The sequence below is a fragment of the Ornithorhynchus anatinus genome, chromosome 4 (genome assembly GCF_004115215.2).
Source record: "Ornithorhynchus anatinus isolate Pmale09 chromosome 4, mOrnAna1.pri.v4, whole genome shotgun sequence".
In the NCBI taxonomy this organism is placed as follows: Eukaryota; Metazoa; Chordata; class Mammalia; order Monotremata; family Ornithorhynchidae; genus Ornithorhynchus; species Ornithorhynchus anatinus.
The window spans coordinates 135,552,807-135,623,449 of NC_041731.1; the positions used below are offsets into that span (position 1 = coordinate 135,552,807).

The 70,643-nt window shown below is 51.8% G+C and overlaps 1 protein-coding gene across 1 annotated transcript; it reads left to right on the plus strand.

The window, feature by feature from the left end:
* Positions 1-810: 810 nt before the first annotated feature.
* On the plus strand, positions 811-55,876 carry LETM1 (leucine zipper and EF-hand containing transmembrane protein 1). The gene is made up of 14 exons (XM_029062176.2): positions 811-1,098; positions 10,503-10,560; positions 22,618-23,038; positions 33,131-33,274; positions 33,488-33,625; positions 34,001-34,204; positions 35,292-35,411; positions 40,251-40,382; positions 41,167-41,337; positions 42,045-42,200; positions 43,254-43,388; positions 44,198-44,403; positions 45,094-45,232; positions 50,480-55,876. The coding sequence occupies exons 1-14, from the start codon at positions 1,005-1,007 to the stop codon at positions 50,627-50,629; spliced, it is 2,268 nt and encodes a 755-aa protein (XP_028918009.1). The 5' UTR covers positions 811-1,004; the 3' UTR covers positions 50,630-55,876.
* The last annotated feature ends 14,767 nt before the right edge of the window (positions 55,877-70,643 follow it).

Consider the following 70,643-nt stretch of genomic DNA (forward strand, 5'->3'; position numbering starts at 1 on the left):
CCTCATTAACACCTCATTAACAGAATCAATAGGGTAATAAATAATATATACAAATGAGCACAGGGCTGAGGGGAAACGGGGGGGGGGGGGGGGGGGGGGGGCGCGGGAAGGGAGGAGGAGGAGGGGAGGGGGAGAAGCAGCGTGGCTCAGTGGAAAGAGCCCGGGCTTGGGAGTCAGAGGTCATGGGTTCGAATCCCAGCTCTGCCACTTGTCGGCTGTGTGACCGTGGGCAAGTCACTTCACTTCTCGGTGCCTCAGTGAACTCATCTGTAAAATGGGGATGAAGACTGTGAGCCCCACGTGGGACAACCCGATTCCCCGTGTCTCCCCCAGCGCTTAGAACAGTGCTCAGCACATAGGAAGCGCTTAACAAATACCAACATTATTATTATTAACAAAATACCAACATTTTATCTGGGGCGGGGCACCCCGGTCGGACTACGAGCCCCAGGGTACCTTGCGGCGGCGGGATGGGGACGGCCCGGCCGGACTACAAATCCCAGCTTGCCCCGCGGGGGCCCGGGGCACGCTGGGAGTTGTAGTTTTCGTCCGGGAAGGCCCCCGCTCGGCCGGCGGCGGGATGGGGACGGCCCGGCCGGACTACAAACCCCAGCATGCCCCGCGGGGGCCCGGGGCACGCTGGGAGTTGTAGTTTTCGCCCGGGAAGGCCCCCGCTCGGCCGGCGGGCGGCGGCCCCGCACCAATGGGAGCCGCGGGGACGGGCGGGGCGGGGCGGGGCGGGGCGGGACCGGACCGGCCGGCGGCGCCTCCCCCGCTCCGCTCCGCCCCGCCCCGCCCGCGTCCGGCGGAGGTCGCGGCCGGGACATGGCGGCAGCCGGGCAGGGCCGGTGGGGCTGAGCCGTCCGTCAGGTCGGCGCCCTCTCCCCCCGCCCGTCCTCCACCGTCCGCCGGCCTCCTTGGCACCGCCCCACCGGGATCGGGATCGGGATCGGGATCGGGATCGGGATCGGGATCGGGAGGCCGGAGCGGGCCGGGCCCCGCACATGGCGTCCATCTTCCTGAAGAGCGGCTGCGTGGGGCGGGGGGTCGCCCGGCTGTCCCGGCCGCAGGCGTCCCGGGCCCCGCCCTCGCGAAGGGGTAAGCCTCCCGGGGGCGGCATCGGCCGGGGGGGGGGGCGGGGGGGGGCAGGACCGGCCGGGGGGCAGCACCGTCCCGGGGGGGCGGGGGGGAGTCAGGGCCGTCCGGAGTCAGGACCGTCCCAGGTCCAGGCCCGCCGGAGGGGGCGGGGAGGGCCGGGTCCCGTGTCCGTCCGGCTTTGCCAGGCCCAGGGGAGGAGGGGCGGGGGCAGGGGGATCGGGGGTCTCTCCCTCCCTCCCTCCCTCTCCCTCTCCCTCTCCCTCTCCCTTTCTCCTTCCCTCTCCCTTTCTCCCTCCCTCTCCCTCTCCCCCGGGCGTCCGCCCCTGGGCCCCGCTCCTGCTCCTCCTGCTCCTCCTGCTCCTCCTGCTCCTCCTCCTCCTCCTGCTCCTCCTGTTCCTGCTCCTCCTGCCCCTCCTGCTGCTGCCGCCGGGCCTGTTGGTGGGCGGAGGATCCCGCCGCCTCATCCACCGCCCCAACGGCGCCTCCCTCGCCCTCCGCCCCGCTGCCCGCACCTTCCGCCCCGCCCTTCCTCTTCCTTCTCCTCTCCCTCCCCCTCCCCCATCCTCCCCCTCCCCCATCCTCCCCCTCCCCATCCTCCCCCTCCCCCATCCTCCCCCTCCCCCATCCTCCCCCTCCCCCATCCTCCCCCTCCCCCATCCTCCCCCTCCCCTTACCCCATCCTCCCCCTCCTCCATCTCCCCCTTTCCCCTTCTCCTCCCCATCCTTCTCCTCCCCCATCCTTTTTCCCCTCCCCATCCTTTTTCCCCTCCCCATCCTTTTTCCCCTCCCCATCCTTTTTCCCCTCCCCATCCTTTTTCCCCTCCCCATCCTCTTCCCCCTCCTCGTCCTCTTCCCCCTCCTCGTCCTCCCCCCATTCTTCCCCCATCTTCCTTCTCCTCTCCTCCCCATCGTCCCCCATTTCCCCCATCCTCTTCCCCTCTGGCTCCCCTCCTCCTCCTCTTCCGCATTCATTCATTCATTCAATCCTTTTATTTAGACACTACGTGCAGAGCCCTGGACTAACTGCTCAGAAACTACAATTCAGCAGTAGAGACAATTTCTGCCCACAACGGGCTCCCAGTCTAGAGAACAGACACTCCCTCCTCCCTCCCCCAGTCTCCATCCTCTTCCCTCTCATCCCTCCCCTTCTCCCCTTCTTCCTCCCTCCCCTCCTCCTCCCTCCCCCGTCTCCTTGCTCCTCCCTCTCATCCCTCCCCTCCTCCTCTCTCCTTTTCCTCCCTCCTGTCTCCTTCCTCCTCCCTCTCTTCCCTCCCCTCCTCCTCTCTCCTCCTCCCATCCCCTCCCCTGCCCCTCCCCTTGCTCCTCCCTCAACTCCTCCCCCCCTTCCTCCTCCCTCTCCTCCCTCCCCTCCTCCCCCCCACTTCCCGGTCTCCAGGCCTGCGGGATGTTGCCGTGGAGACGTCAGGCCGGGCACCTCCCTCCTGGGTGCCCGCCAACCCAGGCCGTGGGCCACACCTGCCTTGGGAGCGCACCGGCTTTCTGGGCAGGATCTGGGCGAGGAGGCCCAGCGAGGCCCTGAGGTCTGGGGGAGCCCGAGCCTCTCCCCTCATTCATTCATTCAATAGTATTTATTGAGCGCAACAGATAGAGACAGTCCCTGCCGTTTGACGGGCTTACGGTCTAATCGGGGGAGACAGACAGACAAGAACATTGGCAATAAATAGAGTCAAGGGGAAGAACATCTCGAAAACAATGGCAACTAAATAGAATCAAGGCGATGTGCATTTCATTAACAAAATGAATAGGGTAATGAAAATATATATACAGTCGAGCAGACAAGTACAGTGCTGAGGGGAGGGGAAGGGAGAGGGGGAGGAGCGGAGGGAAATGGGGGGAAAAGAGGGTTAAGCTGCGGAGAGGTGAAGGGGGGGTGGCAGAGGGAGTAGAGGGAGAAGGGGAGCTCAGTCTGGGAAGGCCTCTTGGAGGAGGTGAGCTTTAAGTTGGGTTTTGAAGAGGGGAAGAGAATGAGTTTGGCGGAGGTGAGGAGGGAGGGCGTTCCGGGACCGCGGGAGAACGTGGCCCGGGGGTCGACGGCGGGATAGGCGAGACCGAGGGACGGTGAGGAGGTGGGCGACACCGCCGTGCCCCACGGCGGGCCCCTCCGCAAGGTGGAAAGGCAGCTTTAGAATGACAGTATAAAATGCAGCATGATTTTCTCTCTGCCCACTTTTTTTGGGGGGAGGAGGCGCGAATTTAAGTGTTTACTAAGCGCCAGGCACTGTACCAAGCCCCGGGGTAGATACAAGTTAGGTTGGACACAGTCCCTGGCCCACGTGGGGCTCATGCTCTTAATCCCCAGTTTACTGATGAGGGAACTGAGCCACAGAGAAGTGGAGTGACTCGCCCAAGGTCACACAGCAGACAAGTGGCAGAGCCCGGATCAGAACCCATGACCTTCTGACTCCCAGGCCTGTGGTGTAGCCACGAGGCCACACCACTTTTCCAAGGGGAGCTAAGGCTAGATTTCGGGTCCCTCCCAGCCGGGCCGGTGGAAGAGATCAGTCAGTCTGTTGATTTATATTTATTGAGCGCTTACTGCGTGCAGAGCACTGTACTAAGCGCTTGGGAGAGGACAATAGAATAGTATAGCAGACACCCTCCCTGCCTGGGGACTCCCTTCTCGGGTCCCAGGTGGCTTCACCCCTGGTGCCCCAGCTCGTACCTGGAAGCAACGTGGTGTAATAATAATAATAATAATGTTGGTACTTGTTAAGCGCTTACTATGTGCTGAGCACTGTTCTAAGCGCTGGGGGAGATACAGGGGAATCAGGATGTCCCACGTGGGGCTCACAGTCTTAATCCCCATTTTACAGATGAGGGAACTGAGGCACAGAGAAGTCAAGTGACTTGCCCACAGTCACACAGCTGACAAGTGGCAGAGCCGGGATTCGAACTCATGACCTCTGACTCCAAAGCCCGTGCTCTTTCCACTGAGCCACGCTGCTTCTCGTGTAGTGGATAGACCATGAGCCTGGGAGTCACAAGGTCACTCGTCTGCTGTGTGACCTTGGGCAAGTCACTTCACTTCTCTGGGCCTCAGTTCCCTCCTCTGTTAAATGGGGATTGAGACTCTGAGTCCCACGTGGGACAGAGGCTGTGTCCAACCCAATTTGCTAATATCCACTCCAGCCCACTTAGTAAAGTGCCTGGCAGCGTGATTTAGTGGTAAGAGCCTGGGCTTGGGAGTCAGAGTCTCTGCTACTTGTCTGCTGTGTGACTTTGGGCAAGCCACTTAACTTCTCTGTGCCTCAGTTATGTCATCTGTAAAATGGGGATTAAAACTGTGAGCTCCACGTGGGGCAGTCTTATTACCCTCTATCTACCCTAGCACGTAGAAACAGTGCTTGGCACCTAGGAAGCACTTAACAAAGAGAAGCAGCGTGGCTCGGTGGAAAGAGCCCGGGCTTGGGAGTCAGAGGTCATGGGTTCGAATCCAGACTCTGCCACTTGTCAGCTGTGTGACTGTGGGCAAGTCACTTCACTTCTCTGTGCCTCAGTTACCTCATCTGTAAAATGGGGATTAAAACTGTGAGCCTCATGTGGGTCAACGTGATTACCCTGTTTCCACCCCAGCGCTTAGAACAGGGCTCTGCACATAGTAAGCGCTTAAATACCAACATTATTATTATTATTATCATTATTAAATACCATAATTATTATTATACTAAGTGTTTCACAAATGCCATTATTATTATACCTGGGAACGGAGCCACAAGGCAAGAGGGGGAGAGGCCCTTAGCCCCTCCACCCCCACCCCTGTGAGACGCCGAGCTCTCTCATTCTCATTTTACAGATGAGGCAGCTGAGACCCCAAGAGGTTCAGTGGGTCGCTCAAGGTCGTGCGGCAGGCCAAAGGCAGAAGTGGGCCTCATAAGCCAGGTGTCCTGACTCCCCGGCTTGGATCGTATCTACAGTTCCACACTGGGATGTTTCCCAAAAACGGTGATGCGTGACCTCGTGGAAAGAACACAGACTTGGGCACCGGGAGACCTGAGTTCTAATCCCGTCTCAGCCGCTTGCCTGCTGTGTGAGCTTGGGAAAACCACTGAAGCTCTTAGGACTTCAGTTTCCTCACCTGTCAAATCGGGATTTGGTACCTGTTCTACCTTTTCCTTAGACTATGAGAAGCAGCTTGGCGTAGTGGTTAGAGCACGGGCCTAGGAGTCAGAAGGTCTTGGGTTCTAATCCTGACTCTGCCACTTGTTTGCTGTATGACCTTGGGCAATCCACTTCACTTCTCGGGGCCTCAATTCCCTTATCTGGAAAATGGGGATAAAGACTGTGAGCTCCACATGGGACCCCCCGATTACCTTGAATCTAACCCAGCTTGGCTCAGTGGAAAGTGTCCGGGCTTAGGAGTCAGAGGTCATGGGTTCTAATCCCGACTCACCCACCTGTCAGCTGTGTGATTTTGGGCAAGTCACTTAACTTCTCAGTGCCTGTTACCTCATTTGTAAAATGGGAAGAAATAATAATGTTGGTATTTAAGTGCTTACTATGTGCAGAGCACTGTACTAAGCACTGGGGTAGATACAGGGTAATCAGGTTGTCCCACATGAGGCTCACAGTCTTAATCCCCATTTTACAGATGAGGAAACTGAGGCACAGAGAAGTTAAGTAACTTGCCCACAGTCACACAGCTGACAAGTGGCAGAGCCAGGATTTGAACTCATGACCTCTGACTCCCAAGCCCGGGCTCTTGCCACTGAGCCACACTGCTGCTCTAACGAAGACTGTGAGCCTCACGTGGGACAACCTCATTACCTTGTATCTACCCCAGCGCTTAGAACAGTGCTCGGCACATAGTAAGTGCTTTACAAATACCAACATTATCATCCCAGCACTTAGAACAGTGCTCGGCACATAGTAAGAGTTTAACAAATACCATTATTATTATTTGGGACGCGGACTGTCCCATCTCACAACCTTATCTTAGACGAAGTACTTGATGCGAGGCAGCCTTTCAGGGGGGTGGAGGGCTGGGCTCCCCACGTCTAATTTCACGGTTCCTTTCCCAGATGTGAGGTGAGCTGTGGCCAGGGGAGGGTGGGGGGTGGAAGGGGCTGAGGGGAGGGAGGGAGGGAGTGTCCCCAGCCTGATGATGACGGTATTTGTTATGTATTTAGGACTTAGTATGTGCAAGGTAATAGCCTTAGCTACCAAAAAGGCTTCATTCCCATCCCCTTCCCTCCACCCCTCCTCCCGAAACCTGGATCTGCAAGGGCCCTGGGTGCTGGGGTGTACGATGAGCAGCAGAGAGTTGGGGGAAGCTTAGTACAGTGGTCTGCACACAGTAAGCGCTCAATAAATACGATTGAATGAATAAAGCTGTGGTGGGGAGAAGAGACCTCAGAGGCCAGATCGACCACTTTTATTCATTCATTCAGTTGTATATGAGCGCTAACTCTGTGCCGAGCAATGTACTGAGTGCTTGAGAGAGTATAGTATAGCGATAGACACATTCCCTGCCCACAACGAGCTTGCAGTGTGCGGGAGGAGACAGATTCGTTACAGATCTGTACCTAAGTACTGTGGGCCTGGGGGTGGGGGGGAAGAATGAAGGGAGCAAGTTAGGGTGATGCAGAAGGGAATGGGAGAAGAGGAAAGGAGGGCTTAGTCGGGGAAGGCCTCTTGGAGGAGATGTGATTTCAGTAGGGCTTCGAAGTCGGGGAGAGAAATTGTCGGATTTGAGGAGGATAGAACTTCCAGGCCGGAGGCAGGATGGGGGCAACAGGTCGGTGGCAAGGTCGATGAGATGGAGGTGCAGGGAGATGGTTGGCATTAGAGGAGTGAAGTGTGCGGGCTGGGTTTTAGTGGGAGAGTAGTGAGATGCAGGAGGGGGTGAGGTGTCTGAGTGCTTTGAAGCTAATGATGAAGAGTTTTTGTTTGATGCGGAGATGGGTGGCCAACCTCTGGAGCTCAAACCCATGGGCCTTGCCGAGCCCTGGCAACAGCACCAGCACCTTCCCAGTGCCTGCTGAGTGTAATGCCCAAGAAGAGAGGCCAGAGCCACTCCCGGCTCACGGGAAGCTTGTGCTCTAACCAGGGACACAGTCTCACTCATTTGTCTAGTCATATCTTTTGCCTCCTTGTCTCTCTCTGCACGCGGAGCTGTTGCTTAGAGAGCCGCTCCCTTCTCGACGGCATTGCGCCCTGCCAGTGCCCCCTCAGCCGTGGACGCCCAGGGTTCGGCTGGGTTGCAGCGTGCTCTGAGGCTTCGTGCGTCCTCCTTTTCGTATTACCTTGCCTCAGTGGGAGACGGAGCCCCGCTCGGCACCTGTATTCTTGACTAAGGTGGGAGCGGATTTGTAATCCACCTTGGCATCAAATAACTACCGTTAATTTTTCTACAAACAAATTGTTTGGACCTTGGGTAGGGCACCGTTGGTTTGTTAGGAGGTGTGGGGTGGGGGGGTGGGCCTGTGGTGGCTGGGATACTTGCACCCCCAGGCTGCTCTGATGACCTCATTCCTGGCCACTGCTTGATTGATGGAGCCAGCAGCCCAGCGGGGCTAGTCCTCCACCCATCCATTCATGCTTATCCTCCTTCCCCTCTCAACTGCCCTCGACACTTTGGACCATCCCCTTCTGGAAATGTCCAACCGTGGTTTCACCAACACTGTCTTCTCCTGGTTCTTCCTTCTGTCTCTCTGGCCGCTCATTCTCAGTCTCTTTCTCAGGCTCTTCTTCTGCCTCCCACCCTTGAACTGTGGGAGTCCCTCTAGGCTCATTTCAGGGTCCCCATCTATTCTCCATCTACACCCACTCCCTTGGAAAGTTCATTCGCTCCCGTGGCTTCAATTTACCATCTCTATGCAAATGGTTCCAAAATCTCCATCTGCAGGCCTGATCTCTCTTCTTCTGCATTCTCGCATTTCCTCCTGCTATTAGGACATCTCTACTTGGATGTGTCCCACCAACACCTCAAACTTAACGTGTCCAGAACAGGACTCCTGATATTCCCACCCAAATCCTGTCCTCCCCATAACTTTCCTGTCACTGTAGACGGCACTACCATCCTTCCTGACTCAAACTTGGCTTTATCCTTAACTCGTCTCCCTCATTCAGCCCACATATTCAGTGTCAGCAGACCCTGTCGGTTTGACCTTCTCAACACATAGATACGTACAGACATGCATAATAAGTGCTTAACCAACACCACATTTACTGTTGTTATTGTTACTGTTATTATTATCTGGGCCACTCTGGTGCAGAGGGAGCTCTGGCTCTGGTGGGACTCTGCCGCTCTTCCTCCTCTTCCTCCTCCTGCTGCTGTGCTGCAGCCCCACCCTCCTGCTGCAGTCGCATCCCCTCCCTGCCGCGGTTCCCAGGGTTCGAGGTCCAAACCCAGCCATTATGGGTTTGGAGGGCATGATAGGGACTGTGGACGGGAAGCATTCATTCGTTGTCACATATTTTGAACGCTTACCGTGTGCAGAGCACTGTACTAAGCACTTGGAAAGTACAATTTGGTAACAGATAGAGACAATCCCTACCCAACAATGGGCTCACAGTCTAGAAGGGAGCGACAGACAACAAAACAAAACAAGTAGGCAACAAAACAAGTAGACAGGCACAAGTAGCAGGCGCAGGGGCCCTGCCAGCTGGGCACCCTTCACGGGTAGGGGCGGTTAAAACCTCCGGGATGGGAAAGGAGGACACCATCTGCCTCCTGGAACCCTCGGGGCTATAGGTGTGGGATGGGGGAGCCAGCTGCCCCAAGCTAATTCCTCCCTGGCACCGAGGAGCCATGGGCACTTGAGGTGGGCGGGAGGCCTCACGGACTGCATCTTCGGCCTGCCTAGGTGACGCGGAAGAGAGGGCGAATAGGGGAATTGAGGGCTTAGTTGGGAAGGCCTCTTGGAGAAGATGGGATTTTAATAGGGCTTTGAAGGTGGGGAGAGAGGTGGTCTGTCAGGCGTGAAGGGGGAGGGAGTGCCTGACTCAAGGGAGGAGGTGGACGAGGGGTCAGCGACAAGACAGATGAGATCGAGGCACGGGGAGTAGGTTGGTGTGTAAGAGGAGCAAAGTGCTCAAGTTGGGTGGTAGATCAGTGAGGCGTAAGGCAGGTGAGAACCTTAAAACTGGTGGTCAGGGGTTTCCATTTGGTGCGGAGATGGATGGGCAACCCTTGGAGGTTTTAGAGGACTGAATGGTTCTTTTAGAGAAATGATGCGGGCAGCAGAGTGAAGTATGGACTGGAGTGGGGAGAGACAGGAGGCAGGAAGGTCGGCGAGGAGGGAGCTGGAGTAGTCAAGAAGGGATGGGATGAGCATTTGGGTCAGCATGGTAGCAGTGCAGATGGAGATGAAGGGGTAAATTCAGGGGGTGTGGTGAAGAAACAAATGATGGGATTTGGTGACAGACCGAATATGTCCAACCCAATTTGCTTATATCCACCCCAGCGCTTAATACAGTGCCTGGCACAGAGTAAGCACTTGACAAATACCATAATTTTTATTATCATTACTATTAATAAGAGAGGTGAATGGAATTAGATCTAAGATTCTCAAATCCCTTTCCCCAATTCCCTCTATGCACTGCCCTGCCCCCCCACATCAACCTTTCACACACAGTATGTATCGCAGCAACTCTGAAGCCCCAAGCCCAGTCACCCCTATCAAGCAGTGGTATTTATTATGCTCTTACTGTACCAAGCCCTCGGGAGAGTCCACAAGAATTGGAAGACACAATTCCTGCTTTCAGGAAGCTTCTGGTCTAACAGTACCCCTACAGCACTTCCATCTTCATTTCATCCTGCTATACTATTAGTGGAAACAGTACGGGCCTGGGGGACAGAGGACCTGAGTTCTAATTCTGGGTCCAGCACTTGCCTGCTGTGTGACCTTGGGCAAGTCACTTCACTTGTCTTTGCCTCAGTTCCTCATCCGTAAAACGGGATTTAAATATCTGTTCTTCCTCCCCTTAGGCTGTGAGTCCCATGTGGGGCAAGGACTGTGTCTGGCCAGATTATCTTGTATCTACCCCTGTGCCTGGCACATAGTAAATACTTAACAGATAGAATTAGCATCATATACCTGTCTGTTGTTTTGCTTCCAGTCTTTGCAATTTCCTCATGCCTGCCTCCCTGTCTCTCCCATTTGACCGGAACCTCCTGGAGGACAGGAAGCATATCCTTGGCTCCAGGCGTCCTCTCCCTGGGGCTAAGCCCCACACCTGGCACGCAGATGTTGTTTGGTGTCAGGTGTTGTTTGGTGTCGCTGGGTTGAGAGCGACTCCCTCGCACTGGCCAGGGGTGAACTGTTGCCTGTTCCTCCCTTGCTTTCTCCTCTGCCACCTTCTCTGGGACCCTAGGCTGGGTGGCCTGAGCAGAATGGGAAGCCTGGCAGGCCAGTGATTTGCTTTTTCCATTTTCATTCTAGGGCATCTGGGAGACCGTGCCTGTCTCAGCTGCGCATCACTACGGCTGGCAGACCTTCTGTAAGTACCACCCCCGGGGAGGGTTGGGGCTGGAGACTCTTCTGCAGTCTCCTTCCGTCAGCTGGTCGGCCCGGGGTTTGGTTTGGGTGAGGGAGGGTCTGCAGACATCATTTGATCTCCTTCCTCCAAATGGATGCCATCCTACCTCTACTCCCTTCTCAACCTCTACCTTCCCCTCCTCTGCCTGCTCTTGGAGGACACCACCGCCTTTAGTTCCTCTCCACCCTGGAGAGCACTGCCAGAAATTTATGAGAGCAACAGGTGGGGCTTGCAGCACTTTGGTGGCTGGGCTTGGGGTCCCATGCGAGTCCCAAGATGGGAGACTGGGGCTCCTTTGCGGGTGGGAGGCAAGATGGGGTCTGGCCATGTAGAGGCTTCAGGCTGGGAACCCCAAGACAGGAGCTGGACCCCCACCCAGTCCCCTCCAACCCTGTCCAGCCCCCTTAGTCCCCGCTACCCCAGCTCCCCCCGCCACGCAGCAAACCAAAGGCCAACTCTGGCTGAGGACAAGGAGCAGACTCTTCCCTGAGGAGAATTTCATCCAGACCTCGTGCTTCTCCTTCCTTCTCCCTCCTCCCTTCCAAATCCTCTCTTCCTCCTCCTCCTTTCCTGCTTTCCTCCCCTCATCCTCCTCTCTCCCTCCTCTCTCCATGGAAGTGTTGAAGTGGTAGTAGGTGGGGAGATGTAAAGTGGAGAGGATAAAAATGAATCTGGGAAGGCCTTCTGGGGGGAGATGGGCTTTCACAAGGGCTTTGAAGATGGGGAGAAAAGTGCTGTCTGCCTGCCCCGTGTGAACTGGAAGGGAGCTCCAGGCAGTAGAGACAAGAACAAGGCAAAGTGACTAAGGTTGGCTTGAGGAGAACAGAGTGCGAACTGGCGTACAGTGGGAGAAGAGAGTGGATTAGTAATTGATTGATTGATAAGTAGTAGGGAAGAGTTGATTGAGCTCCTTAAAGCCAACGGTTAAGAGTTTCTACTTGATTCATTCAATCGTATTTATTGAGTGCTTACTGTATGCTGAATACTATACTAGGCACTTGAAGTGCCAAACCCTGTCCTCCCCCTGAGTTTCCCATCATTGTAGACAGCACCACTGTCCTCTCTGTCTTACAAGCCTGTAATCATGGCATTATCCAAGTTTCTGTTTGGTGGTGGATGGGCAACCACCACCATTCAAAATAGTATGTGGATTCTTTGTCTCCTGACTGTGGGAACCGACCCACAAGGATGTCGATGCAGGCTCGGTTTTGGTAGACGTTGGGTTTAGAAGGGAGGGCCCCGCTTTCTTAAGTTGATGGCGGGAGCCAGGGGAGTCTCCTTTGCTGTTGTGTCTGGGTGAGATGGCTGGAGGGAAATTCCAGGCCCCTTCTGTGGTGAGGAGGAGAAGGTCCGGGTCAGCAGGACCGGGATGCCCAGGGCGAGCTCTCTGGCTGTGAGGCTCAGCCATCTGCTCATTCCACCAAGTGAATCTGCAGCTGGAGCCAGAAGGGCTTCCAGACAAAAGACTCCCCTGCTGCTGCTGTAGCTCTCAGCATAGCAGGGGGCTTAAGCCCACTTAATAAGCTGGAGTGGCAGCATTTTTACTCTGTATTTTGGTACTCGGTCAGAATTTCCCACCATCCCGACAAACTCTTGATCCCCTCCGACCGCTGACTGGCTCTGCTGTGGCATGTTCGGGTCCTGAAGAGATGAATAGAATGAGGCTGGAGGCGTAGATAGTGCACAGACCCGATGTCGGTTGCAGTAATTCTAATTTTCCTAAGCAATTAGAAGTAAAGGACCCAGAAAAGTATTTCCCAGACAACCATAATCAGTCAAGCAGTGGTATTTATTGAGCACTTACTGTGTGCAAAACACTGAATTAATCATTTGGGTAAGTACAATACAGTCACTCATATTTATTGAGCACATACTGTGTACAGAGCACTGTACTAAGTGTTTGGAAAAGTACAGTTCAGTAGAGTTGGTAGACATGATCCATGCCCACGGGAGTTTAGAGTCTACAGAGGGAGAAAGTAAAATAAATTAGAAATAGTAAAGTATAAGGTTATGTGCATGAGTGCTGAAGAGCTGGAGTAAGTATCAAAATGCTTAAGGGATACATGGCCAAGTGCATAAAGTCAAAAATAAACTCCAAACTCAGTAGATTAATGAATAAATGAAGATGTTTTAAGGCAGTGGGGAAAGGACAAGTCAGTCAATCTAGCAATAGTATTTATTGAGTCTCTGCTGTGGGCAAGGCATTGCCCTAGGAGCCTGGGAAGAGTGCTGCATAACGTCAGTAGGCCCAATGTCTCCTCTTAATGAGCTTAAAATCATCTGGGAAAGACAGAAACTGAAGTAGTTTGCAGAGGAGAGGAAGTAATAGAGTGGGAAGTGAGGGGCAGGAGTGGTGGGGAGCACTCAGGTGCACAGAAGTGTTGAAATGGCAGCTGGGAGAATGTTAGCAATCCTCTGGGAAGAGCTCCTGGAGGAGATGGGATTTCAAAAGGGCATTGGAGGTGGGGAGAGCGGCGATCTGCCACCGGGAGTAGGAAGGAGGTTGGCAGTGGAAGCCGTGGGGATGGGGCACAGCGAGGAGGTTGGCTTGTGAAGCGCAGAGAATCACTTGTTCCTGACCCAGTTACTACTCCTCTTCGCCATCACTGAAACTTAGCTCTCCACAGATGATACAGTCTCTCCTGCTGCTCTCCACAGATGATAGAGTCTCTCCTGCTGCTCTCTCCAGGGAGGGCCTCATTGGCTCAATGTGACTCCCGGGCCTGGGAGTCAGAAGTTCCTGAATTCTAATCCCGCCTCCACCACATGTCTAGTGTGTGACCTTGGGCAAATCACTTCACTTCTCTGGGCCTCAGTTACCTCATCTGTAAAAGCGTGGCTCAGTTGGCAAGAGCCCGGGCTTGGGAATCAGCGGTCATGGGTTCAAATAATAATAATAATGTTGGTATTTGTTAAGCGCTTACTATGTGCAGAGCACTGTTCTAAGCGCTGGGGTAGATACAGGGTAATCAGGTTGTCCCACGTGAGGCTCACAGTCTTCATCCCCATTTTACAGATGAGGTAACAGGCACAGAGAAGTGAAGTGACTTGCCCATAGTCACACAGCTGACAAGTGGCAGAGTGGGGATTCGATTCTCTGTGCCTCAGTTACCTCATCTGTAAAATGGGGATTAACTGTGAGCCTAACGTGGGACAACCTGATTACCCTGTATCTACCCTAGCGCTTAGAACAGTGCTCTGCACATAGTAATCGCTTAACAAATACCAACATTATTATTATTATTAAAATGGGGATTAAGACTGTGAGCCCCACAGTGGGACAACCTGATTACGTTGCATCTACCCCAGTGCTTAGAACAGTGCTTGGCACATAGTAGTCACTTAACAAATACCATAATTATTATTATTATTCTCTGGGCCTCAGTTACCTCATCTGTAAAATGGGGATTAAGAGTGTGAGCCCCATGTGGGACAAAGGACTGTGTTCAACCTGGTTAGCTTGTATCTACCCCAGTGCTTAGAACAATGCCTGGCACATAGTAAACAACAAGAACTGTAATTATTATTATTATTATTATTGTTCCCACTCCCCAAGCCTCACTAGGAAAGGGGGAGGTTTTGATCTGCTTCTTGCTGCTTTCATCAAACCCTCCCCTCCATCCTTCTCTCTGTCTTCCTTGGAAGCCCACAGCATCTGCCTCTACCACCCTGTGCAATTACTGATCATCATCATTGACCCCCTCCCCAGACCCCATTGCCAACATTCTGAACCCCTTTGTTGCCTTTCTTACATTCTTTTTCTCTCTCTCTCCCCCCCCTTACCAAGATTGATCCTTTGGGTCTTCATTATCCACATGGATGTTCCCAACAACCTTCCCTCTGCCCCGCTTCCTCACACTCCGTAAGTCCACTGACTCCTCCATCCCACCTCACCCACTCTTCAACTTGGAGTCATGCATGATCTCATTGTCTCAGTCACTATACAGTCTCTTCTCTCACCAACTCTGAAATCCGCCGCTCTAACCACAACCTCCTCATCTGCCTTAATAATAATTGTGGTATTTTTTTTCTATGTGCTTACTGTGTGCCAGAACTGTACAAAGAGCTGGGGTAGGATAAGGTAATCAGGTAGGATGTAGTCCCTGTCCCACAGGAAACCACCCCCCCATCTTCCCTCCCCCATACCCACAACATTGTTCTCTCATCCCACAAAGACCTCTCTGTTGTTCCCCTTCACTTATTGCAGGTCCTCATGCTCCATTTGGTCACCTTGGCCAGTCTCCCCTTTCCTGATGCACAACTCCATGCCACATGTCCGCTCTTTACCACCTTCCCTGCCTGGAGGCAAGAGGGTCAGCGAGGAGGCGGGTGCATTAGTTGAAATGGGAGAGTGGACAAATGCTTGGACCAGCGTGGAAGGAGCAGATTCTAGATTTTACAGACATCATGAAGAAAGAACTGACTGGATTTGGCGACTGTATGTGTGGGTTGAAAGGTAGAGCTGAGTCAAGGTTAAAGCCTGGGTTTTGGAATTGTGAGGTGATTGATTTCTTGGCGTCAGGGATGTCCTGGAGGAAGGAGAAGTGAGATTGTAGAGGAGGAGGAAGGTTATCGATAACAACGCAGATTTGGGAGTTATCGTCTTGAAAGTGGTAATCGAAGCTTCTGGAAACGTATGTGAATTGAGAAGGGAAAGAGACCCAAAACTGAGCCTTGAGGGATGCCCACAGGTATGAAGTTGGAGCCAGAGGAGAGCATGGTGTAGTGGGTAGAGCCCAGGTCTGGGAGTCAGAAGGTGATGGGTTCTGATCCCGGCTCTGCCACTAGTCTCCTGGGTGACCTTGGGCATGTCATTTCACTTCTCTGGACCTCACTTACTTTGTCTGTAAAATGGGGATAGAGACTGTGAGCTTCCATGTGGGGCAGGGACTGTGTCCAACCCAGTTTGCTTATGTCCACTCCATTGCTTAGAACAATGCCTGGCACATAGTAAGCACTTAGATACCACAATTATTATTATTAATAATAATAATGGTATTTGTTAAGCGCTTACTATGTGCAGAGCACTGTTCTAAGCGCTGGGGTAGACACAGGGGAATCAGGTTGTCCCACGTGGGGCTCACAGTTTTCATCCCCATTTTACAGATGAGGGAACTGAGGCACAGAGAAGTTAAGTGACTTGCCCACAGTCACACAGCTGACAAGTGGCAGAGCTGGGATTCGAACTCATGACCTCTGACTCCAAAGCCCAGGTTCTTTCCACTGAGCCACGCTGCTTCTCTATTATTATTATTAGGAGGAGCCCGCGAAAGAGGCGGGGAAGGAGTGGCCAGAGAAGAGGAGAGCCAGGAGAGAAGTGTGTCAGAGATCAAGGTTAGATAGTGGATGTGGCTAGTTAGAAGGTGGTCTGTAGTACTGAAAGTAGTAGAGAGGTTGAGGAGGTTTTGAGTTGGTCAGGAAGAGGTCGTTGGAGACCTTGGAGAGAGCAGTCACTGAGTGAGGAAAGCAGATTTTACGTAGTCCAGGAGGGAGTTGGAAAAGAAGTAGGTGTTAACAATCCATTTGAGTAGTTTGGGCAGAAATGGGAGCAGGGAGATGGGGGGAGATAGCTCGAGAGTGCAGTGGGATCCAGAGAAGGTTAGGTTTAGGATAGGGAGCACATGGGTGCATTGAAAAATAATAGTGATTAGTGCATTTGTTAAGTTTTCATTGGGGCAAGCACTGTACTAATTGCTGGGGAAGATACCGGAGAGTTAGGCTGATACCATCTTCCACTCGAATTTGCATCAGGCAGACCCCTGTTACCTGTATCTTCTGATCCATCCTGAATGCCAGCTCCTCCAGGAGGCTTTGCTCCCTGAGAGACATTTTTAGAATTGGGGCCCGTACTTCATGGCCCTTGCGACCGGTTGCTTGTCCCTCGTGTTCTCTTGAGACCTCCACCCTTCTACTCTAATAGAGTCAAATTGTTGACCCCCACATGACTGAGCAGATCTGAGAGCAGTGAATGAGTGCAGGAAGAGAAGCTGGAGAGCAGCAGGGCCTAGGGAAGAGAGCATAGGCTCAGGGAGTCAGAGGACCTGGGTTCTAATTTCAGCTCTTCCACTTGTCTGCTGGGTGACCTTGGGCAAATCATTTCACTTTACTGTGCTTCAGTTCCCTCATCTGTAAAATGCAGCGTGGCTCAGTGGAAAGAGCCTGGGCTTTGGAGTCAGAGGTCATGGGTTCGAATCCCAGCTCTGCCACTTGGGCAAGTCACTTAACTTCTCTGTGCCTCAGTTACCTCATCTGTAAAATGGGGATTAAGACTGTGAGCCCCACGTGGGACAACCTGATTTCCCTGTGTCTACCCCAGCGCTTAGAACAGTGCTCTGCACATAGTAAGCGCTGAACAAATACCAACATTAAAATGGGAATTCAATACCTGTTCTCCTTCCCTCTTAGATTGTGAGTACCACGTGGGACAGGGATTGTGTTCAACCTTGGATCTACCCCAGTGCTAGATACAAGGCTGGGAACATAATGAGCCCTTAAAAGGGGTATATATTAAGTGCTTGCTATGTGCCAAGCCCTGCAATAAGTGCTGGGATTACTTCTGTGTCTTTAGATCTTCATATCCCTAAATTCCTTTTTCACTTCTTTAAAGAAGTTCACCTAAAGGTGGCTCTGGAAGCCTTACTAAAACCCGCTTAGACTCTGGAAGTGTTTCTAAAACTTACTCAGCCGAGTTCCAAGTTTCCCGTTTGATCTTAATATGTGTATCATCGATGGGTTATAGAAAGAGCGCTCCAGAAATTCATTATCCCTTGAATCTACCTCTGGTGTTAAGAACATTATCTAAAAGAGCCTTTGATCTTCTGAAATTCAATTCCTCTTATCTCTGCTCAAGTGTTATTTCTGGTAGGTAGTGTATCTTAACTTCTGAGTTGGAGAAAAATTTGACTTCCCTCTGTGATCACAATTCTTGAAAAATAAATTAGATCAATCCTCTTTGCATCAATTTATTTACTTCTTCCCTACACAAACTTCACTGCTGAATGGTTTAACTGAGGGCAAAGATAAGATTAATTTAAAATGAATTTCATTTTCAGCTTCTTGTACCATGAAGTCCCTTTTCCTTTGGGGTTGCTCTGTGACACACTGTCCTGGACAGGGGACAAGTTTCATCGCATTTCAGAGTCTTATTGTATTTGGTTTCCAAGTCGTCTTTACTGATCGATTCTCGAGTGTTTTTTTTCTTTTCGATTTTTATCATCATTGTTGTTATCATTCTCATCATCATCATTGTTATATTAAATGCTTACTGTGTGCCCAGCACTGTTCTAACTACTGGGATGGATATAAATTTATCTGGTTGGACACAGTCCCTGTCCTTTATGGAACTCACAGTCTGGGTGGGAGGGGGTAGTAGGATTTAATCCCCATTTGACAGATGAGGAAATGGAGGCACAGAGAAGTGAAGTGACTTGCTCAAGGTCCCTCAGCAAACAAATGGCAGAGCCGGAGTAAGAGCCCAGGTCCTCTGACTCACAGGCCCAAGTACTTCCCAATGGACCACACTGCTTTGGTTTATTGGTTTGGCGAACGATCCACCTTTTCTGTGTAGGAAACACCACAGTCTCCAGCAGAACAACTGCAGCTTTTCACTTTCCCTCAGAGACTTTGTGGATAGACCATGGGCCTGGCAGTCAGAAGGACCTGGGCTCTAATCCCAGCTCTGCCACATGTCTGCTATATGACCTTGGACAAGTCACTTATTCATTCATTCAATCATATTTATTGAGCGCTTACTGTGTGCAAAGCATTGTACTAAGTACTTGGAATGTGCAATTAGGCAACAGATAGAGACAATCTCTTCCCAACAACGGGTTCACAATCTTAAAGGGGGAGACAGACAAAACAAAACAAGTAGTCAGGCATTAGTACCAGCAAAATAAATAGAATCATAGATATATTCACATATTAATAAAATAGAGTAATGAATAATATATACAAATATGCACAAGTACTGTTGGGAGGGGAAGGGGGAAGAGCAGAGGGAGGGAGTAGGGGAAATGGGGAAGGGAGGAGGGGCAGAGGGAAAGGGAGGACTCAGTCTGGGAAGGTCTTCTGGAGGAGGTGAGCTCTCACTAGGGCTTTGAAGAAGGGAAGAGAGTGAGTTTGGCGGATGTGAGGAGGGAGGGCATTCCAGGTCAGTGGTAGGACGTGGGCCAGGGGTTGACGGCGGGACAGGCGCGAACGAGGGACAGTGAGGAGGTGAGCGGCAGGGGAGCAGAGTGTAGGAGTGGGCTGTAGAAGGAGAGAAGGGAGATGAGGTAAGGGGACCAGGTGATGAAGAGCTTTGAAGCCAAGAGTGAGGAGTTTTTGTTTCATGCGAAGGTCGATAGGCAACCACTGGAAGTTTTTGAGGAGAGGAGTGACATGCCTAGAGCGTTTCTGTAGAAAGATGATCGGGCAGCAGAATGAAGAATAAACTGGACTGGGGAGAGACCGGAGGATGGGAGATCAGAGAAGAGGCTGACGCAATAATCCAGTCGGGATATTAGGAGAGATTGTACCAGCAAAGTAGCAGTTTGGATGGAGAGGAAAGGACAGATCTTGGCGATATTGTGAAAGTGACACCGGCAGGTTTTAGCCATGGATTGGATGTGTGGGGTGAATGAGAGAGCAGAGTCAAGGACAACACCGAGGTTGTGGGCCTGTGAGACGGGAAGGATGGTGGTGCCGTCCACAGTGACGGGGAAGTCAGGGAAAGGACAGGGTTTGGGAGGGAAGATAAGGGGCTCCATCTTGGACATGTTGAGCTTTAGGTGGCAGACAGACATCCAGGTGGAGACGTCCTGAAGGCAGGAGGAGTTATGAGCCTGGAGGGAGGGGGAGAGGACAAGGGAGGAGATGGAGATTTGTGTGTCATCTGCGTAGAGATGATAGTTGAAATCTTGGGAGCAAATGAGTTCACCAAGGGAGTGAGTACAGATTGAGAACAGAAGGTGGCCAAGAACTGACCCTGGAGGAAAACTGACCCTTGAGGAACCCCTTCAGTTAGTGGATGGGTCGGGAAGGAGGAGCCCGCGAAGGAGACTGAGAATGACCGGCCACAGAGAGATGAGGAGAACCAGGAGAGGATGGAGTCCGTGAAGCCAAGGTTAGATAAAGTGTTGAGGAGAAGGGGATGGTTGACAGTGTCAAAGGCAGCTGAGAGGTCGAGGAGGATTAGGATAGAGTAGGAGCCGTTGGATTTAGCAAGAAGAAGGTCATGGGTGACCTTTGAGAGTCTCGGTGGAGACAGAAGCCAGATTGGAGGGGATCCAGGAGAGAGTTGGAGTTGAGGAATTCAAGGCAATGTGTGTAGATGACTCGTTCCAGGAGTTTGGAAAGGAAGGGCAGGAAGGAGATAGGACGATAACTGGAAGGGGAAGTGGGTGCTGATTACAAGGTAATCAGGTTGTCCCAAGTGGGGCTTACAGTCTTAATCCCCATTTTACAGATGAGGTAACTGAGGCACAGAGACGTCAAATGACTTGCCCAAAGTCACACAGCTGATCAGTGGCGGAATCGGGATTGGAACCCACAACCTCTGACTCTCAAGTCCGTGCTCTTTCCACTAAGCCATGCTGCTTATCTTCCCCAGCATTTAGTACCGTGCTTGGCACAGAGTAAGAGTTTAACAAATATTACCAGTATTATTATTCCTGACCATAGCTGAGCAGATCAAAGGAGAGCCTTAGATTTTGTTTTCATTCCTTGCTCTTGCAAGAAGAAGTAGAAAAGAACCCCGTCCCCTCCAGTGACACTTAGTAAATAAGACCGACAGGCTTTGTGATGGATTGGTTGTACGGAGTGAATGAGAGAGCAACTTAACTTAATACTTAACTTCTGCCCCTAAGTTATGTCATCTGTAAAATGGGGATTAAAAGTGAATCCCATGTGGGACAGGGACTGTGTCCAACATGATTAAATTGTACCTACCCCAGTGTTTAGAACAGTACTTGGCACATAGTAAATGCTTAACAAGTACCATTATTATTGTTATTATTAAGAGGTCACCAGAGGCACAGATTCTCACCCCAAATTCTCCAAAGACAGGGGTAAAGTCCAGTCCGTTCTCTGTCATCTGGGCCGTGGCAGTCTAAGTCTGATGGAGCCCTATGTTTGTCAGGGGTGACTCAGATGCCAGCTCCGGGCCCTGGAGGGCACATCTGGGAGTGATCAGGCTTCCACTGACCATAGCTTGCTCTGGGAAGGGCCTGAGGCAGGGGAGTTCCTTCCTCGCCTCTAGCATCTCCTGTAGCACCATGACTAAGTGCATAGCCGGGGGGACTGGGCTGAGGCTACCGAGACCAACCACGGGGTTCAGGCGAGTAAGGGCAAGTGGCTAGCCCATACGCTGAAATTGGTGGGGGAATTGGCGGTCCCCTCCTTCACTGGTCTCGGGCCCGGGGGCGTGTCATTGTTTCAGGAGCTTCCTGGATTCCAGCAGAAATGAGCTGTGGGGAATAGTGGAAATTTGGGCAGTAGTGATGGCTAGTTGGGCTCCCGGACCTCTGAAGCATCAGGCAGCAAGCTCCGCTTGGAAAGAGAGGGAGTTCACTGGGGCTCCGTCCTGGCCCCCTCCTTCTGGGGGTTCCTCCCCCCTCCTGCCGGGGGTCCTGGCTTCTGTGCCTCATTTTCTGCATCCCACAGCTGCTGCTGGCTTGGGCAGGGGTAGTTCAGAGGTTCGCTCGAGATGGCCATGTGACACAATGTTCATGTCCTCCCGTGGCCAGACTCTTGGGGAGGAGTTTACAAACATAATCTTGGTTGCACTGTAGCTCTCCTCTTGGCTCCCCTCCTTCCACTGTGACCTTGATTCTCCTCCTCCTCCTCCCCCATTCTCCTGATGGTCTCCAGGCCGCCATGTGTGCTGGCTCATTCTTCTGGCTTCCCACCTGATATGGCTTTGGCGCCTACTGCCCTTTCCTGCTGCTTGACCTTATGACCTTGTAGTCAGAGCCTATGGTTTGAAGTGTCACCTTGGGGCCAGAGTGTGGGGATTTGGGTCAGGAGGTTCTTGTGCTCTGTAGTTGGCCCTCACGGGAGGATTGAGTTAAAACTATGTCCCTGCCCTCGATGCCCAGAGTAACCTTGCTATGTGGAGTCTCCCCTGGGGCTCTGATGGCAGTCGAGCGCCAGGCGGAACCAACCCTCCTTGCCGTGGCCTACTGGAGTCCATCCCATCTCCTAATGTGGATCTTCAGACTGTAGCTGCTGGACCTTGAGTGTCAGGGGCCGGTCCCACTCGGGTCTTGAGGGAGCCTTGGGTGGGGGGCACATTTTGGCATCTTCCAAAGCTCCCTAGGGCTCAGCGGCCACAAAAAAAATTGTCACTGCCTGCCAGCTACCCTAAGGGAGTGAAGAGAGAGTCTTGAGCCACTGGGTCAGGCCATAGAACCGTCTCGGCCAGGGACCAGTTGGGAAAGTTGATCCGTCTTAAAGTCTCCAGTGGGAAAGCGGAGCATGTTTGGCCCCTCCTGTGGAATATTTTTATTCATTTACACAAAATTTTCTTTTGGTTTTGTCCCGAGTGCTTAATGTTGACTCTGGCTGTTGCCGTGCTGGGTTGGTGTGGGTCGGGGTGGGGGGCTCCCGGGGAATCTCGGCTGCCCTCTGGAACTCTGGCTCCCCAGTCTCCCCCTCGCCCAGCTCTCCCTCAATCAGTCAATCAATGGATTTTATTGAGCGCTTACTATTTGCAAAGCGGAATTAGTGGACACATTCCCTACCCATAAGGAGCCTACAGGCTAGAGGGGGCTCCTCTCCTGGAGTAGCCATGCCTGGGCTCTGGGCCTGTCCCTAGCCCAAGGATGGTGGGGTGGCCATTAGGTGAAAGGGGTGGAGGGAGTGTAGGGGAGTGGTGGCTGAGCAGGGTCCATTGCTTGTTAGACTCCCAGCCCTCTCTCCCCCACACCCCTTTCTAGGTTAGGAGCTCCTGGAGGAGCTGAGCCATCCCATCATCCTCCCAGAATGCATTGGTCGGGAGGCTCACTGCTCTCTTTTTTCCTTCTCCTGCCTTCCTAGGACCGTCCAAATTGGCTGTCGCCCCTGCTTCCCCCTAGTCCACCTCTCCTCAGGGAGGGATGTCCCCAGCCGGTGGCCCCCCCGGCCCGAGCGGACGTACACGCTGGGCAGGGCAGCAGGGGGGCCGGCATGCCTCTCGCTGCGGAGACTGCACACTTCGTGCCCGCTGGGGGACGACTCAGTAGTCGAGAAGTCGCTCAAGTCGCTCAAGGACAAGAAGAAGAAGCTGGAGGAGGGTGGCCCGGTCTACAGCCCCGTCGTGGAGGTGGCCGTGAAGAAATCCATTGGCCAGAAGATCTTGGACGAATTCAAGCACTACTACCATGGCTTCCGGCTGCTGTGGATCGACACCAAGATCGCCGCCAGGATGCTGTGGCGGATCCTGCACGGCAACACGCTCTCCCGCCGAGAGCGGAGACAGGTACAGAGTGTTCCCGCCCTGCGGCCCCCGCCCCCACTTTCTATTAATAACAATAATTATGGTATTTGTTAAGTGCTTACTATGTGTTGAGCACTGTTCTAAACGCTGGGGTAGATACAGGGTAATCAGATTGGCCCCCGTGGGCCTCACATTTTTTAATCCCCATTTTTACTAGATGAGGTAACTGAGATACAGAGAAGCTAAGTGACTTGCCCAGGGTCACACAGCAGACAAGTGGCGGAGTCGGGATTAGAACCCACATCCTCTGACTCCCAAGCCCATGCTCTTTCCATTAAGCATCACTGCTTAATACTAGTGGTATTTGTTAAGTGCTTACTTTGTGCCAGGCGCCTTACTAAGCGCTGGGATGGATGTAAGCAAATCGGGTTGGATACAGTCTCTGTCCCATGTGGGGCTTACAGTTTCAATCCCCATTTTATAGATGAGGTAACACAGGCCCAGAGAAGTAAAGTGACTTGCCCAAGGTCACAGCATTTCCAGCTCAGAGCTGAACTTATCAAATGGGGGGCTCCCAAACAACTCCAGCGGTCCTTGGGACTGGGGGCTCCACATGAGACAAGGGCTGCATCCTAGCTCTGTATCTTGTATCTACTTCATTCATTTAATTGTATTTATTGAGCACTTACTGCGTGCAGAGCACTATACTAAGTGCTCGGGAGAGTACAATACAACAACGAACAGACACATTCCCTGCCCATAACAAGCTCACAGTCTAGAGAGGGAGCCGGGCGTTAATATACATACATAAATAAATGCCTATGCTATTGCTTAGCACAGGGCTTGGCATGGAGTGAGTGTTATGAGGCCTGTCCTCTTAGGGCTCTGATCTAGCCCTCCTCTTCCCCCAGAACTTGCGATGAGAGACCTCGGGGCTCTGGGTCTCGTTCCCCAAAAGCCAGAGCAGTTAGAGTCCAGGTCCTCTGATTCCCAGACCTGGGCTCTTTCCCCTGGGTCAGGCCGCATCTCAATTTGTAGTGGATCAGGCCTGGAGAAAGCACATATCAAGGCAGGCCAAACTCATCTTTAGGCTAGTTTGTCGGGTGTGGGGAGGTCTCCCCATTTCAGACTTCAGGAGTGGATCTCATTTGCAGGTGTAGCCTGGTCAAGTCTAAGTAAGCCTTGGGGATTTAGGTTTGTATGGGAGTGCAGTCTCTGCAGCCTGCCTGTGTTTTTAGTGGCTAACTCAGAATCTCATAATAATAGTAATAATACTGACGGTATTTGTTAAGCACTTACTAGGTGCCAAACGTTCCAAGCGCAGAGGTAGGTTCAAGGTAATCAGGTTGTCCCACATAGGGCTCACAGTTTTAATCCCCATTTTATAGATGAGGTAACTGAGGCACAGAGAAGTGAAGTGACTGGTGCAAAGTCACTCAGCTGACAAGTGGCGGAGCCAGGTTTAGAACCCATGACCTCTGACTCCCAAGTCTGTGCTCTTTCCACTAAGTCATATGCTTCTAGGTCCATCAATCAGTGGTATTTATTGAATGCTGTGTCCAGAGCATTGCACTCAGCACTTGGGAGAGTACACTACAGCAGACTTGGGAGACATGTTCCCCGACCTCAGGGAGCTTAAAGTCTAGAGGAGAGACAGTAAAATCCATTCTAGGTCAGGGAAGTGGCAGAGGGTTTAAGGATCTGGTTAGGAGTGTGGTGGGGCTGGGGTCAAGTGGCCCGGTGTTTGCCTCAAGTTTTGGGTAAGCAGTTGTAAGACGTGAAGATCAGAGGGGGAGAGTCTTTCTGAGAATCCTGAATCGCAGCAGGGGGCTGGCGCACAGAGTCCCTTAGAATTGGCTACTGGGGTGTCGGGTGAATCGCTGTTAAAAGTGGGATACAGAGGAAACCGGGGGGTCCTCAGAGCAGTGAAACAGCTAATTGGGCCGAGCCCATTGAACTCCTGTTGGCCGGGGGCTGGCCGGTCTGGGGGCATTCCCCTCCCTGCTGTCTTCGCCAGGGCTGACTGGCAGCAGGCAGGTAATAATAATGTTGGTATTTGTTAAGCGCTTACTATGTGCCGAGCACTGTCCTAAGCACTGGGGTAGACACAGGGGAATCAGGTTGTCCCATGTGGGGCTCACAGTCTTAATCCCCATTTTAATAATAATAATAATGTTGGTATTTGTTAAGCGCTTACTATGTGCCGAGCACTGTTCTAAGCGCTGGGGTAGACACAGGGGAATCAGGTTGTCCCACGTGGGGCTCACAGTCTTAATCCCCATTTTACAGATGAGGTAACTGAGGCACAGAGAAGTGAAGTGACTTGCCCAAAGTCACACAGCTGACAAGTGGCAGAGCCGGGGTTCGAACCAATGACCTCTGACTCCAAAGCCCGTGCTCTTTTCCACTGAGCCACGCTGCTTAGGGAACTGAGGCACAGAGAAGTTAAGTGACTTGCCCACAGTCACACAGCCAACAAGTGGCAGAGCTGGGATTCGAACTCATGAGCCCTGACTCCAAAGCCCATGCTCTTTCCACTGAGCCATGCTGCTTCTAGGTAGGTGAGTGAGCCTATGTGGGGAGGGTTAAAATGAAGGCGGTGCTATCCTCTTCTCTCCTTCCACATAGACTTCCACTGTGGGTTTGGCCTGGCCTTTTGGAGTGCTGCCCGTTAGGATAACAGAGGTCAAAGCTGAATGGTCATGTGTGCCTCGGGATGTTACTTTTTCATTTCCAGTAGCAAATGGCTAGATGGCAGAGGGTGGGCAGAGGGTTGGACGGTTGGCCCCACTGGGGGACCTTGGGGGCCTCTTTCTTTGGCCATTGACTTGACACAGATGTTCCAAGAGACTTTTTACCCAGGCCCCCTTGGCTGGGCTCTTTTCTGCTTCCACTCTCCCTGTGGTCACGTGGGGCCAGTGCACGTCCCAGAGTGACTGGTCACTGGTCACAGCCGCTTCCCCGCCTTCTTTTGTCACATGCTGCATTCCACTGGAAAAGACCAGCTTTCTTTCCAGTGAGAGCAAGGTGGAGCTCCACAGGCCAGGCGGGCAGTTGGCCAGATCAACTTACCATAGGGAACGGTCAGCTGGGAGGCAGAGTCTCAACGACGGGGCCTGGGAAAGAGAAAATGGGGAGAGAAAATGCACTGCCAACGATCGATTTTTATGCAGCGGTCAGCTTTGCCGGCCATGAGGCGGGCCTCCTAGTTAATCAGGTTAATAACTGCCACTGGCCCCAGGGTTAACCGATTCTCATTTTGTCTTTGTCCCAGAGAGCCAGGGGACCAAAGGGTCTGAAGAGGAAGAGCTGGGGGAAGGAGGAGGAGGAAGAGGGGTTGTGCTTGAAGAGATGTGTGCACTTTGATTGTGGTGCCAGGGCTCAGCAGGGGGAGAGCAGAACTCTGTCCCCATCTATTCTTTCTCTTTTGTCAGGTGGGTTGTGTGGGTAAGACCTTGATGACCAGGTTCTTTGAGAACGGTTCGGAAATGACTGATGTCTCTGGGGGCTGGGCTGGGGGAGAGGGGTTGTCCCCTTGCGGGGGAACCTGGGCCCCTTCTGGTTCTCCTACGATGCTGTCTTGGGAAATCAATCAATCAGTCCTGTTTATTGAGCACTTACTGTGAGCAGAGCACTGGACTACGCACTTAAGAGAGTCCCGTAGAAGAGAGTTGGTACAGATGTCACCTTCCCATAATAAGCCCACAGTCCAGAGGGGGAGACAGGCATTTATTTACATTGTGTAGAAAGCATTGTACTAAGACTTGGGAGAAAATGCACAGGTAGGAATTAAATACAGTCCCTGTTCTCTGTGGGGCTGAATAACCATTTAGGGGATTAGAATAAATTACGGATATGTGCCTAACTGCTGTGGGGCGGAGGGAGGTTTGAATAGTGGAAGCAAATCCAAGTGCAAGAGAAAGTATCCTATTTTGGGGTCAGAAGTCTTTTGCAAGGTTAGCTTTAAGGAGGAAGAAATGATGAAAAGTCTCCTTTATTTTTCCTTATAGTAATTAAGCACTTACTGGGTGCCAGGGACTGTCCGGGGGGGGGGGGGGCAGGTACAAGATAGAAAAATTTGTAGAAAAATGTTCTAAGCAGCAGAGTGAAGTATGGACTGCTGTGGGGAGCGACAGGAGGCAGGGAGGTCAGCAAGGAGGCTGAGAGTGTAATCAAGGCGGGATAAGATAAATGCTTGGGTTAACATGGTAGCAGTTTGGATGGAGAGGAAAGGGAGAGCTAAAAATGAAACTCCAGGCAGCAGCTTGCAGTGACTTCTGGCAGATCATGGCTCCTGGCAGTGTGCTCTGGCTCACGGGTGCTTCTGATGACAACTTGCAGTGATTTGTGGCATTTTGCAGCAGCAGTGGCATAAGATGAACGCATTCACGTGAGGGGGGACAGCAGCTTTTCAGGTAAAGTTGAAAACATCTTGATAAACTCTTAAAACGATTAAAGGAGCTAAAGAAAAGCTGCAAAGTGTCTTCCTGAAGAGGCGTGAGAGGAGCAAACCCGAAAGGAGCTGGATGGGAGACGGTGGCGGGCAGGCGGTGACGGGCCTCGGGCCCCAAGGGGTCCTCCGGTCAGCGGGCCGGAAACTGTGTGTCTGCATTCCCACAGTTTATGTCAATGCCACCATACAGCAGAGATGCCTTTGGGCCAGAGCATCTAGGGCAGTAACAATACCAGGGTGTGCCCACTTTCCCACAGCCTCGTGCCCAGGGCTTTGCCTACATCCCCGTAACCCATGCAGCTGGGGCTGTGCCCACTGGTTCATGTTAGGGATTTCACATGTAATGGCCACTCGTGATGAGTCAGACAGCAGCAAGTGTCTTTACCGGGTATTTAGTTGGTCAGTTTCGGGAAAAGAGTGAGGCTGAGTCAACAGCTAGAGAGAGGGGAGATGGAATCGAGGCGCTGGCCTGGGGTGCCACCCTGTTGGTGGCAGCCCTCCGGCTCCCAGTGGGTAGGGCTGGGGACATGGGTGGGGGGGGGCAGCCTCAGGGCTTTCTCCCCTCCACCAGGTCCTTTTGCTTGAATGCCAAGGCACCAAAGCCCAGAGACGTGGAGGCTTCCATTCATCTATTCATTCAATCATATATCTTGAGCACTTACTGTGTGCAAAGCACTGTACTAAGTGCATGGGAGAGTACAATATAACAATAAACAGAAACACTCCCTGCCCACAGCGAGCTTATAGTCTAGAGACATTAAGATAAATACATTACAGATACGTACGTAAGTACTGTGGGGCTAGGAGGGGGGATGAATAAAGCGAGCAAGTCAGGACGACAGAATGGAGTGGGAGAAGAGGAAAGGAGGGCTTAATCAGGGAAGGCCTCTTGGAGGAGATGTGCCTTCAATTAGGCTTTGAAGTAGGGAGAGTAATTGTCAGATAGGAGGAGGGAGGGGGTTCCTGGACAGAGGCAGAATGTGGGCGAGAGGCCCTACTGTCAATGGGACGAGGTCTCCTAGTCTTGCCTAGAGTGATCGCCTGGCAGTGTGGGCTGGCCCCCGCTCAGCCGTCTGCCTTCCGCTTCCCCTCACCGCCCCTGCATTTAGACATGCTCAGTTTGAGGTTCATCCAAGTACGGATGTCCTGAAGGCAGGAGGATATGCCACACTGCAGAGAAGGAGAGAGATCAGAGCTGTTTGAGAGAGGGATGTGGGAGTCACCCATGTGGAGATGGTAGTTCAAGCCATGGGAGCAAATGAATTCTCCAAGGGAGTGGATGTAGATGGAAAATAGAAGGGGCCCCAGAACTGAGCCTTGAGGGACCCTCACAATTTGAGGGTAGGAAGCAAGAGGAGGAGCCAGCAAAAGAGGCTGAGAATGAGCGACCGGAGAGATAGGAGTAGAGCCGAAAGAGGATGGTGTCCATGAAGTCGAGGTTGGGTAATCTTTCCAGGAGAAGGGGGTGGTCCACAATGTTGAAGGGAGCAGAGAGGTTGAGGAGGATTAGGATGAAGGAGAGGCTGTTTGATTTGGCAAGGAGGAAGTTATTGGTGACCTTGAAGAGGGCAATTTCCATGGAGTGAAGGGGGCGGAAGCCAGATTGGAGGGATTCAAGGAGAAAATTGGAAGAGAGGAGTTGGAGGCAGTGGGTGCAGACAGCTCTCTTAAGGAGTTTGGAGCTGCATGGTAGGAGGGAGATGGGAGTGATAACTGGAGGGAGCTATAGGGTCAAGGGATAGGGGAGACATGGGCATGTTTGAAAGCAGTAAGGAAGTGAACAGTTGAAGAATAGGCGGTCAGGGAGGGGAGAAGTGGGCAGGGAGGGCAAGTACTGTGATAAGGTGGGAAGGGAGGTGGAGGGGGTGGATTTGAGAGGAGGTGGAAGACCTCCTTTTGAGATTCTGCTTAGGGAAGGTGGGAGAGTTGAAGAGGGCATAGGACAAGGGAGAGATTGGGTAGGAGCAGGGGAGATTTTGGGGAGATCATGCCTGATTGTTTCAATTTTCTCAAGCGTGTGGCCAATTGGACTGAGATGGGTAGAGGATGGGGGCTTGAGGAGGGAATTAAGCATCTGAAACAGCAGGCTCAGGCGGTCGGCATCGTAGTCAATAAGGATGGAAAAATAGTGTTGCTCGGCAAAAGAGAATGCAGAGTTAAAGCAGGTGAGGATGAATTTGAGATGGGCATGGTCGGAACGTTGCTTGGATTTCCATCAGGAGCGCTGTGCAGCTCGACCACAGGAGCGGAGAAGGCGGACTGTGGAGTTGATCCAGGGCTGCGGGTTGGCAGTATGAGATAGGTGGAGGGCCAGGGGAGTGAGGGAGTTGAGTTCAGTGGAGACGTCGGGGCAGGCTTGTATTTGTGCATCAAAAGAAGGTAGATTGATGGCAGTGGATAGAGCACATGCCTGGAAGTCAGAAGGTAATGGGTTCTAATCCCGGCTCCACCACTTGTCTGCTGTGTGACTTTGGGTAGGTCACTTCACTTCTCTGTGCCTCATCTGTAAAATGGGAAATAAGACCGTGAGCCTCAGGTGGGACAGGGACTGTGTCCAGTCCGATTTGTTTTTATCCACCCCAGCACTTATTACAGTGCCTGGTACATAACAAGCCCTTAACAAATGTCACAATTATTATTATTATTGCTATTATTATTATCATTGAGATCAAATACAGCATAATGGCTTTACAGAATTGGGGAATTGGCAAAAGATCGGAAGTTTCTGTGGTGCACCAGGACCATCTGTAGGGAGGGGCTGTGTGGGAGAGAAGCAGAGCTCACCCACATGGCAGGAGCCAGGTAAGGTGCCCGTTTGGGTTTCGTGGTCACAGCGTGCAAGGGATTCTTTCCGTGCCTCACCCACCCAGGGATGCGAACTCGCCACAACAGTTTCGCCTTGGTGACGAAGGCCGGGCAAGATGTGGTGGCAGAGCCCCATCTGCCTCGACCCGAGTTTATCCCAGGGCATGGAAAGCCTCCTGCCTGTGGGAAGGGTGGGGGGAAATGGGTTTGGAATGTGAAGGGTTGAAATGTGGTCAGTCACACCAAATTGAAAGGATAAGGCCCTGAATTTGTGTAGCACTTTCATGCTACTTGTCTCCTTTGTTCCCTGAACTTCCCTTTGGGCTGGGGAGAAGCAGACATCTTGTCCCAGTTCATAGATGAGGGCACCGAAGCCCAGAGAGGTTGTGAGTTGCCCAAGACCACACAGTAGTCTGGTGGTCAAACAGATCATTTGACTCCCAGCTCCTTTTCCTTCTGGGAATGGTAATTTCTTTTCTTCACTGCAGTTCCCATGGCCAACAGGACCTTTGCACAATCCACTAGATTGTCAAGTTCTCCACTAGACTGTCAGCTCATCTTAATTATTATTGTTTTTATTTGCTTACGGTGTGTCAAGCATTGTTTTGAACTCCTTATGATCAGGGAATGTGTCTACCAACTTGATGTTTTAATGGTTTTAATGTTTTAAGCACTACCTGTCAAACAAGCACTGGGATAGATACTAGTTCATTAGATTGGACACAGTCCCTGTCCCACATGGGTCAAAGTAGGAGAGAGAACTCTACTATATCGTCTTCTCCTGAATTCTTAGTCCATTACTCCACAAGCAGTAAGCATGCAGCAAATAGATTGACTGAGAAACAGCGTAGTCTATTGGAGAGAGCATGGGCCTGGGAGTCAGAAGGACCTGGGTTTTAATTCTGAATCTGCCTCTTGTCTGCTCTGTGACCTTGGGCAACTCACTTCACTTCTATGAGCCTCAGTTACCTCATCTGGAAAATGGGGATTTAGACTGTGAGCCCCATGTGGGACCAGAACTTGTATCTACTGCTGCACTTAGTACAGTGCCTGGCACATAATACGCGCTTAACAAATACCATTCAAAAAAACTTGAGGTAAAGAACCCTTTAGAGAAGCAGCGTGGTTCAGTGGAAAGAGCCCGGGCTTTGGAGTCAGAGGTCATGAGTTCAAATCCCGGCTCTGCCACTTGCCAGCTGTGTGACTGTGGCAAGTCGCTTCACTTCTCTGTGCCTCAGTTACCTCATCTGTAAAATGGGGATGAAGTCTGTGAGCCCCACGTGGGACAACCTGATTCCCCTGTGTCTACCCCAGCGCTTAGAACAGTGCTCTGCACATAGTAAGCGCTTAACAAATACCATCATTATTATTATTATTAACCCTGAGTGAGCCAGTGAGCAGGAAGGGCAGGGGGAGGAGGGTGGAGAGGAGGGGAATAGGGTATGAGCCAATAGGCAGGGAGGGTAGAGCTTGACCACAGAAAGTGGGGCGGGGTTGAGTCACTAGGCCAGGGCCAGAGAGGGAGGGAAAAAATCTGGGTGAACCAGCAGCCAGCAATGTCAGGGCTTGGGGGAGAAGGAGGGAAGGGAGGACGGGGAGGTAGCTACCCTAGTGCTCAATACAATGCTTGGCACATAGTAAATGCTGAACAAATTCTCTCATTATCATTATTATATTTGGAGGTAAAGAACCCCAAGTGAGGCAGCAGCCAGGGAACACAGGGTGGGGTAGGGCAGGGCGAAGAGGGAGGGACAGGAGCAGGAGGAAAGGGGGAAACAGGAGCTTGGAGCAAACAGGCAGGAGGACAGAGAAGGAGAGTGAGTGAGTGGGTGGGCAAGGGAGAGGTAGGAGGGGGACAACTCAGAGGGGCTGACAGAACCAGAGGTCCCAGAGAGGGAATGGCTGGGGTTGGGCCCCAGGGGTGGACCAGTAGCCAACAGGAAACCAGCGGTGGGGCTGGTCTCGGGCCAGGGGAGGCTCCATCCTTATCTCATCTCTGTCCTCTTAGGTTTCTCCGCAAATTTTCAGTAGGTCAAGTAGAATCTAGCAGCATTCACTACTTGGGTTCTGCATTTTTCTGTGCTCCTGGGCAGGGGATATAGGGAAGGTTGGCTGAATTAATGAAATGGTGCTCTGTAATCTTGTTAAAAGAAATCATTTTCATCTACTTGGAAGGAAAACCATTGCTTTTTGTTGTAGTCATTATTATGGTACCCTTTAAGAACTTATGATGTGCCAGGTACTGGGGGTAAGCACTGGGGTAGATCTAATTTATTCAGGTTGAACACAGTAATTGTCCCACATACGGCTCACAGTCTTGATATTCGATGAGGTAACTGAGTCTCAGAGAAGTGAATTGCCCAAGGTTACACAGCAGACAAGTGGTGGAGCCAGAATTAGAACCTGGGTCCTCCTGACTCCCCGACCCATGCTCTGTCCATTTGGCAACACTGCTTCTCAGCAGGATTCCCGCTGTTTAAGTGGGAAGCCTCAGGCAGAGGAATGATGGGGGTCGGAGCCCGGCAGGCAGAGATGCTGGAGTCGGGCTGGGGTCAGAGGCTTTTGGAGAACACTTTGCACTTGTGCATTCGCACGGTGGTGATGCCAGAAAACTCATTCCAGGGGTGGAAGTGGGGATCGGAAGGCACATCCCGTGCCTTGGCAAACAATAGCATCAAGTGTCGGACCGTCCAGGGGAATAGCCCAGCCTTTAAACGGTTTAGATGAGCCCTCTCCCGATCTGTTTTGTAGGGTCATGGACACTTTTGGCTGATATCGTGCTTCCTCCTTAGATCAGGAAGGCATTTTATTGGGAAAACCCCAGGCTCTGTGAATTCCTCCATATGCAAGTTATCTTTTGTTTCTCTTCTAAACAGTTTCTTCGGATCTGTGCTGACCTCTTCCGCCTGGTACCCTTCTTGGTGTTTATAGTCGTCCCATTTATGGAGTTCCTGCTTCCGGTGGCCGTGAAGCTGTTCCCAAATATGCTGCCGTCCACATTTGAGACACAGTCCATAAAGGTAAACCTCTTCCTTCCCTCACCCAACCACCGAGCCATCCCCCGACCCTCACCGGAGGCAGGCAGACGGAGCGATAGCCATGCTAACCAGCCACCATCCTCGGCCACAGATGTAGTGGTGCCTCTCTGGCCTGGAGGAAGTGGCTAGGAAAAGCGAGCCCGGCGTGGGATGGCCCCGCCTGAACTAAAACCTTCCTGTCGCTCGCTTCTGCAGGAGGAGAGATTGAAGAAGGAACTGAGAGTCAAGCTGGAGTTGGCTAAATTCCTCCAAGACACCATCGAAGAGATGGCTCTAAAGAACAAAGCAGCCAAGGGTGACGCCACCAAGGACTTTTCTGTGTTTTTCCAAAAGGTGATTGTGCTTTTCAAGAGTGGGCACTTGAGGGCCGGGGTGGGCTCTAGTTTCTACTCCCAGGCCAGTCTCCCTCCCTGGGGCCTAGGTCTGGAGCTCCTGTTCCTGGCCTCCGAATCCAGTGGGGAGTCTTGGTGTTTTCCTGGGTGCCAGGTGCTCTCCTCAGTCACTGCCGATGCCCTCCCTGCCCATCAGGAGCATTCACTTCAAGCGGGCCCTGCCTTGTCCCTGGCTGGTGCCGCAGAGCAGGGCTGCCCTTCCGAGTCACCTTATAGGCCCCAAGTCACGGGCGGCTGTCCTCCACTCCGGCCGGCCGGCTGGCCGGACCCTCTGTCGCTGTGGAAGCGGGCTCAGGAAACCTTTCTTTTTTGCCAGATCCGAGAGACGGGTGAGAGACCCACAAACGAGGAGATCTTGCGCTTCTCGAAGCTGTTCGAGGACGAGCTGACCCTGGACAACCTGACCCGGCCGCAGTTGGTGGCCCTGTGCAAGCTTCTGGAGCTCCAGTCCATCGGGACCAACAACTTCCTGCGCTTCCAGCTCATCATGAGGCTGAGGTCCATGAAGGCCGATGACAAGGTGAGCTGGTGGGACTCCCAGCCCGGCCCCTTGCCACCTCCTTACCAGAGGAGCAACGTGGCATAGTGGATAGAGCATGGGCCTGGAAGTCAGAAGGTCATGGAAAGAGCCCGGGCTTGGGAGTCAGAGGTCATGGGTTCGAATCCCAGCTCTTGTCACTTGTCAGCCGTGTGACTGTGGGCAAGTCACTTAACTTCTCTATGCCTCAGTTATCTCATCTGTAAAATGGGGGTGAAGAGTATGAGCCTCACATGGAACAACCTGATTATCCTGTATCTCCCCCAGCGCTTAGAACAGGGCTCTGCACGTAGTAAGCGCTTAACAAATACCAACATTATTATTATTATTTTTAATTCTGGCTCTGCCATTTGTCTGCTGGGTGGCCTTAGGCAAGTCACTTCACCCAATATGCTTGTATTCACCCCAGCACTTAGTACATAGTAAGCGCTTAACTGATACCTTTTAAATAAATGAATAAAATTAATAAGCTGGGGTGGGGAATCTTCGAGGTCTTTGAGTGTGAATCTCTGCCTGGGCTCTGTCGGCACCTAGGGCTGCTTACCACAACTGGCAGGACAGAGAGTTGGAGCAGCTTGGACCGGGCAGGTCTCATCATCTTCGGGGTGGACCGGGGGTCCTAGAGGGTGGGCCAGAACCTCGAGTCCCCGGGGGCTCCCAGGCCTAGTTGGGAGTTCTTGCCCGAAGCCAGGCTTGACCTAGCCAAGGAGCTAGCAGAGCTGAGCAGAGATGCCCTGATTTGGAGCCCCATCTCCCTTCCCAGTTGTCCCAATCTTTGGGTCGTGTTTTTTCCTCGAATCAGTTTTTCATACAATCAATCCATCACTTACTTGAGGGGGTTTGCTGAGTACTGCTGCCTGAAGAGCATTGTACTGGCTGCTTGGGAGAGTACAGTAGAGTTAGTAGCCACGGTCCCCTGTCCTCAGGGAGCTGACCATCCAGCAGAGGAGGCTGACCGACAGGCGGAACAAGGGGTCTGGCCTTGAGCCTGGGCTTCAGCCGGCCGGTCTGGGGGGCATGGGGGAAAGGGCTGTCGCCCCTGAGCATGGCCGCCATGTCTGTCTTGAAGCTGATTGCTGAGGAAGGCGTGGACACCTTGAACGTCAAGGAGCTGCAGTCTGCATGTCGGGCCAGAGGGATGCGGGCCTTGGGGGTGACGGAGGAGCGCCTGAGGGAGCAGCTGAAGCAGGTAAGGACCGGTTCCAGTGGGTGCACGGGCAGCTGGGGGGCGGCCCAGAGAGTACGTGGTTGGGGAAGCCTCAACAGGGCCCTGGGACAGGAGGAGGAGGAGGAAGAGAAGGAGGAGGAGGGAGGCCGAGGAAGGTAGCCTGGCTGGAAGGCAGCCACCTCCTGGGATGATCATCTGGTCTCCACCTCTGCATGGTGAACCAACCCTGCTGGGACTCCTCTCCATGAAATGCCCTATGCACCCTCAAAACTCGTCCTGGGCCTTCCTCCTCCAGGCTGATTGACCTTCATTCTCATCGTCTGGACTCCAAGGATTCAGTTTCTTGCCTCGGGATGTTTGTGTCCCTTCACTGGGCTCTCTGGGATTTTCTTGTTCTTAATGTGCATAGGCAGAAACTGGCGGTCCATGATTTACACGTGCATGTACACACACCTGGGTGCTCTTTCCCCTCTGCTCCCCCACCCCTCATTAGTACACTCTTGGGCATATGGCCACCTGTGTGCACATTTCCGTGCACAGTACCTCCTCTGGGCAGTCTTCCACCTAAGAGCACATACCTGTGTACACACCCATCCTTGTGCACATTTCCGTGCACACATCCCAGTTTCCATTTACAGGGATTCAACCTAAATCAGTTATGCTTGTTTATTTGCATCAAGGAACACACTGGTGTTTCTACAAGCAAATCACAATTTTATTGAAATGTTCTTTGGCTCCAAGTAGATGCTTCCCCAGCACACTCATAACTGCCACACCCTTACACACAAATACACAAATAATAATGTTGGTATTTGTTAAGCGCTTACTATGTACAGAGCACTGTTCTAAGCGCTGGGGTAGACACAAGGGAATCAGGTTGTCCCACATGGGGCTCACAGTCTTAATCCCCATTTTACAGATGAGGTAACTGAGGCACAGAGAAGTGAAGTGAGTTGCCCACAGTCACACGGCTGACAAGTGGCAGAGCTGGGATTCGAACCTATGACCTCTGACTCCAAAGCCTGTGCTCTTTCCACTGAGCCACGCTGCTTCTCTAACATCTTTCTCACCCTCACATGCAAATACTGATATATTCCTCCACGTTCAAATGCAAATACATATACATTCCTTCTCACCCTCACACGCAAATACACATATATTCCTCCTCACCTTCACATGCACATCCACATATAGGCCTCCACATCCTTACATGCATGCACGTGCGCGCACACAAACACACACACACACACACTCTCTCGCTCTCGCTCTCTCCTCACGTGCTTAGCTGGCCAGGCCAAGGGGAAGATGTAGATCTGAAGTGTACGGGACTTTGGACGATGGACTGGTTGGTTCTTTATGCCCCGTTTATGGGCATTTGAGATGCTTAAGCAGCAGACATTGATCTTATCTCTTCATATCTAATCTTTCTTTGGAACTCATTGGCCCAGTTTCTCCTGTCCTTTGGATAGGGCCAGTTCGGTCAGGCCCAAAATGTGCCATTCTTCAGCTTTCAGGGAGGGAGGACCAAGACCACAGCGTGGCTCAGTGGAAAAAGCCTGGGCTTTGGAGTCAGAGGTCATGAGTTTGACTCCCGGCTCTGCCACTTGTCAGGCGTGTGAATGTGGGCAAGTCACTTAACTTCTCTGTGCCTCAGTTACCTCATCTGTAAAATGGGCATTAACTGTGAGCCTCACGTGGGACAACCTGATTACCCTGTATCTTCCCCAGTGCATAGAACAGTGCTCTGCACATAGTGCTTAACAAATATTATTATTATTATTATTATTATTATTATTATTATTATTATTAAGACCATCCCATTGTCAGAACTCCTTCCATGAGAGTGTATCCGGGACCACTTCGCAGTCAGCACATACAATTACATGGGTGGGTTTGACAGTCTCCTGGCCCTTTTAGCTATCCCACAGCCGTCCCCTTTCACAAACACTCACATACACATCTAGCACCCTATTAACCCTCTTTTTTTCTAATATGACATTTGTTAAGCACTTACTCTGCACCAGGCACTATACTAAACGCTGGGTTACGTACAAACTAATCAGGTTGGGCACAGCCCATGTCCCACATGAGACTCACAGTCTTAATCCCCATTTTAAGGATGAGGTCACTGAGGCACAGAGAAGTGAAGTGACTTGCCAAAGGACACACAGCAGGCAAATGGCAAAGCTGGGATTAGAATTCACGTCCTTTTGACTCCCAGGCCTGTGCCCTATTCGCTAGGCCACGCTACTTCCTTTAAGTTTACAACACACACTACTATTGCATGGACACTCAGGGGCAGGGTAGTGCCCAAGCACACTACCATGCATGCCTCATCCACATCCCCCCCCACAATGCGTACACCCTTATTCATCCTCAGTGAAAAGAGCACAGGCTTGGGAGTCAGAGGTCATGGGTTCAAATCCTGACTCAGCCACTTGTCAGCTGTGTGACTTAGGGCAAGTCACTTAACTTCTGTGCCTCAGTTACCCCATCTGCAAAATGGGGATTGAGAGGTTGTCAACGTGGGACAATCTGATTACCTTGTGTCTACCCCAGTGCTTAGAACAGTGCTTGGCACATAGCGCTTAACAAATACCAGCATTACTATTCTTATTATCCACCCATGTATACCCCTGTGCACACTCCGACCCTGGTGCAAGCTCCCACCTGTGTGTACATAGCAACCCACGTGCTCATATCCGTGCACACGCCCAATCCTGGCACATACCCTTGCACACTCCGTCCTCATGCAGGCAACCAGTCATGCCTCCATTCCCCCGCACCCTCACTCTGGCAGGCTGAGAGTCCCAGTTGTCGGTGGAGAAATCTCTGGCCGGGGAGTGGGAACTCTTCACCCTCATTCTCCTTCTCCTTACCAGGACTCTGCCCAGTAACTCCTACTCCTGTTTTCTTCTCCCACACACCTTCTGCTTCCTGGCACTCTGCTGGGGCCAGTGTCAGCTAGCTGGCACTCAGAGGGGGGGTATGTGCCCTCTCAGGGTTGCCGGGAGATACTGCCAGTTACTTATTGACTGCGTGCCAAGTTTTACTGCGTGCGGGGCCGAGTGCCAGCAGCGTCACGGAGGGCATTTAGGTCCCTGGCTGGGCTCCTTCACCTGTTCTCTGGGGCTGCACACTGGGCTGGGGTTGGCCCAGATGAGGCTGGGCAGCGGCACGGAGGGCACCATACCGGGCTCCTTCACGCCGGTCCCTTGAGACCTGCCGGTGGGCTGGGTGGGGCTGGGTGGGAGTTGGACTGGAGCTCCTTAAGAGAGGAGCAGAGGCAGCCTATGTATTCAGTACATTAATCAATCTGGGGTATTTATTGAGCACCTACTCTGTGCAGAGTAATAATAATAATAATAATGTTGGTATTTGTTAAGCGCTTACTATGTGCAGAGCACTGTTCTAAGCGCTGGGGGAGACACGGGGGAATCAGGTTGTCCCACATGGGGCTCACAATCTTAATCCCCATTTTACAGATGAGGTAACTGAGGCCCAGAGAAGTGAAGTGACTTGCCCACAGTCACACAGCTGACAAGTGGCCGAGCTGGGATTCGAACTCATGACCTCTGACTCCAAAGCCCATGCTCTTTCCACTGAGCCACGCTGCTTCTCTGGGGCACTGTCCCAGAGAACTGGGGCAGAGCACTGTCCTAAACTCTCAAAAGAGTCCAGTAGACTGAGTGGATGTGGATCCCTGTACTGAAGGAGCTTCCAGTGTAGCCGGGGAGACAGATGTGAAAATAAATGACTGGTAGGGGAAACAGCAGCGTATAAAGATGTTGGGGCTGGAGGTGAGAATCATAATAACCGGGAGTACGGTTAGGACCCAAGTGCTTAGGCGGCACAGAGGGGACGGAGAATGGGGAGTGGAGGTGAGAGGTGAGTCAGGGAAGACTTCTGGAGGAGATGTCAGAGAAGCAGCGTGGTTCAGTGGAAAGAGCACGGGCTTTGGAGTCAGAGGTCATGGGTTTGAATCCCAGCTCGGCCACTCGTCAGCTGTGTGACTTTGGGCAAGTCACTTGACTTCTCGGTGCCTCAGTAACCTCGTCTGTAAAATGGGGATTAAGACTGTGAGCCCCACGTGGGACAACCTGATTCCCGTGTGTCTACCCCAGCGCTTAGAACAGTGCTCGGCACATAGTAAGCGCTTAACAAATACCAACATTATTATTATTATTATTATGTCATTTTAGGAGGATTTTGAAGGTGGGGAGAGCGGTGGTGAACTTTAAGATATGAAGTGGGAGGGAGTTCAAGACCCGAGGGAGGACATGGGCAAACTGCAAGCCATGTTGGAGTCTGGATGTGGGTCAGGACGTGGTGTCTTGGTTGCCTACAGGAGAGACCCAAATTCCTGCAGCCTCCCGGGACACCCTTGCCCCTGCCCCTGCCCTGGGAGCCTGGAGCTTGGACATCCAGGCACCCCATAGTGGCCCCGGCCAGAAGTGCCTAATGGATAGAGCACAGGCCTGGGGGTCAGGAGGACCTGGGTTCGAATTCTAGCTCCTTCACTTGTCTTCTGTGTGGTCTTGGGCAAGTCACTTCACTTCTCTGGGCCTCAGTAACCTCATTGTTAAAATGAGGATTAACACTCTGAGCCCTCCGTAGGATGGGGACTGTGTCCAACCTGATGAGCTTATGTCTACCCCAGCGCTTAATACGGTGCCTGGTACATAGGAAGTGCTTAACAAATACCATTTTTTAAAAAAGGGCGCAGCTGGGAGAGCAGCTGTTTCTGGACTCTGTCTCCCGGCAGGGGCAGACCGTACACTGTGGCCTCATGGTGGGACCTGGGAAGCAGCCGGTCTGCATCCTGCGGGTTGGACTGATGGTTTGGCTTGGGAATTACAGTGGCTGGACCTGCACCTGAACCAAGAGATCCCCACATCCCTGCTGATCCTGTCCAGGGCCATGTACCTGCCGGACACCCTGTCCCCGGCCGACCAGCTGAAAACCACGCTGCAGACGCTTCCCGACCGCGTGGTGAGTGCCCTTTCCCTGGGAAGGATGGACGGATGGCTCGCGGCACCCCTGGGAAATGGGCCAGGTCGGATCGGGCCACCTGTTTCTGGCCCGTCGGTCTGCTGGCTTTGGGCTCTTCTGCACTGTGTGTACTTTGACTTGAGAGGGCAATGGGGTGGGGTGTCCCATCTGTGGGTTGGACAGACATCATCCCGGTGCTTGGCGCCACTGGGATCAAACGGGCTGCGGAGAGCTGGTCACATCAGAGAGCGTCGTGCTGGGCGCGGGGGTCTTAGGAGAAGTGCTGTCCCTATTGTCTCCCAAGGGGCACCCATGCCAGTGGGGCAGGAAGACACATGGGCCAGTAAGGGCAGAAGCCAATCAATGCTCAAAGCGGGTCGAGAGGGAACAGCCAGAAATGTTGGTGGTAAAATGCAGAGGTTTGAAGGCTACTCATGGGACGTTGTTGTCCACTTCTGGCAGATGCCCAGCAGGGAGACACGACCAGCAACAGGGGAGTGGCTTCAGCCAGCCTCTGTTCCTGCAGCCCGGAGAGGACAGAATGAGGCGGGAGGGGAAGGGCCATCCTAGACCTCAAACAGCTTCCTCAGGCACTGGTGGTGTGGAGCTGGGGTTCCTGGGGATGGAGCCGTGAAACCAGTTCAGGGGTCCTCAAGGCTGTGGTAACTTGTAACTGGCTCCGTTTTCTCTGTTTTCTCCTCTCTCTCCTCTGATTTTCTCCCCTACCTGTCGCTCTCTCTCTCCTCTCGCTCTCTCTGTCTCCTCTCGCTCTCTCTGTCTCTAGACCATAGAAGCTCAGGTCAAAGCAGCTGAGGTGGAGGGGGAGAAAGTGGACAATAAGGCCAAGTTGGAAGCCACCCTCCAAGAAGAAGCAGCCATCAGGCAAGAGAATGAGGAAAAGGAACAGGAGAAAGCTGCTGAGAAAGCCAAGGAAACGCTCCAAGTGGCAGCAGCGGTAAGTGTGGGGTCACTGGGAGGCCTAGTGCTAGACTGAGCACCCACTGAGGGCCCGTGAGACCAGAGCCTTGGACTGAGCATTGTACTGGACGCCCATTGTGAGGAACCCTTAGCTAAATGTTGGGGAGAGTACATCTGGAGCAGAAGATAAGATCCCTTATCACACCTCCTCCCCTCATCCCTCTATCGTCTTATTTATGTTTTTATGGTATTTAAGTGCTTACTATGGGCCAGGCATTGTACTAACTGCTGGGGCAGCTACAAGCTAATCAGGTTGGATACGGTCCATGTCCCACATGAGGCTCACAGTCTTAATTCCCCATCCTCTGTCTCCTCCTCCCGTCCCCTCTCTCCTCCCCCATCCCCTCTATCCTCTTCCTTCCCCCGCCCCCATTTCCTCTCTCCTCCCCCGTCCCCTATCTCCTCCGTTCTCGTCACCTTTTGCTGGCATTGTGTTTGACTAGTCTGATTTGGAGTGTGATTCTTGAAGCCAGCCATAAACTGGCAATGACCTTGTTTTCTCTTCACTGGCCTCCTTTCCCTTCCGTTCCCCTTCCCTTCTTCTCCCTCCCCTCCCCTCAAAATCTCCCATCTTTGAGGGGAACCTAGACTGTATCCCTGGGCTGTGTTTTCGTCCTGGGCCAAGTGCAGTCCTAAGTCTAAAAAGATGTCGATCCATCGATTGACTGTGGTTTTGGAATTCAGAAAGAAGCCCAGCTAGAAGCGGATTTGGAGGTGGCCACTGCCCTTTCCAGCCAAAGCCCTTCGGCCAGAGAGCCTGACCCAGACCTGGCCAAGATGCCCCCGGCGGCCCCCTCGGAGGTGTTGAAAGATATGGCTCCTGTCCTGGAAGGTCTCAAGGTAAGTGGGATTGGTCATTCTGAGTCTTTGAGGGGTGTTTTCAGAGGTCCACCATTCTTCCTCGTGTCCTGTTTGGCCCACTCCTTCAGCCCCCGGAGGCGGGCGGAAAGTTCCACATGTTGGGAAGGAAATGTGGATTGCTGTTTTGCCTATTGGAAAATGCGGGACCCTGCTTATAGTCAGAAGAGACGAGGCCACCCTGGTCTCTCCTGCTTGTTACCTGGCTGAGCTGACAGGCACGGAGCCTTGCTGTTGGCCCATGTCCCCCCACCGTTTGGAGAATGGGTAGATGAAGGGCTGGGAAGGAGAGAGGGAACCCAGCAGCATAGGGAAGAGTTCTTGGCCAGAGGAAGCAGAGGCCAGACCCTGCCCCACCAAAACTGATGAACTTACGTATTCCTTCCAGAACTGGTGTGCATGTCTGTTAAGTTATTTATTTGGCTCACTGTAGGTGTCAGTGTGTTTATGTGAGGCTCTCCTTTTAGAGTGTAAGCCCTCTGTATGCAGGGAAAGTGAGACTTGCTTATTCTGCCCTTCCCAAGGACCTAGTACAGTGTACCTCCCCTAAGTAGGTGCTCAGCAAATGCTTCTCCTCGTCCTCCCCTCCCTTGTTCTGCTCTGCATGCAGAGGCTAAAAGTTCCATGAGAACAGAGATCCTGTCTATAAACTCTGTGTACTCTCACAACTACTCAATATAGCGCTCTGCACAGAGCAGATGCTCAGTAGACAGTGCTGATGGACTGATTGGTCGGCTTGGGGGAAGGGATGCCTCCAGGCATGGCCAGAAGTGGATGGGCCTGGCCTGGCTTCCAGCCCGTGGAGATGGGTGCTGTGCCATTCCGTGGGCATGGGCAGACCAGGCCAGGGTTAGGGCTGAGACCCCGGCATTACCAGAGAGCTGTGACTGGTGAATGGCCCTCACCCTGGCCTCCCCCGGTGGGTGGCACAGCTTAGAGGGGAGACTGGGCCTGTGGGGATGGGCTTGGGTTTGCCCAATGAGAAAAGGCTTGGGAAAGCCTTGTCACCCGCTGTGGACTTTCTCTCTGCTTCAGGGAGAAGAGATCACGAAAGAGGAGATCAATCTGCTGAGTGACGCTTGTAGCAAGTTGAAGGAGCAGAAAAAGTCCTTAACCAAGGAGAAGGAGGAGCTGGAGTTGTTGAAGGGCGACGTACAGGAGTATAATGAGGTAAACTTGGGGCAAAGGAGGACTCCAGGATTTCCTGGGACGGGAGCTGGCCGGACAGTGGGGACCCTCCCCCTCCATCCCTCTGTCCTTTTCTCCAGGGGCCAGCCTCAAGGGGGAGACCCTCCAGGGGCCAGCTTTGGGAGACCCTCCCCTCCATCCCAGGGCCGACTGGGGTGGGCACCCTCTCTCCCTCCATCTCTCTTTCCCTCCCTTCAGGGCTGGTCAGGGGTCCTCTGTCCCTCCATTACCACCTGTTATTTATTGAGCTGGCTGGGTTGGAAACCCTTGAAAAACAGGATCTAATCAGCTGGCTGAGGAAATGTCCTCTGCGAAGATCACATTCTAAGTCAGCTTCAGCCAAGGGCTCATTCTTGGCACTCGGAACCTCCACTCTTTGCTGTAGCTGCCCAAGAGTGTGGAGTCGGTGACTCCAGGAGCGCAGGGTTAGTGAGGGGATGCGGGGCCTGGTCATCTGGTGTTCCCGGGCTCGCTTCCTGCAGGAACCTGTCAGCTGCAGGGCGGGCATCACCACCATACCGTTCTTCCCATCAGTCCAGGGGTGGCCTTCCCTCTCTCCATTTGAAGAAGGGGTTGACTCCATCGAGCCAGGTGGTTTTGTGGTACCATGAAAGAGAACCTTCATTTTGACATAGGCTCCTCCCCTCCCGTTGGGTGGGGTGGGGTTTTGACTAAAGGTCCCTTGGATTTGTGCCGACATTCCTACTTCCTGCAAAATTCCCTTTCCCTTTTCTGGTCCCACATCACTTCTTCCAGAGCCTTCGTCTCTGACGTCAGGATTTATTCCTCAGGACTTGCAAGAGATAAAGAAGGAGCTGTCCAAGACCGGCCAGGAGGAGGAAGTGGAGGAATCCAAAGCTAGCAAGAGGTTGACCAAGAGGGTAAACCAGATGATCGGGCAGATTGGAAAAATAATTACCGAATTAGAGACTGACCACAAGGATGCAGAAGCCAGTCCGGGGGCCCCGCTGGGCCCTGTGCACAGCCCTTCGGGCGGGTGAGTGGTCGCGATGTGGACAGAGTCGCCTCCTCCCTAGATTGTCTATCAGGGGCATCCACTACCAGGGGTCGCCAGTCTCCTAAGCCGCTGGGAGAAGAGGGGAGGGGTTGGAGAAGTCATCTCTTAAGGGGATGGATTCTCCCAGGCCTTGGGGAAGCGAGCGGTGGGGGATGGAATGGACAGACTTGCCCAGACCCCAGGAAGGAGGGTGAGCATGAGGTTGGGCCCAGCACCTGCTGGGGGCTGGGCAGACTGGCAGCGGGTGAGCTGAGGGGGGTAGAAGCCGAAACCAATGGCCGCTTCTATGTCCTCGCAGCACAAGCCGTGTTGTACTTTTGTGTGCATATGTGGGCATGTGAGAGCTTCCATAAGCTTCCCTGAGCTCCTGTACCATGAGCTCTGCAAGCTTCCATGGGCCAGAGGGAGAAACCTTTAAGTCACTGCTCCTTGCCTGTGCCTGGCCCCTTTGTCCAACATCCCTGGGCCTTGCAGTGGGAGAGGGAAGGGGAGGGGCCCGTGGAGGCATTGCTGGTTCATGCTTAGGCTTGCTAGCCCCTTGATGTCTGGGGGCACCGTGGCCACAGGACCTTGCTTGATGCTTCCTGGCCTGGATCCTCCTTCCTGCCATGCTCTTCCCCCGGTCTGGTAGTGACTGATGGCAGCCACCTGTGGCTCATGTCCTTGCAGGGAGAACGTGGTCAGCATCAGCGAGCTCATTTCAGTCATGAAGCAGATCCAGCAGATCCCTGAGAGCAAGTTGAACAGCCTGGCAGGAGCCCTGGACGAGAACCAGGATGGCAAGATCGACATAGACGACGTGGCCAAGGTACCCGCTGGCCCCACAGCCCGTCCCCAAGGTCCGGCTCTCAGTGCAGCCAGGATCGCTGCCTCGGCGGCGGGCCCTTCACTAACTCTCAGGGCCGCAGTGACCCGGACGTGGGCAGCACAGTCTCGTCACCTATCGCCTCCCGCCCCCGCTCAGCTGCTGGCTCTCTGCTGCTGCTCCTCTCCGTTCTCTTTGGAGTGGGCCTCACTCTTGTTCACTTCTCCAGCATCAGTCAGTCGATCAAGCAAGCCATGGCCCTGGTCCTTATCGAAAACTTACTGTGGGCAGAGCACTGTACTGAGCGCTTGGGACAGTACCATGCAGAAGAGTTGGTAGAAATGGCCCTTGCCCAGAAAGAGCTTACAGTCTACTGGGGGAGACAGACATTAAGATAAATTACAGGTAGGGGAAGCTGCAGAGTGTAAGAATATGAACACAGTCAATCGTATGTATTGAACACTTACCTTGTGCAGAGCACTGTACTAAGCGCTTGGGAGAATACAGTATATCAGTTGGTGATAACAAGGAGTTTACAGTCTAGAGGGGGAGATAGATATGAAAATGAATTATGGCTATGTGTTAAGTGCTGTGGGTCTGAGGGTGGGGTGAATAAAAGGCACAAATCCAGGTGCAGTGGTGACACAGGAGGTAATGGGAGTTGGGGAAAAAGGGGCTTAGACAAGCCCTCTTGGATAAGATTAAAGGAGGTGACAGTAATGGTCTGTTGGATATGAAAGAGGAGGCAGTTCCAGGCCAGAGGCAGGATATGGGCGTGGGGTTGGTGGGGAGATAGATGAGATCGGTAGAGTGAGTTAGTTGGCATTAGAGGAGCAGAGTGTGTGTGCTTGATTGAAGTAGAACTTGGGAGAGGTAAGGAAGGGGAGGGGGCAAGGGGTTTGAGTGCTTTAAAGCCAATGGCTAAGAGTTTCTGTTCAGATGTAGAATTAAATAATAATAATTACAGTATTTGTTAAGCACTTAGTCTGTGCCAGGAACTGTACTAAGTGCTGGGGAGGATACAAGCAAATCGGGTTGGACAGTCTGTGTTCCACATGGGGCTCAGATCAGGTTGGACAGTCTCTGTCCCACATGGGGCTCACAGTCTCAATCCCCATTTTATAGATGAAGTAACTGAGGCCCAGAGAAGTGAAATGACTTGCCCAAGGTCACACAGCAGAAAAGTGGCCTAGCTGGTATTAGAACCCATGGCCTTCTGACTCTCAGGCCTATGCTGTATCCACTACATCATGCTGCTTCTCAATGGTATTGAATCACCACTTTAAATATAAACTAAGGCCCTGAGAAGTTAAGCGACTTGCCCTGTGTCACTGGATGGGCAGCCATTGGACGTTCTTGAGGAGTGGGGAAGCATGGACTGATCATTCATGTAGAAAAAGTATTTGGGCAGCAGAATGAAGTATGGTAGGGAAGTCAGCAAGGAGGCTGATGCAGTAGTCAAGGCAGGATAGGATAACTATTTAGTTCACAGTGCTGTGGGGCTCTGGGGCTGGGGTGAATACACAAGTACTTCAAAGGAGTTCAGCCCAAAAGGTGACACAGAAGGGAGGGCTAATGTGGGGAAATATGAGTGAGTTAAGAAAGACTTCTTGGAGGAAATAATAATAATAATAATGATGGTATTTGTTAAACGCTTACTGTGTGCCAAGCACTCTTCTAAGCGCTAGGGTAGATACAAGGTAATCAGGCTGTCCCCCGTGGGGCTCACAGTCCTAATCCTCATTTAACAGGCGAGGTAACGGAGGCACAGAGAAGTTAAGTGACTTGCCCAAGGTCACATAGCAGACAAGTGGCAGACCCGGGATTAGAACCCATGTCCTCTGGCTCCCAAGCCTGTGCTCTTTCCACTAAGCCATGCTGCTACTCAAACATGATTTCGGTAAGGCTTTGAAGGTGGGGAGAGTAATGGTCTGTTAGATATGAAGGGGGATAGATTTCCAGGCTAGAGGCAGGATGAGGGCAAGGGGTCAGCAGTGAGATAGATGAGATTGAGATACAGTAGGCACCTGTCCCCATTCTTCTTTCTGCTGAGCAATCAATGAGCCACAGGTGGTCCCCTGCTATTCATCTTCACCCACTCCCTTGGAGAACTCGTTTGTTTCCACGGCTTCAACTCTCATCTCTACACAGATGATTCCTTAAATCTTCCTCTCCAGCCCCACCCTCTCTCCTTTTCTGCAGTCTCGGACACCTCAAACTGAACATTTCTAAAACAGAATTCCCCATCTTTCCACCCAAACCCTGTCCTTCTCCTGACTTTCCCATCACCGTAGACAGCATCACCATTTTCCCAAGCCTGTAATCTTGGCATTATCCTCAACTCATCTCTCATTCATTCATTGTTATATTTATTGAGTGCTTACTGTGTGCAGAGCACTGTACTAAGCACTTGGGAAAGTACCATAAAGCAATAAAGAGAGACAGTCCTGCCCACAACAGGCTCACAGTCTGGAGGTGGGGAGACAGACATCAATACAAGCAAACAGATATCAAATAAATAAAATTACAGCTATATCTACAAGTGCTGTGGGGCAGGGAGAGGGGAGAAGAGCAAAGGGAGTGAGTCAGGGTGACACGAAGGGAGTGGGAGATAAGCACAAGATAAGCACGAGAAGCAGCGTGGCTCATGGAAAGAGCCCGGACTTGGGAGTCAGAGGTCATAGGTTCTAATCCCGGCTTTGCCATTTGTCAGCTGGGTGACTGTGGGCAAGTCACTTCACTTCTCTCGGCCACAGTGACCTCATCTGTAAAATGGGGATTAACTGTGAGCCTCACGTGGGACAACCTGATTACCCTGTATCTACCCCAGCACTTAGAACAGTGCTCTGCACATAGTAAGCACTTAACAAATACCAACATTATTATTATTATAAGGAAAAGTGAGGCTTAGTCTGGGAAGGCCTCTTGGAGATGTGCCCTCAGTAAGTCTTTGAAATGAGGGTGGGGGGAGAGTAAATGTCTGGCAGATTTGAGGAGGGAGGGTGTTCCAGCCCAGAGCTAGGACATAGGCCAAGGGTTGGCGGCGAGACAGGTGAGATCAGGGCACAGAGAGAAGGTTAGCACCAGAGGAGCAAAATGTGCAGGCTGGGATGTAGAAGGAGAGAAGCAAGGTGAGGTAGGAGGGGACATGGGGATGGAGAGCTTTAAAGCAAATGGTGAGGAGTTTTTGTTTGATGCGGAGGTGGATAGGCAACCACTGGAGATTTTTGAGGAGGGGGGTGACATGCCCTGGACATTTCTGTAGAAAGGTAATCTGGACAGCAGAGTGAAATATGGCCTGGAGTGGGGAGAGGCAGGAGGTTGGGAGGTAAATGAGGCTGCTGCAGTAATCTAGGCGGGGTAGGATGAGTGGTTGTACTAACATGGTAGCAGTTTGGATGGAGAGGAAAGGGCAGATTTTAACGTGTTTATTCAATCCACACATTCAGTCTTTCATGAAATCCCATCACAGTTCTACCTTGCAAGATCTATAGAATCCGCCCTTTTTCTCCATCCAAACTGCTACCCTGCTGATGCAGTAACTCATCAATTTCCTTCCTTGACTACTGCTGACCACTTCACTGATCTCCCTACTTCCTGTGTCTCCTCACTCCAGTCCTTACTTCACTCTGTTGCCTAGATGATTTTTTTGAAAAAAAACCTTTAAGGCCTTTCCCCAGTCCAGTGTTTGCCCACCCACCTCCACATCAAACAGAAGCCATTAGCATTAAGGCATTCAATCAGTCTGCTCCCTCCCACATTACCTCACTGATTTCTTACTACAACCCACACACTTTGCTCCTCTAATACCAACCATCTCATCGTACCTTGATCTTGTCTGTCTCTCCATCCACCCCTTGCCCCTGGTCTCTCTCAGATCTGCAGCTCCCTTCCATTCTTCCCAAACCCTCCTAAAAATCACATTTCCTACAAGAAACCTTTCCAGGCTAAAATAACCATGTCCCCTGCCCGCCTCTCTTCTGTGCTGAGTAAACGCTTGGCTATGGACCCCTTAAGCACTCCAATACTCACCCCATCCCCATGGCACTCATGTACAAATCCATATTATAGTCTATTTTTTCCCCTAGCTGTAATTTTATATTAATGTCAATCTCTCCCTCTAGAGTGTAAACTCCTTGTGGACAGCATGTCTACCAGCTCTGTTGGTAGTACTCTCCCAAGGGCTTAATTTAGTGCTCAGCACACAGTAGGTGTTCCATAAATACCACTGATTGGTTGGTTCATCATGCCCCAGGGTGGTCCAGGAATGCTAGGTCCCAGGCCACCAATGGTCCAGAAGGGCAGGGTCCTGGGCCACCATCATTCATTCATTGTTGTATTTATTGAGTGCAGAGCAGCATGAGGAGCAGGATGGCTTAGTGGAAAGAGCATGGGCTTGGGAGTCAGGTTGTGGGTTCTAATGCCGGCTCCACCTCTTGTCAGATGTGTGACTTTGGGCAAATCACTTCACTTCTCTAAGCCTCAGTTACCTCAACTGTAAAATAGGGATGAAGACTGTGAGCCCCACGTGGAACAACCTGATTACCTCGTATCTACCCCAGTGTTTAGAACAGTGCTTGGCACCTAGTAAGCGCTTAACAAATACCATCATTAGTATTATTAGCACTGTCCTAAGCACTTGGGAGAATACAGTACAGCAATAAACAGACACGTTCTCTGCCCCAAACGAGTTTATAGTCTAGATCTGGGGAGGCAGTCATTAATATAAAGACATAAATTACAGGTATCTACATAAATACTGTGGGTCTGGGAGCAGGAAAGAATTAAAAGGAGCAAATTGAGGTGATGCAGAAGGGAGGGGGAGAAGAGGAAAGGGGGTGCTTAGGGTAGGCCTTTTGGAGGAGATGTGCCTTCAGTAAGGCTTTGAAAGAAGGGGAGAGTAATCGTCAGATTTAAGGAGGGAGGGCGTTCTGGGCCAGAGGCGGGGCGTGGGTGAGGCATCGGTGGGGAGATTGAGGCACAGTGAGAAGGTTAGCGTGAGAGGAGTGAAGTGTGCGGGCTGGATTGTAGTAAGAGAGTAGCAAGGTGAGATGGGGGTAAGGTGATGGAGTGCCTTAAAGCCAATGGTGAGAGGTTATTGTTTGATGTGGAGGTGGATGGGCAACTGAGCGGGGTCCTGGGCTTCAGGAGCCCAGATTGGGTGGGGGCCTATGATGCAGGGGGGCAGTATCCCTCCAGACAGCAACTTTGCTTTCTGAGCACACGTCTTCTTGTCTCGTCCACACATAGGTCATTGAGCTGATAGACAAAGAGGACGTCGACATCTCCACCAGCCAAGTGGCTGAGATTGTGGCCTTGCTGCAGAAGGAAGAGAAGCTGGAGGAGAAAGAGAAGGCCAAAGAGAAGGCTGAGAAAGCAGCCATCGAAGCCAAGAATTAGGGTTGCGGAGCCGCCTCCCCGCCGCTGATGGCCTGTGTAGATAGCTGTGTGTCTTCGTGACTAATGCCTCCGCTCTTGCTGTCGCCGAGCTGCTGTGGCTGACACAAACCACATTAATGCTTGAGGTGATTCTTGTGGCAGGTCCAATCACATTTCCCAGACTTAAATCAGAATTTCCATGATCAAATCAGTGATTTTTACCGTCATTCCGTGAAGAGGAAAGCAGTCGGAGCCTGGGGCTCTCCCCGTCCAGCCGGCTTTCATTCCGGAAGGGCGGAACTCGAAAATCTGAGGGTCTGTGGGATGCTCCAGGCTACTGATCCCTCCTTGGGGCCCTTCTCCTGGAGCTGGAAACTGCTGGTGATCAAGAATGAGGAGAATGCGGGCTCAGAACTGCCCCTTCACCACTGCCGCCACCTCTTCCGCCTCCTCCCCCTCCTCTTTCTCCTCCTCGGTCCTCATTCCAGGCCTTTTTAATTTTAATTTCTGCTGTGTTAAATCGACATTTGGTACCGGTCTCACAATCCCCCATCGACTTTTTTAGGTGCTGTCACCATGCCGAGGGATCCTTTGGCTCGTTGTGAAGTCACATTCAGCCGGGGGCTCCCGCTCTGTGGGCAGGAAGGGGCTGGATTGTGGGATAATATCAAATCGTGGAGCTAGGGAATCTTCTTTTCCCAATTGGGAGGCAGAGCAGATGGCGTGGTTGCCTGGGTGTATTTACAGTGAGGATATTTGAACTATTTTCAGCATTTGGGGAAAAAAAGAAGATACAACGAGGGAGCTATTTGCAGAAGACATTTAAAACAATTAAAAACGTACCCTCCAAATAACAGCTATTTTCAAGCTATGTGTGCACGTGAAGTTGACAACCAAAAGAGCCAGTCCTGTCCAGCTGAGGCCCCTACACGTTCCCTGCTCTACACCCCTGTGGACGACGACACACTTCTTTTTATTCTTCTTCTTTGCCTTTCTGGCTACCGTCTCAGCTGGGTCCTCACTGGCCACTGGTGGGCCCATTAGCTTTTTGTTCAAGTTTCACTCTTGTTCTACTGACTAACCGCAAGCGGCGATTATTGTATGCTTTGAAAGACTGAACTGAGTAAATATCAAAGAAAGCAACAGAGACTGTATCTTGTTCACTACCCCATGCCATTTGAAAATGGAGCTATTTAGCCATCAATGATTGGAAACAATTCAGCACCAGTGATTGGAAGGGATGCTTCGATTGCTATGCATTTGGTCCCAACTCCTTTCCTGAGGATGCAGTTTTTATTTAACATAAATTATTGTTAAATTATTCTTGTTCTGACCATAGGATATTTTGTGTACTTGTGGGGGTCGTGGGGGATCCCAGGAAAGAGACTTTTCAGATGGAAAGGTGCCATCGGGTGTGTTTCCTGGTCCGGGTTTTCTGGTGTAGGTGAGGAGCGTGAGGAACGTGTACCAGCCGTAATGTCGCACCGACAGATGACCGGGAGCCCTTTCGAGTGGCTTATAGTCTCGTTTTTCATCTTAAGCACCATGCAGGGGTCTGACTTTGGGGGTGAAATGCACGTTTTGACTGATTCGTGCCCACTTCCTGAGAGTCGGCACCATCGTGGATCTGAGCATCTCCTGGCAGTGCCCGACAGGGCGGCCCCCGCCACACCGCATCCCTTCTCGCAGCCTGGCCTCTGACAGTGCTGGAGCCGGCAGCCATCCGTCCTCCCCAATGCTCCTTAGGGGATCGCCCGGCCCCAGCGAAGACCCTCGGGTTGCTGTTCCATTTTCGTAAAGCGTCGCGGCTAGGAGGGGGCTGGGACTGAGGGAAAGTCGCCAGGAGGGTCTGGTCCAGGCGGACCAGCAGCAACATCAAAGTAAAGCAAATATGCAAAATGGAAAAACCATGACAGAAATTATGAAGCTTACATTATGCAGTTTATTACAGCAAAAAATACAATGCACTTTTGCGGCTGTGGGACCGTCGTGTGCTGCCGGGCCTGTGGGACTGGGAGAGGCCCTCCCCCCCGCAGGGGTGGGGTCCACTGCCACATCACACCGGCAGCTGAGCGACACTCCCCGCATCCGTGAGTTGATGGGGGAGAGCCGGCTGGGTAAAAAGCAGAGTGGGGAGAACTGGCTCGTTTTCAATATTTCCGTCCTCGTGTTTAACTCTTAAAGGGCTTTTCTTTAGAAATAGGAAGAAACCGCCCCCAACAGCACTCTCCCCTGACCCTGAACGCTAAATTTGCAGGTTACCTTGGCCCATAAGTGGGTTCTGTTGGTTTGGGTATTTGGGCAGAGAACTTTCCTGGCAGGAACATCGGCTCTGACAGACCTCTGCCACCCTAAATGGTTCGTGCTTCCTGTTTCGCTGTGGAGTCAAAATTTGGCCTTGGAACAGGCTCAACCCAGGTTTGGTGCGGAGGATGCCATCAGCTCTTGCTTTGGGCTGCCTTCTAGTGGGCAGATGAGGAGGGATCACAGAGCAAGTACCTGGCATTGGAGGGTCACAGAGGTGGCAGCTAGCACGTACTACCGACCACTGTGTTGCCTAAAATATTTATAAATTCTTTTCAACTTTTGGTCCAAGGGTACTTTTTACCCATTGGAAATAGGTATTCAAAATGTGGACTAAATCACCACAAACTAGAATTTTATTAGCAAGATACGTTTTCTACCTTTGGTGGGGGGTGTTTGAGAGTTAGAGTATCTAGAGAACCCCAAAAGTCTTGACTTGAGATGCTCTGCCTCAGGGAAGCAAGCGAACATTTGGGGCTCTGTACTCCGTGGGCCTTTGGCTTTCTGGCAGCCAGAAGTAGGACCTATGGAGGTCTGATGGCTCAGGATTTCAGCCGGGCCGGGGCTCGTGATTTGCTGTGGATGGAGACGAGGGTGGCCGTCAGCTGATCTGTGGGCAGGGGAGCCCTGCCGTTTGGAGCGCCGCCGGGACGTAGCTGTTCGAGGTTGTCGTCTCGGCCCTCCCCGGGGGCTGAGCATCGGCGGGGGTGGTGGCTTCCAAGCCCTGTGGGTCACACGAGTTTCCCCGGCTGGGGAAGAGGCTGGAGGGAAGAGGTGGGAACTAGGCCCATCGACACGGAGGGATTTGGGACCAAGATCTGTCTTCCAGGGTTAGATTTCTTGCCAGAAAGGTACATTTGGTTGCTTACTCTCCCGGGTTGGGGCCAGGGTCAGCCGAGTACTCAGCCACAGGCTACGTTCCCCCCCCCCCCAACCACAGCCGCTGGTCATGACCACGAATCTCCCTGTGCCAGCTGGGAGTTCACCAATGCACGTCTGGATGAGGCACCTGCCGTGGTGATGGAGGTTATGGGCAGACATATGTGCGTGGCTCCGGCCAGTGCACCAGTCAGTAGTATTTATTGAGTGTTCACTGTGTGCAGAGCGCAATACTAAGTGCTTGGAAGAGTACAGTATAATAATACAGCAGACACCTTCCCTGTCCACAAGGAGAATTCTGTACCACAAGTTTTCTGGAATGTCTTCATTCCAATGGGACCCCTCCTTTTGTATACCCTTTTGGAAAGAAGGAAACCGTTCTACAAGGTTGGCTTCTGGGGACACCTCATCTCTGTCCCCCTACCCCCACCCCGTATACCCTGCTCCCAGTGCCCAGGTACAGAGCTCTTCCCCACGGTTGGATTTAGTTTGAGAGGCGGTAGCGGATGAATTTGACTTGAAGCACACTTGTCTATCTTTTTGGTTATCTGCAGAGGGTGAGTCCTCGACCCTGTTGGCGTTATCAGAGAAAATTCAGGAAGCGGACAGACTTGCGATGATTTTGTAAAACTGGACCATGACCTCTGTGGCCTGGCCCCTTGTTCAGTCCCAGTGTAATGAGCACGGGGTGTTCTTTCCAAAGTCGCGATCCAGAAGTTCGCTTGGAACAGAAGCCTCAGTTTTGCACACACTCAGTGGCTCCACGTCATCGTGGTGGCCAGTCATTTTCCTCGGTGATTTGGTTGGGTTGGATTTAGTGAACAAGAGAAGCAGTGTGGCCTAGTGTCTAGAGCACGGTCCTGGGAGTCAGAAGGACCTGAGTTCTAATACTCCTCTGCCACTTGTCTGTTGGGTGGCCTTGAGTAAGTCAGTTCACTTCTCTGGGACTCAGTTACCTCATTTATAAAATGGGGAGTAAGACTGTGAGCCCCATGAGGGACAGGGACAGTGTCCAACCTGATTACCTTGAATCTACCCTAGTACTTAGTCCCTGGCCCATAGTAAGTGCTTAACAAATACCATTAACAACTAAAACAAAGGATGGATGGTGGGGCAGTGGGTGGATCTTGGCCTAGAGAATATTTGTGTGGCATCGGGCCCCAATTTCAGTGTGTTTGTTTCTTGGCTGTTGTAACGAAGTGGAGGGTCTGATGGCCATCAGAGTTGTTCCCAGATCCCCACTGAAGTCAGCCTCCATCCACGGCACATCATCGCTCGGCTTTCAGTCAAGAGCTCATGTCCCGCATCTGCCCACGCCCACCCTGAGTCTCACCTTTGGGGTCCTTGGAACAGACGAGGTTTCCGAGATGTTGGATCACCAAAACCCAAGAAACACAAACAAGCTGGTTCTATGGCATTTTTGAAAAACAGCCAGAAGGCAACTGCCTTTCCTAACTAGCCTTTTTATGAAGAGACATTAGTGGTGGCTTGGGGAAGGGGGGGATTTCTATGTCCGATCTGCACTCAGATATTGGCAAGCTGTTTAAATAGCTACGGGGGTGATTCTGAGCTCTCAATTCTCCTGTCCTCTCAGGAGTGTTGAGAGAGAGAGAGAGAGTGTGTGTGTGTGTGTGTATGTGTGTGTGTCCTCGGCTTTATGTGTTACCATTTTTAAATAACAGGAAAAGATGTTAATGGTCTAAGTACCCCAGCTTCAGTTTGGAGATGTCTTGGACACCTGAGTGGAGTTGGGGTACTTCTGGCCTTAATTTGCCATCGCTGGGCTTTGGTCAGGTGGCTGGTTGGTCAGCATTCCAAGTCAACTAGTGTTTGGTTGGGATGGGACTCGAGCAGGAGCCCCATCACTGCACAGGTCGTGGAACTTTGGCTCCACTGTTACCTCACTGACAGAGGCTCACTTATCTGTAGAAAAGGCAGTTTAAGGACTAATATGTCACACCTTCGTACTGTGTGTTTTGAAATGATCAGTAGTCCAGTTTATATATATGACATTCAGGGGAAATATGCTCAGACCTGTTCAGTTTGATGTAAGGAAAAAAATAATAAAGGGATGGAATTTCTGGATTTTTGCTACACTCTCTTGTGTTGCCCTCGATCTACTGGAGAGGATGTTAAAGACAGTGGTGTCTCCTGGGCCTGCCTTACCCTGTTCCCCCGAGTTGCCACTGGCCCAGAGGACTCTGGCACAGCCAAGTGCTTAGTACTATGTGTTGTACCCAGAGGGCACTCAAAAATCCCTTTACTCTTTTTCCTCCATTTCCTCTCCCTTTTTCCCTTCTTCCTCCTCTTCCTCCTTTCCCTCTCCTTCCTTTTCCTCTTTCTTCTTCACCCCCTGCCCCCACGCCTGCATGCTCCCCAACTAACCTGCTCAGAAGGGGAGTGAGGGCATTGACATGGCTGGCTTTGTCCAGAGGCAAACCCACATTTCCCTGATTTCCAGTTCCCCATCTCCTTTTCCCTCATTTCTGTGAGTCCCAGATGCACGGTCCAGGGCTTACTTTATGCTCTAGTTGCAGTTCTTCCCCTTACCCGCTCTCCAGGAACCACTTCCTGACTCATCCCGCGTAGCACTGAAGGTGGGACACTGTGGGGGCTGTTTCTGGCTATCATGGGTCACTTGAGTGTGGGTTTGTGGGTTTGCCCTGCATTCCCCGGGTGTCTGAGCCACGCAGGACAGAGACTTGCATTGTCCTCTGTAACCATCCCAGAGCGGCGGCAGGCGGATCCAGTCCTTGCAGAACGGCTTTCTTTCCCACAGGACTGCCCGCCACTGAGCTCGTCTCAACTGCTGTGGGCAGGGCTGGATCCACTCCCCTGTGGATCTGGGGCTGGATTAACTCCTCTGTGGGGCCTCATGAGACGAGGGTTGGATTAACTCCCCTCGGGGCCCAGGCCTATTAGATTCTGCTGATCTTCACATGCCAAAGTCCGGATCAACTGTGGGTCTACATGATGAAGAATGCCGTTTTCTCCTGCCGTACCTGGTGCAATGAGATGATATCATTGGGCTGTGCCTCTCCTTACTCCTTTCTTTGTTTCGGCCCAGAGTTTACCCTCTCCAGAGCCCCCTTCTCTGAAAGCAACCAAGTACCTGCCCATACCAGAATTCATTCGGTCAATAAATTGAGCTCTTACTGTGTACAGAACACTGTACTAACTGCTGAGACGTACAATTCAGCAATAATCAGCTGGACCCGCTGCCAGGACCCCCACTGCTGGGGTAGGGTGGCCTATGTGGCTGGAGGGACAATAGAGGAGCTCAGAACAAGTCAAAGACTCGATTCTGGCAGCAGGTTTGATCCCCAAAGCCCGTCCAGGAGGGGAGCTGGTCTTCCAGAGTGAGGCCCAAACCTAGCTGATGGGGAGAGCCAGATGGTGGTATCTCACGGGTCTCTCAGACGGTGGGACCCAAACCCAGCTCTAGGAGAGGACTGGGCTCAGGCATAATAATAATAATGTTATTGGTTAAGCGCTTACTATATGCCAGACACTGTACTAAATGCTGGGGTGGGTACAAGCAAATGGGGTTGGACAAAGTCCCTGTCCCACATGGGGCTCACAGTCTCAATCCCTAGTTTACAGATGAGGTATCTGAGGCACAGAGAAGTGAAGCAACTTGCCTAAGGTCACAGCATCCGGGATTAGAATCCATGACCTTCTGGCTCTGAGGCCCGTGCTATACCACTATGCCATACTGCTCATATCTCTCTGATCTTAATAATAATAATTCTGGTATTTGTTAATCGCTTACTATGTGCCAGGCACTGTACTAAGCGCTGGAGTGAATAAAAGCAAATCTGGTTGGACACAGTCCCTGTCCTACGTGGGGCTCACAGTCTCCAGCCCTGTTTTACAGATGAGGTAACTGAGGCACAAAGAAGTGAAGTGACTTGCCTAAAGTCACTGGGCTTCTCTCGCAGTTCTCCCACATTCAAATTGGGGCCTTGTCAGGGGTCCCGGTTCAGTGGCAGGGGTCTGCAGGGTGGGGAGGGGGTTTGCAGGGGACCCTGTTCCAACCCTGGCCACCAAGGAGCACTGCTGTCAGCCTCAGGGCCTGACCAGGTTGCAGCTGCCCCTCCCCGGCCCGGCCCCAGCTCTGGGAGCGCTGGTCCTCTGAGCTCCTGTGTCTGGGCTGAAAGGCAGTGGCCCATTTCCTGCCATTCATCAGAGCCTCCTCCGAGCTCTGGGCAGGACTGGGTTCGGGGTCAAGGTGAAGCAGGTTTGACCTGTCCTCCTTTGGGGGTGACTCTCAGTGGGAACAGGGAGATCCCTTGCCCTGCCTTGGGCTGAAGTGCTGGGCTACAGCCCCTGAGGCTCCTGCCTTCACCTGGCCCTCGTTGTCTGCCCTCCCTGGGGTGTGAGGAGGTTTGCACCCAGAGAGTTCTAATCCTGATGCCACTGTTTCAGTTATTCAACCATATTTATTGAGAGCTTACTATGTGCAGAGCACTGTACTAAACAGTTGGGAGAGTACAATATAATAGTTGTTAGACATGTTGCCTACTCACAGTGGGCTTGCAGTCATAAAGGGTAGACAGATGTTAATATAAATAAATTATGGATATGTACATTAGTGCTGTGGGGATGGGGAGGGGTGAGGGGTGATTAAAGGGGGCAAATCCAAGTCTAAGGGCATCGCAGAAGGAATTGGAGGAAGATGAAATGAAGGCCTAGTCTTTTTTGTCTGCTGGAAGAACATGGGCAAGTCACTTAACTTCTCTGGGCCTCAGTTACCTCATCTGTAAAATGGGGATTAATACTATGAGCCCCATGTGGGACAGGGATTGTGTCCAGTTTGATGAACTTGTTGGTATTAATAATAATAATAGTAATGTTGGTATTTGTTAAGCGCTTACTGTGTGCCAAGCACTGTTCTAAGTGTTGGGGTAGATACAGGGTAATCAGGTTGTCCCACATGAGGCTCACAGTCTGAATCCTCATTTTACAGATGAGGGAACTGAGGTGCTGAGAAGTTAAGTGACTTGCCCAAAGTCACACAACTGACAGGTGGTGGAGCTGGGTTTAGAACCCATGACCTCTGACTCCTAAGCCTGGGCTCTTCCCACTGAGCCATGCTGCTTCTCTTCAGCCTCATCAACCTCAGTTTAGTATGGAGCTGGACACATAATAATGTTGGTATTTGTTAAGGGCTTACTATGTGCAGAGCACTGTTCTAAGCGCTGGGGTAGATACAGCATAATCAGATTGTCCCACATGAGGCTCACAGTCTTAATCTCCATTTTACAGATGAGGTAACTGAGGCACAGAGAAGTTAAGTGACTTGCCCACAGTCACACAGCTGACAAGTGGCAGAGCTGGAATTGGAACCCATGACCTCTGACTCCCAAGCCCAGGCTCATTCCACTGAGCCACGCTGCTTCCCTACATACACGCTACATAATAAGCACTTAACAAATGCCATTAAAAAAAGTCTCTCTTTTTGAGCCTGGGTTCTGGCTCCATGATCTCATTGTCATTTTTCCTATTAGCAGCACAATGTTAATTACTACTCAAATGCTCAGAGGAGAACTTAACTCTGTTTATCCCTTTAGCTCTGGGTGCTTTTGGGAAACTCCATGAAAGCTGTATCATATTTAATTTGACCATTTTGGGTGTATTATTTCTGGGTTCCCAGGCCCCAAAATGGGCCTGGGTCACATAAATATGGATTTCTTTGCCCCAGCCAGGACTGTGTTTGGCCTGATTATCTTATACCTACCTCAGCACTGATCACAGTGTTTGGCTCATAGTAAGTGCTCAAATACCACAGTTAATTTCTTAATCATCATCCCCATCATCATCATCTTGTGACATATTGTTATATTGTACTCTCCCAAGCACTCAGTGCAGTGCTCTGCCCACACTAAGTGCTCAATAAATATGACTGACTGAGCAGATTAGAGCCAAATCTAAACTCTAAATTTGAAGATTGGAGAGGAAACTTTCCCAGATATGCCCTCAAGGAGATTACAGTCTAGGGAAGCAGTGTGACTCAGTGGAAAGAGAACAGGCTTGGGAGTCAGAGGACGTGAGTTCTCATCCCGGCTCTGCCACTTTTCTGCTGTGTGACTTTGGGCAAGCCACTTGATTTCTCTATGCCTCAGTTACCTCATCTGTAAAATGGGCATTAAGACTGTGACCCCCACGTGGGACAAACTGATTACCTTTGTACCTACCCCAGCACTTAGAACAGTGCTTGGCACATAGTAAGCACTTAACAAATACCATAATTATTACTATAATTAGAGAGGGAGACAGACGTTGATATAAATAAATTATAGATATGGACATAAGTTCTGTGGGGCTGGGAGTGGGGATGAATGAAGGAAGCAAGTCGGGGTGATAGAGAAGGGAGAGGGAGAAGACACAAGGAGGGCTTAGTCTGGGAAGGCCTTTTAGAGGAAGATGTGCCTTCATTAAGGCTTTGAATGGAGGGGGAAGAGTATATGTCAGATTTGAAGAGGGAGGGCGTTCCAGGCCAGAAGAAAGATGTGGGCAAGAGATCGGCGGTGAGATAGATGAGATTGAGGTACAGTGAGAAGGTTAGCATCTGCGGCCAGTATGTGCCTAAGAGAGACTCCAGCTCGGCCAGGTCCCATCCCCACTGGCTCCTCTCCTCCAGCAGCCAGGCCCGGAGCTGCCCGGAGAGTGGAGAGGGTGAGATCCCTGCCCCCAACCCCTGGCTCCTTCCACTCCCAACCCTGATGTCCAGAGCTGCTCCCTCTCGGTTGTGCCAACCCAATCTCCTGCGGGGTTGAGAGTGTGGAATGGGGGTGGGGGGTGGGGTCCCCTATCCAGCGTGGCTCACTGGAAAGAGCATGGGCTTTGGAGTCAGAGGTCATGGGTTCGAACCCTGGCTCTGCCACTTGCCAGCTGTGTGACTTTGGGCAAGTCACTTAACTTCTCGGTGCCTCAGTTCCCTCATCTGTAAAATGGGGATTAAGACTGTGAGCCCCACGTGGGACAACCTGATTCCCCTGTGTCTACCCCAGCGCTTAGAACAGTGCTCGGCACATAGTAAGCGCTTAACAAATACCAACATTATTACTATCCTTTTTCATCCCTTCCATTCATTCATTCATTCATTCAATAGTATTTATTGAGCGATTACTATGTGCAGAGCACATTCTAATCCTCCTTGACCTCTCTGCTGCCTTTGACACTGTCGACCATCCCCTCCTCCTCCATACCTTATCTCACCTTGGCTTCACGGACTCTGTCCTCTCCCGGTTCTCCTCTTACCTCTCTGGCCGGTCATTCTCGGTCTCCTTCGGTGGAGCCTCCTCCCCCTCCCATCCTTTAACTGTTGGAGTTCCTCAAGGGTCAGTTCTTGGCCCTCTTCTGTTCTCCATTTACACTCACTCCCTCGCTGAACTCATTCGCTCTCACGGCTTTGACTACCAACTCTACGCAGATGACACGCAGATCTACATCTCCGCCCCGTCCTCTCCCCCTCCCTTTGGGCTCGCATCTCCTCCTGCCTCCAGGACGTCTCCACCTGGATTTCGGCCTGCCACCTAAAACTCAACATGAGCGAGACTGAGCTCCTCATCTTCCCTCCCGAACCCGGTCCTCTCCCAGACTTCTCTATCACAGTCGATGGCACGACCATCCTTCCCGTCTCTCAGGCCCGCAATCTCAGTGTCATCTTTGACTTGTCTCTCTCGTTCACTCCACACATCCTATTCGTTACCGAGACCTGCCGGTTTCACCTCTACAATATCGCCAAGATCCGCCCTTTCCTCTCCACCCAGACGGCTACCTTACTGCTATGGGCTCTCGTTATATCCCGGCTAGACTACCGTGTCGGCCTTCTCTCTGACCTCCCTTCCTCCTCTCTCGCCCCGCTCCAGTCTATTCTTCACTCCGCTGCCCGGCTCATCTTCCTGCAGAAACGATCTGGGCATGTCACTCCCCTTCTTAAACAACTCCAGTGGTTGCCTATCAACCTCCGCTCCAAACAAAAAGTCCTCACTGTAGGCTTTGAGGCTCTCCATCACCTTGCCCCTTCCTACCTCTCCTCCCTTCTCTCTTTCTACCACCCACCCCGCACGCTCCGCTCCTCTGCCGCCCACCTCCTCACCGTCCCTCGGTCTCGCCTATCCCGCCGTCGACCCCTGGGCCACGTCCTCCCGCAGTCCCGGAACGCCCTCCCTCCTCACCTCCGCCAAACTGATTCTCTTCCCCTCTTCAAAACCCTACTTAAAACTCACCTCCTCCAAGAGGCCTTCCCAGACTGAGCTCCTCTTCTCCCTCTACTCCCTCTGCCACCCCCCCTTTACCTCTCCGCAGCTAAACCCTCATTTTCCCCTTTTCCCTCTGCTCCTCCACCTCTCCCTTCCCATCCCCACAGCACTGTACTCGTCCGCTCAACTGTATATATTTCCATTGCCCTATTTATTTTGTTAATGAATTGTACATCGCCTTGATTCTATTTAGTTGCCATTGTTTTTACGAGATGTTCTTCCCCTCGACTCTATTTATCGCCATTGTTCTTGTCTGTCCATCTCCCCCGATTAGACTGTAAGCCCGTCAAACGGCAGGGACTGTCTCTATCTGTTGCCAACTTGTTCATCTCAAGCGCTTAGTACAGTGCTCTGCACATAGTAAGCGCTCAATAAATACTATTGAATGAATGAATGAATGAATCAGAGCACTGTACTAAGCGCTTGGAATGTATAAATTGGTAACAGAGACAGTCCCTGCCCTTTGACGGGCTTGCAGTCTCATCTTCCGCAGCGTGGCGCAGTGGAAAGAGCACGGGCTTTGGAGTCAGGGCTCATGAGTTCGAATCCCAGCTCTGCCACTTGTCGGCTGTGTGACTGTGGGCAAAGTCACTTAACTTCTCTGTGCCTCAGTTCCCTCATCTGTAAAATGGGGATTAAGACTGTGAGCCCCACGTGGGACAACCTGATTCCCCTATGTCTACCCCAGTGCTTAGAAGAGTGCTCGGCACATAGTAAGCGCTTAACAAATACCAACATTATTATCTTCCCATGTGGAACGCTGATTTCCACTGCTGTATCACTGCTTTGGTACTCACCTCACTGCATTAGCAGGGCACACATTTGCCCTCAGTTGCTTCCCCCAACTATTATTTAATAGTAATAATAATAATAATAATGATGTTGGTATTTATTAAGCGCTTACTATGTGCTGAGCACTGTTCTAAGCACTGGGGTAGATACAGGGTAATCAGGTTGCCCCATGTAAGGCTCACAGTCTTAATCCCCATTTTACAGATGAGGTAACTGAGGCACCAAGAAGTGAAGTGACTTGCCCAAAGTCACACAGCTGACAGGTGGCGGAGCTGGGATTAGAACCCCTGACCCCTGATTCCTAAGCCCCTGCTGTTTCCACTAGTGTATGTGTAAGCTCCTTGGGGGCAGGGGATGTGTCCACTAATTCTGTTGGACTGTACTTTCCTAAGTACACTGACTATTTCTTCCTCCTATAGAGTAGTAATATTTATTAGGTTCTTATTGTACTGTACTAAGCACCGGGGAAAGATCCACAGCACTGTACTAAGCGCTAGGGGAGGATTCACGGCGGGGGCAATTGGAGGCCATCCCAGGTGCTCTGAATATCACTGGGAATAAGGGAAGGGATGGAAGACAGATACATCAGGAAAGATGAAACAAATGCAAAATAAACAAAAAGTCATGGGGAGCTGTGTGCAGAGCACTATACTAAGCGCTTGGGAGAATACAATAGTAAACAGACACATTCCCTGCCCACATCGAGCTTACAATCTAGGGAAGCAGCATGGATAGGGAAGCTTAATGGAAAGAGCATGGGCTTGAGAGTCAGAGGTCTTGGGTTCTAATCTTAGATCCGTCACTTAGCTGAGTGACTTTGGGCAAGTCACTTAACTTCTCTGTGCCTCAGTTACCTTATCTGTAAAATGGGGATTAAAACTGTGAGCCCAGTGTGAGACAACCTGATTACCTTTTATCTACCTCGGCGCTTAGTACAGTGCTTGGCACATAGTAATCGTGTAACAAATACCATTTTTATTATTATCATTATACCTGTCATTTATTGATTTCTATTAATGTTTGTCTCCCCCTCTAGACTGTGAGCTCGTTGTGGGCAGGGAATGCGTCTATTATTTTGTACTCTCCCAAACGCCGAGAAGCAGCGTGGCTCAGTGGAAAGACCCCGGGCTTGGGAATCAGAGGTCATGGGTTCTAATCCCGCTTCCGCCACTTGTCAGCTGTGTGACTGTGGGCAAGTCACTTAACATCTCTGTGCCTCAGTGACCTCATCTGAGAAGCAGCATGGCTCAGTGGAAAGAGCACGGGCTTTGGAGTCAGAGGTCATGAGTTCGAATCCCAACTCTGCCACTTGTCAGCTGTGTGACTGTGGGCAAGTCACTTAACTTCTCTGGGCCTCAGTTACCTCATCTGTAAAATGGGGATTAAGACTGTGAGCCCCACGTGGGACATCCTGATTCCCCTGTGTCTACCCCAGCGCTTAGAACAGTGCTTGGCACATAGTAAGCGCTTAACAAATACCAACATTATTATCATTATTAAAACGGGGATGAAGACTGTGAGCCTCGTTGGGACAATCTGATCACCTTGTATCCCCCCCATCGCTTAGAACAGTGCTTCGCACATAGTAAGCACTTAACAAATGCCACCATTATTATTATTACTGTGCTCTGCACACAATAAGCGCTCCATAAATACGATTGTTTAATGAGATGTACATCACCCTGATTCTATTTATTTACCATTGTTTTTATGAGATGTTCTTCCCCTTGACTCTATTTATTGCCATTATTCTTGTCTGCCCGGCTCCCCCGATTAGACTGTAAGCCCATCAAAGGGCAGGGACTGTCTCTATCTGTTACCGATTTGTACATTCCAAGCGCTTAGTACAGTGCTCTGCACAAAGTAAGCGCTCAATAAATACTATTGAATGAATGAAATGAGTGAATGGGATGTCCCTCAGCTCGGCCTGAGTTTTGTGTCCCGTGCAGGCCGCAGGGCCGTCCCACTTTCCGCCAGCAGGTGGCGCCGCGCGCCCACAGCCGGCTCCGCCGCGCGACCTCATCGCAGTAATAATAATAATGATGGTATTTGTTAAGCGTTTAAATGTGCCAAGCACTGTTCTAAGCACTGGGGTAGACACAAGGTAATCAGGTCGTCCCACATGAGGCTCACAATCTTCATCCCCCTTTTACAGATGAGGTAACAGGCCCAGAGAAGTGAAGTGGCTTTCCCAAAGTCACACAGCTGACAAGTGGCGGAGTGGGGATTAGAACCCACGACCCCTGATTCCCAAGACCGTCCTCTTTCCACTAAGCCACGCTGCTTCTCATCGTAGCCACATGGCCCTCAAGGGGGACCGGAAGGCCGGGACTGCAAAGCCGAGGCCAGCACGGGGGTCCGACACAGAGGGACGGGCAGGAAAGACCAGACCCGGAGCCTCGTGTAGGGCCGTTTTCCACAGTCCATCTGGCTTCCTCACTCCTCTCCCCACCCCGATGCCTCCCAAAGACTTCAAATTTACCCCAGGTAGCACCACTGTCGGGGTTCGTTACAATTCATTATCGTGCTCACCCTTGGTAAACAACTCTTTGTTTTCAGTAAATAGGAGCTCAGTCCAGTGCTCCATTCTCATTAAATGGTCGCTAGGTCCATTGCCCAGCTCTCAGGGAATGGGTACTCAGTACAAGCCTTGGCTGTCAGGAAATGGGCACTCAGTCCAGGGCCTAGCTCGCTGTAGACCGGTGCTCAGCCTAGGGCCCAGCTCACAGTAAATGAATGCTCGGCCCAGGGCCCAGCTTTCAGAGAATGGGTACTAGGTCCAGGGCCCAGTTTTCAGGAAATGGGCACTCGGTCCGGTGCCCAGATCTCAGTAAATGGATGCTCAGTCTAATGCCTACCTAGCTCTCAGTAAATGAGTACTCAGTCAGGCTCAGTTCTCAATAAATGGACAATTGGTCCAGTGTCCAGCTCTCAGTAACTGGACTCTCAGTAAATAGGCACTCAGTTCAGGGTCTAGATCTCAGTAAATAAGTGCTTGATCCAAGGCTCAACTCTCAGTAAATGGACATTCAGTCCAGTGCCCAACTCTCAGTAAATGGGGGCTCAGTCCAAGGCCCAGCTCTCAGTAAATGGAGGCTCGCTCCAGTGCCCAGGCTCTCAGTAAATGGGCCCTCAGTCCAGTGCTCGGCTGTCAGTAGATGGGTTCTCATTTCAGTGCCCAGATCTCGATAGATAGGTGCTCAATCCAGAGCTCAGGTCTAAGTAAATGGGCACTCAATCCAGTGCCCAGATCTTAATAATAATAATAATGTTGGTATTTGTTAAGCGCTTACTATGTGCTGAGCACTGTTCTAAGCGCTGGGGTAGACACAGGGGAATCAGGTTGTCCCACGTGGGGCTCACAGTCTTAATCCCCATTTTACAGATGAGGGAACTGAGGCACCGAGAAGTTAAGTGACTCGCCCAAAGTCACACAGCTGGCAAGTGGCAGAGCCGGGGTTTGAACCCATGACCTCTGACTCCAAAGCCCGTGCTCTTTCCAGTGAGCCACGCTGCTTCTCATCTTAGTAGATGGGCTCTCAGTCCAGAATCAAAGTCTCAGTAAATGGGTGCTCAGTCCGGTGCCCTACTCTCAGTACGTGGGCGTTGGGTCAGTACTGTTGATAGGTTGGTGTTCCAGCTTCATACTGAGAGGTAGCATGGTATAGTGGATAGAGCACGGGCCTGGGAGTCAGAAGTTCTAATGTTCTAATTTAGGCTCTTTTACATGTCTGCTGTGGGACCTTGGAGAAGTCACTTCCCTTCTCTCTGCCTCAGTCACCTCATCTGTAAAATGGGGGTTGAGACTGTGCCTCAGTTACCTCATCTGTAAAATGGGGGTTGAGACTGGGAGCTCCACGTGGTACAGGGACTGTCTCCAACCTGATTTGCTTGTATCTACTCCAGAGCTTAGTACATTACCTGGCACAGAGTATGCACCTAACAAATACCATTAAAAAAATACCATTATTATTATTATACTGAGGCTCTTCCTCCCAGGGGAGCTGAGCCTTCTGTCTCTGGGTTTGCAGCAGCTGACCCGAGAGAAACCCATTTTAGGATGGCATCTGGGGACCCATCGATGGTAAAGTGGGTCCCACTTGTTCTGAAGTTGGCTGAGGGGGTCAAGGGGCTCAGGTGGGGGAGATCTAGGCTTTGGCAGACCCTCCCAGAGCTTGGGGCTCAACCCCTCTCCATCTCTAATCTCCTTTTTCTCCAGTTCTCCCAAACTGATGAGAGATTTTTGTCATTTTTGCCTCTCAGTGCTGGGGAAAGCTCTCTCCCAGATAATCCCTTGAGCCCGGGCGAGGCAGTTCCCGAATGGCATGGGCACAGGCCCAGTGCACCCGGGGCAGCGGGCTGGGTGGGGTCTTTGGACGTTGTTTCTACATGTCTGCAACAAGCCACCTTTTCCTCCTGAAAACCCACTGACATATGCAGGATTTCCAAAGCCCAGCAGGACAAGAGAGCGCCTGCTTTCTCAGCGTCACGTACTAGTCCGCTCACCCAAAGGGACTGAATCGTCCGCGTTCTTGTCTCCGGCTCTGGAATCCCGCTTGCCAAACCTTGCCGGGGAGCAGGAGGAAACTGTGATGCAGGCCTGTTGGTCCCCCAGGACCCGCCGACCGGTTGACCACTCAGAAATGGTGGGGGCTGGTAGCTCCCTGTACTTGTCTACAAAGCTGCCCTGGGGAGGCAGACACACCCAAAACAGAGCTCAGGCTGCCCTCCCAGAGCCATGTTGGGAAAACTGTGGCTGCCCCCCACTGCTCCTGGGGCCATTCTCCCCAATCCCTGGGTCCCCCCCCTCCACACTGCACTAGACACCACAGGTGTGCGCAGCTGCCACTTCCATTCCCGGGACCGGGCTCTAGATCCAGACCCACGGCCCCGTGGGCAAACGACCCCCTACTCTGCCTCATGGTCTGACCTTGGGCCAAGCCCACACGTATCACTGCCAAGCCGAGCATGTTCCAGGGTGAGACAAGATCCACCCAGGCCTGAGGGCATGACTAAGAAAAAGAGGAGGTGGAGAAGGAGAAAGGAGAGTGTCGCAGACTCTGTCCAGGCCAGAGCAAGCAGCAGTAGCATCTGTCCGTGACCCTGTCGGCTGGTCGTTCAGGGGATGGGAGGTAGCCAGCTCGTCGTGCCCTGTCTGTCCATCAGCGCCTGAGGGTCTGGGGAGCTCTTCCAGTCTGTCCCAGCCTCTGTCTTCCCCTGGTGTCCCTGTCCTGGAGCCCTGGTCTGCCCCTACCCTAGTCCCTGATCTGGGCCTCTCCCTCTGCCTTGATCTGCCCCTGCCCCCCGCTCTTGTTCACCTGTGTGTGGCTTAACATGAGGACAGACAGCCCTTTGCCCCTCAAAGCCCTATTGTAGGGGGCTTGCTTCACCAAGGGGGCTACTGTCCCTGACAGGAGCTAAATTAGGAGGAACCCTTCCCAGGATGTCTTTGTCCCTACCTCAGTTGCCCCAGTCCTTTGGGGCAGCCCCTAGGTGTCTCATGGCAAGGCCTGGCAGTGCCTAGAGGAGTCCCGGGTGTCAGATGACTCTCCAAGGAGCAGGAGGAGCGAGAGGAGCAGGAAGGTCAGCTGAGGTAAAGGGACTCTTTCCCTGCCCAGGAAATGTCCAGCAGCTTCAGCTGGCCCATCCACCCTCGGGCTCAAGAGTTGCCAGGACAACTGGGCATCCTCAGGGGTCAGTTAACTGTGTCTATTGAGTACTGACTCGATGCACAGCACTGTTCTAATTGGGCACCAGAGTGGATGACTACCCCGGGAAAGAGCTCAGAGGGTCATTGTTCTCTTGTCTGAAATTTTCCTTAGTGTCTGGGTCCCTGGTTCACCACAGACTCTTCCTCAAGAATAGGAATCACATCCACCAATGCCGGGGTGTTCTTCCCAACGTTTATTCATTCATTCAATCATATTTATTGAGTGCTTACTCTCTGCAGAACACTGTACAAAGCGCTTGGAAAGTACAATTCGGCAACAGACAGAGATAATCCCCCCAACAACGGGCTCACAGTCTAGAAGGGAGGAGACAGGCAACAGTATTATTCTCATGTGGCCCATTGAAAAGAGCGTGGGCCTGGGTTCTAATATCAGTTCTCCTACTTGCCTGCTATGTGGTCCTAGGCAATTTATTTAACTTCTAGGCCTTGGGTTCTTCACCTGTGAAATGGGGATTAAATACCATTCTTCTTTCTACTTAGACTGTGAGCCTCGCAGGGACTGTGTCCGACCTGATTATCTTGTATCTACCTTAGTTTTCTTTTTGTGGTATTTAAGTGTTTATTATGTGCCAAACACTATACTAAGTGCTGGGTTAGATACAAGTTTGTCAGGTTGGACACAGTCCCTGCTCTGCACAGTCTTAATCCCCATTTTATAGATGAGGTAACTGAGGCACAGAGGAGTGACTTTCCCAGAGTTACATAGCAGACAAGTATATCGATGTCTGTTTATTTGTATTAATGTCTATCTCCTCCCCTCTAGACTGTGAGCTCATTGTGGGCAGGGACTATCACTCTTTATTGTTGTATTGTACTCTCCCAAGTGCTTAGTACAGTGCTCTGAACACAATAAGTGCTTAATAAATATAATCGAATGAATGAATGAAAGCGGAGAAGCCAGAATTAGACCCCAGAATTAGACCCCAGGTCCCAGGCCTGTGCTGTATCCACTGGGTAATAATAATAATAATAATAATGGTATTTGTTAAACACTTACTATGTGCAAAGCACTGTTCTAAGCACTGGGGTGGATACAAGGTGATCAAGTTGTCCCACTTGGGGCTCACAGTCTTCATCCCCATTTTCCAGATGAGGTAACTGAGGCACAGAGAAGTTAAGTAACTTGTCCAAAGTCACCCACCTTACAAGCGGCAGAGCCAGGATTAGAACCCGTGACCTCTGATTCCCAAGCCCATGCTCTGTTCACTGAGCCATGCTGCTTCACTAAGCCATGCTCCTCAGTGCTTAGTACAGTGCTTGGAACAAAGGAAGCACTTAAGAAACCCCACCATCATCATTATGAGAAGTAGCTGTAGATACTTGGAATGTACCATTGGCTGATGATTGGTTGTTGGACTGAGTGTTCTTCAGAGGCACGTGGGGCAGGGCCCAGCTGGGGAAAGAGGGAGGCAGCACTTAATGCAGTGCTCTGGGTACAGTAAGCGCTTAATAAATAAGATTGAATGAATGAATGAGGCAGTGGGGTACCACCAGTCCTGAAATTCACACTTTGAATTTGTGTCAGTTTTGATGGGGACAGCATGAGTGGTGAGGTGACAGCTCCTCACCCAGGGCTCTGAGCTGTCATTCCCAGGGTGCTGGGGGTGGAGTCCCACCAAAGGAAACAGGACTTGGTGGGCAGTTTTTCCTTTCAACCCATTTTCAATCAACCAGGAGCCCAACATCTTATGGATTACCCAGGCCCTCAGCATCCTCTCCGTGCTCTCTCTCTCTCTGTCTCTCTCCCTCTCCTTTTCTCTGTCTCTGCCTCCCTCTCTTTCTCTCCCTCTTCTTTTCTCTGTTATTGTCTCTGTCTCTCTCTCCCTCTCCTTTTCTCTGCCTCTGCCTCTGTCTCTCTCCCTCTCCTTTTCTCTGTCTCTGCCTCTGTCTCTCTTTCTCTCCCTCCCTCTCCTCCCCCTCCCTGCTGCTCTTCCCACAATTGGGTGGGAAGAATTGGGAAGAATGTAGGATGGGGCAGGGAGAGGTGAAGAAAATTTCCCCCAGGATTTTCCTCCTGGGGAGCGGTTCCGGGGAGAGATTTGAAAAGCAAATGTGACGGGCA

Excerpts from the sequence above, each read along its gene's own strand:
- LETM1 (XM_029062176.2), top strand. The coding sequence starts at position 1,005 with ATGGCGTCCATCTTCCTGAAGAGCGGCTGCGTGGGGCGGGGGGTCGCC. Across the intron at positions 10,561-22,617 it reads CTACGGCTGGCAGACCTTCT|GACCGTCCAAATTGGCTGTC; the intron begins GTAAGTACCACC and ends CTGCCTTCCTAG. Across the intron at positions 41,338-42,044 it reads CGCTCCAAGTGGCAGCAGCG|AAAGAAGCCCAGCTAGAAGC; the intron begins GTAAGTGTGGGG and ends TTTGGAATTCAG.